The sequence below is a fragment of the Neopsephotus bourkii genome, unplaced genomic scaffold (assembly GCF_033783945.1).
Source record: "Neopsephotus bourkii isolate Nb327-2 ecotype Australia unplaced genomic scaffold, CSIRO-AGI_Nbou_v1 NB_1820, whole genome shotgun sequence".
In the NCBI taxonomy this organism is placed as follows: domain Eukaryota; kingdom Metazoa; phylum Chordata; class Aves; order Psittaciformes; family Psittacidae; genus Neopsephotus; species Neopsephotus bourkii.
In genome coordinates, this window is record NW_026902293.1 from 14,080,757 (window position 1) to 14,152,845 (window position 72,089).

At 38.8% G+C, this 72,089-nt stretch overlaps 1 protein-coding gene across 1 annotated transcript; it reads left to right on the plus strand.

Annotated features, from left to right (window-relative positions):
• The first annotated feature begins 8,399 nt into the window (after positions 1–8,399).
• On the plus strand, positions 8,400–26,592 carry LOC133206698 (carbonic anhydrase 2). Its single transcript, XM_061342885.1, has 7 exons — positions 8,400–8,599; positions 9,145–9,342; positions 19,626–19,744; positions 21,178–21,270; positions 22,015–22,077; positions 23,106–23,261; positions 25,728–26,592. Exons 1-7 carry the CDS (start codon positions 8,566–8,568, stop codon positions 25,845–25,847), a joined length of 783 nt encoding a protein of 260 aa, XP_061198869.1. The 5' UTR covers positions 8,400–8,565; the 3' UTR covers positions 25,848–26,592.
• Positions 26,593–72,089: the final 45,497 nt, after the last annotated feature.

The window sequence follows — 72,089 nt, forward strand, 5'->3', positions numbered from 1 at the left end:
GGATTTCTCCCCAGCACTGGCAATTGCAACACATCACTGCCAATGAAAGAGCTATAATGGCTTACGTGGAACTATCATGGGCTTTTTTCTGGGTCAATGCATCACTGTGCTAAGTGTCTCACCTGCTGTGGACTTATATAGGGGGGAGTTTTAACCATTTTTGTAACCAATAATTTGCATGTCAAAATTAAACTTATTCAGAAACATGTCAGCTGCACATTCTGACAAAGCCACATGCATAATTTAACTGGTCAGCTAAGCCTGTTTCCCAAGGAACTGCTGACAGACAAAGTCACGACTACTAAAAGTCATGTTTTTGATAATGGAATAAAATGTGGCAATCAGCTTTTGTAAGCAACAAGACCAAGAAGATGAAGGTACAGCTGTTCTCAGTGTAAGTAATTGAATTCTGGGTAATCCATGTTTTCTTTCAGAGCATCAGGACTATTCCTCCTCTGAACTCTGGCAATGAGATGTAATGAATTCCTATGGTATGAATTCAGTTTGAGTTCCATTCTTTGAAGAATATTCAGGTCAAAACAAGTGGTGCAAAAGAGTTTATAACCTGCTGTCAGTCCAATATAGAAAGATACTTAGAATTTAAAGGCAAACAGTGTATGTAATGTTTTGATATAAAATAAGTGGTAGATGCTAACCATTTATTTGCACTTGAGATCTGTACTAGCAGACAATTTAGTACACAATGTACAGTTATTTGTACATTTTGAAAGGCTTTTTACAATGAGCTGCATTATCAAGCCAGTTTTGTGTAGTGTATCAATCCTGTGAGAATACTAATCCAGTCAGAATCCTTAAGAAGATTGAGCAATGCTTAAATTATGTTATCTCAACTGTTCTCATCTTAGTGAATAGAATTTTTCAGAGCTGCATATGAGAAATATCACTAAAAATTATGAAACATGGAAATAGTAGCTACATTACTGAACTTTGAATGAAAACTCAATTTTGTGAGATATGTCAAAATAAAAATACAATAGTTTAAAAGTATTCAGATAACATTATAATTTTCAATTTTGGTTAGTTTTGATCAATCCAAACTCAAAACTTCTATTTTCTATTCATTCTTGTAGAAGACCAAGTCCTTGCATTCTACCTACAAGTAGGATTGTCTTCTGGCTGTAAACCGGAGGCAAATTTTGTGGTAATACTTAGTTTTTTTCTATTTTCTACTTCTTCTGAGAAATAAAAGTGTGTGGTTTGTACAGATACAATGAACAAAAGAACCTGTAGAAGCAGTTTACACTCCCTGACTTTGTAGAGTGTTTGGAACTCTGATGAGCTTCCAACATGAATCTTTTCATTATTTTTAATGTGTGCTAAGTCACATACCCAAGTAAACATCTTTAAATGCTAAAAACATTAAAAGCCAGGAATCTTTTTCCCTGCATTCTCCTATGCTGTTTGAAAATGTTGTCACCCCACAGCTTGTATCTGGAGATAATTACCATTTTCTTCTGATAGCAGCAGGTAGCCAACTTCACTTTACCTAAAACCATCTTTCCCACAGAAAAGCTCTGGCAAAGCTAACTTCTCTCCCTAGTGTGTTTTAATCATTTGCAGTGAGTATTTCAGGGTGACACTAATATTTTTAGATAGCCTGGATGAAGGGTAACTGTACAGTGATTTTTGTCGTAAGCAAGTAGAAGAGAGATCATGTGAAATCTCCACCACTGGTCTCTAGGGTGGAAGAGCACATAGATTTCCACAGAAAGGAATAGAGTGCAGTGCAGACAATATATTCCAACACAAAGCCTTAAACATGCTTGGTAAAATCAGTGACGTTATCCACTCACAGGAGCTGAAGTTTTCAGTAACTTCCTGACAGCTGTTAGAGAAATGACTGGAAACTGGTTCAGCCAGCTCTGAACGGCTTTTCCTTTTCACACCACCTCAGATCGCAGTCTGCAGAGGATGTTCTGGGGTTGTGCTCTGACCCAAGTAGGAAATGAAGTATTATCCCAGTTTAAATTGTTTGAGAGAGATCATATCTGAAACAGTCATCCTGATACTTTGTGTCAGTGGGTGAGAAAACCATCAGTAGCCCCATGGGTCAAAACTCCGAAAAATCACATGAAAGCACCTTTGCTTTACTTACTCACAGGCTGTGCTGAAAACAGTTTAGCTAGACATACAAGCCTGGTCTTACAGTTTGCTTTGAGTCCACATGCCAGTGAAAAGGTTGAACTGATTTGAACTTTGCGAGATGAATAGCAGATGTTGTACTAAGCTATTTAAAACCACCAATTTAGGCTTAAACCTTGGCTGAGTAAATACAAAACCTTAACCATACATAGTACCCATAATGCGTTTTCCTTTTTCAGTGGATAGAATTTATTTTTAAATCAACAATATTTCACTGCCAGATTTTCCAATGCCAGATTTTCCATTGCCGGATACTGACATATTTTAAAAAAATAATAACAAACAAACAAACAAACAAAGAAAAAAACCCAAACCACAGAGAATTAAAAATTAAGCAGGTGAGTTTATTTTCATTTTTCATGAGTGAGGTCCCTGTTTAGCACTGCTGAATGCAGTGTAGCTCTCCCCTCCCTAAAATAGAGCTTAAAAAAGCCCAACACTGGAATCATGCAACAGTCTGAAAAGTTATGTCTGTGTGTGTGCACATCTCATACATTTCTAGAATGAGAGAAAGTAAGATGAAATGGATGAGAGAAAACATAAACAAAGCCAGCCCATGCTGATGTGTGTACTTCCTGTTAGTTGTGTAGCCTTTAAAGACCAAAAATCAGTACATAAATATAAAAACAGGAAAACTTCCAAAGCATTCTTTATGAAGTCACCAAGTTGCTTCCTTATCACTGAGTAAAGCATCTAATACAATGCTGTCATAAGTCAGATAATAATGTTAGTTTTTTACTGAGATAGAGGAGAATGAGTGACTGAGTAGTACTGTAAAGACAGAAAGATTAGTTCTGAGACACAAGCTTGAGGTTTAGTCTCTGTTACAATGCGGACTTAACCATAAGAAGTCTGAAGGTGCTTTGCCCAATAAGTCAGCCTATCAGAGGATTTATTGGGAATGGAGAAGCTTGGGAATGGGAATAGAATGGGAAGCTTGAAAAAAATAATGAAATAGATTTCTCAATATCATACTGTATGTTACTCCTAGACAGAAATTTAAACTAACCAATAAATATTTTCTCAAAACAAAGCTTAATTATTTTCCCAGGAAATAAGAAAGATGTATGTATTATGCACCTATTTTGTTGATTTATTAAGTGTTTGCAAACTCTGGCAGATTTCATTACTGCTTTAAAAACCATATGCAATCCCATGAGAGATTCACACAGCTGCTTGGATTGCCCAGTCCAATTTGCTGTTTTTCATTGGAATTAGAGTCCTTCTCTGTAAGCTTGGGATCAAAGGCTAGGGTTCATATCCATCATTCTTGTTTATACCCACCAATGGCAAAAAACAGAGATTAATGTAAATGGCTTTTGGACAAAGCTAGGTGAAGGCGTGCTGGTTTTAACACATTTTGCTCTGCAGTTTCCTGCTCATTTGGATGTGAAATTTTAGCAAGAGAAACTAACATAGTAGGGTATTTATTACTTTGTGACATGACACTTGGCAGTTTTGCACAGTGCAGTCATTGGTTTTCCACCACCACCATCCATCCCTGTGCAAGCACAAGCCATTTCTAAAAGCTAAGGATTTCCATCTCCTACCCTGCGGGCAGCTCAGAGAACTGTAGAACCTCTCCTTGGTCACTGCTCTACACATGGCAGTCACAGTCCCTTTGCATGCCCATTATTGCTTTTCACAATTCATGAGCATTTTCGTTATTTCCACATAATAGGTTTTCCTCTAAACCAGCCACACAACATACATCTCATAGACCTGTGCAGGACCAGCTTACCCCATAAACTCTGAGCAGTTGCCACATTATGATATTTGGACTGGGAAGCGTCTAATATTGCTCACATGTTGGATGGCCATTATCTGTTATTTTAGGAACACAAGTTGTTTCTAAAAAGCTGGGAAAAAAAAAAAAAAAGACTAAGATGATCATATGCAAGAACCTTTTGGCTTCTGGGGACTTTTTAAAGGAGAAATTCTAACTTCCTGACATTAGTGGGCAGGAACTCTAGAATGACCATTTGGGTTATCTCTTGTATTTCCCGTACAGTGCTGACATCTGTTGCCCAGATTTTGTCCTCAGAGGAATAGGAAGTGACTTGTGTCATGACCAGCTGGAAGCTTATTGCTTTGATCGTTTATAAACCACTTTCAAATCCTTTGCTTGTGCAGTGTTGTACTGAGTCATGCTGGTAAGCTGCTGCTGCCATTGCCTTGCAATACTCTCATGTGCACCTGGGTAACAGACTTCCAGTGTGAGTTGCTGCAAGTTTTCCATGTGGTGCAACGCTAATTGCATTAGTCACAAGATGGTAGTTTGTAAGAGTAATGGAGCAGACTTGCCAAAAGTTACATATGTGAGAAGTCACGAGTGATGACCACTGACTCGTTCATGTGTAAAGAGGAAGGTATACTAGCACATAAACTGGGAAATTGCATCTGGAGCTGTAGAGACCAGACAAGTAAAGGTCAGGTTGTGAGATAGTTCAAAACATCATGGAATACAGTGGTGAACCAGTACATTAGCCTGGAATGAAAAGGCGTGTACAAAAATATTTCCCCCTTGCTGACTTTAAATTTACATGACACCAGGCTTTATCATGTGGATGTAATTTCATTGAATTACGACAAATAACTTTAGTCTGGAAACTGAGTTTATCCATGTAGTCAAGCCAGTTCATTTTTACATAACAGATTACTTAAATATCGTATATTTTGAGGTGTATAAAAGTATGTATTTCAAAGCAGCTTGTATCAGCAAGGGCCAGAACTCAGGAGAGGGGCAGGCAGGCTTCTTCTACTGTACTGATATGTCATGAAGCTTGCATTGTTGATTCTTGTATAATTCTCTCATTAGAAATTAGTAGTAAAGCATCATTTTTGTAATACAAGGAAGGGCTCTAACCTGACCTCCCTGAAGGCCAAAAAAAAAAAATTTATTTTCATAATTGCATTTGAATTTCACAGAATAACTAAAATGAATCAGAATGATGCAGGATTCTTCTGGATCTTGCTAAGTACAAAGCAGAAACGTAAAAAAGATGTAAAAAGACTGTAAACGTATTTTTTCAGACAAAGCTGAAAATCTACCATGAAAATTAAAAGGTGGATTTACAACACAATTACATACACTTCTGCTGAAACAGTCTTGGAGGTTGGTGCATGTTTGATGTGCAGCCAGAATACTACTAGTAGCTGACATTTGACTACTAAGGAGAAAAAACCTTTGCTATGGAAGGATCTGTGCCATTTCTCCATCTGTACTGACATTTGTGGTGCTTCACAATAATGAGCGTGAAAGTGTATTCCAGGAAACTTCATTAAAGGTACACAAACAGGATGCTTTCCTTCTTGTGCAGTCAACAAATGTGATGTGACATGTCAGCTTTCAAAGCGGGATTCAAATGGCACCTAAATGATGCATGAGCTTTGCACTGTCCTTTGCCCGGGAATGAGTACCCTAAACTGGGTGGAGGTTATCTGACTGAGTGAACACTTTGCATGTACTGAAACCATTGATGCTGCTTCTATTTGTATTGATTAACGTGATTCAAAAGTATCAACTCAAAACCGTCTATTTGTTACCATATTCAGGTGTGATCTAACACTAGGAAATAGATATGAAGAAAGGTATCTGGTTTTATTAGTTTCTAAAAACTCTCACTGTATGACTCTCACAGTAATGACAGAAATGGGAGACAAGAGTACACCGTCATCTTTTCTACCTAAAATGTTAATGTCAGAGTCATGAGTAATCAAATGGCTACAGCAATTATCTAATCTGTTCCCTGTATTTGTATTGCTTGAAATGTATTTATAATGCTTCTGTCGCCACAGGATTTGTTAACATTTGCTTTAGGAACTGCTCCTACACATTCTGTATGTGCAAGTAGGCCTTACTGGTATGCGTCATTCCACTGATTTCAGCACAACTGTGGCAAAGAGGGGCAGGTTTACAGCATATAGTGTGGTTTTATGTGCAATGCTTGAGCTACAACAGGTACTGTGCTTATGTGTATTATGTCTTTTGCTGTTGCTTTTTGTCACTGCTAAGAAGCTTCACCAGCATACAATGTTATCTGTAATGTGCTGTTTCCAGCACCCAACTTCTTAAGGCTAGCTTATGGATTTCTTTGAGCCATTGCATTCTGCCATAAAACCACTGTCACAGATTAGAGGAGTCTGATGCAGGCAGGAGACAGAAAGAAGGAGCACAAGTCAATGCCAGGCTCTCTGTAGCAGCTTCTTGGCATGACCTCAAGCCTGCGAGTACTCACTGCTGAATGATCAAAGAAAATGGGTATTTAAGAACAATGGACTTTTTATTTCTGGATGTATGTCTGTGTGTGCTTAGCAAGTCCCACATACCTACCCATAGAAACAATGAGATGAAATAGAGAGTCATGTAATTAAAATAACAGTCCCTCAGTGGTGCTGCTGACTGACTTAATTTCCCTGGTAAGAACCCTATGTAGATCTCTTAGGAAGCCTACCATGCCAAACATTGTGTTGTGTTTAATCCTGTACTTGTCGTTTATGTGGTACTCCCTTTGACGTCAGTGGAAACTTGACATATGAGAGTGTAGAGGAATTAAGCTGAATTGATTTTTTTTACAGTATGATTAAATGGAAGGAAGCTTTCTGAAACATACAGAAATCTTATTCCTTCCTACAGCATAAATGGATGTTTTTTGCTTTATTCTTAAAGGTTTTTATCTACATCAATTTGTTCATGCACGTGTTTATGAGAGACTCTCAATACACATAGGATTAGCAGACTTAAAATGATTGTTGAAAGTATCTAATAAAGAGCAAACAAGGAATTCCTAGTAAATTTCTAGCATGTGCATTTCCATTTGCTGTTCTATATCACATGCACCACAGCCACTTCTAAATAATTTCTGTGTATACAGTTTTGGCTTCACATTTCCATTCTGTGGTCACTAAACCATCTTGAGTAAAGGCACGCAAATCTGAGGGGACACACACTGTGTTAATCATTAAGAAGCTTTAAATATTTCCTGCTTACACTCGAAGGGGGCTGAGAAATGGGTTTATTTTTTACAAGCAATTTCCGAGCTGGCTCCTTTTGCTATTAGCAACAGTAACCACATTGTAGGCATAGACTTTTCTCCCCCCTCTTAACAAATAGAAACAAATGACACATTTTACAATGCTGAATGTAAATGATGGAGTCATTCTGGTGTTGTTTTTCTAGATGTACAATGACCTCACTGACGAGAATTTAGAACCCTGTGGTCAAATCACAACAGAGGAAAATTAAAACCATATTTGAATAAACCACCTTAATAATAATAATAATAATAATGAAAATATGATAAACTTATATCACAATGTCATTCCTGTACCAAAAATTGCTTGGAGCAAGAAGACACAGGAGAGCCAGCAAGAAGGATGTTCTGCAGACCCAATGGGGTATGAGACGCTTCACAGGGACCGGCAGCCCCACTACAGTGTAGGGACAAAGTAAGGTAAGGACTAAACTCAGCCCCTGTAAAAGGGTTGGCAAGGTCCGATCTCTTCCGCCCTGCGCTAAAACACCAGTGTTGAGCAATATAAAAACATCTGAAATATGCGTTGCTCAATTTTATTCACTCAAGTCCATCCCCGGGAGTGGTGGTTGAGCCGCTCTTACAGCAAGTATGTTTCCTGAATGGGAAGTAGATGCAAGCACGGCTTTACCTGCCGTCTTCTCCGAAAGTAAGGATAAAAAAAACCCCACACGCTATCGAGTCATAAGCAAGAACATCCCCGCTCTTCGGAAGCGTGACCGCAGCTCCCCTCGCTGAGCCCGCTGATGTCCTCCAAATCCCCGTTAATCCCTTCCCGAACGCGACGGCACCTAGGACAAGCCCCCCGTGGCGCGACTCTGTCACCGAGACTGCCGAGCCTTCCCCGCGCTCCCGGCAGGGAGCAGCAGCAGACCGCCCTGCGGCCGCCCGCAAGTACGTACACACACACGCACGGACACACAGACACCAGCCGCCCGCCCGACAAAGGCTCCCGCCGCGCTGCGGTGCCCGCGGCCGCCGGCACCTTCGCAAGGTCACGGCGCTCCCTCCGCAGCACCCCGCGTAACGCCCGCAGGTGCGCAATGCGAGGGATCGGGGGTGGGGGGCGGGGGGGAGAAACGGGTGACACCGCCGACGCCCCGGCTGCGGCAGCCCCGTGCTGCCCGGCTCCCGGGGGCGCTACCGGCCCGGCCCGCTGCCGCTGCGCAGGCAGCGCGGATCGCGGGTTATAAGGGACCGCTCTCTCCGCCCCCGGCGGAGTCTCCCTCCGCCCCTGCCCGCGCTCTCCACCCCTTCCTCCGGCCGCGGAGAAGGGCATGGAGTTGGCGGGAGCCTATAAAAACCCCTGAGAGCCCGCCGGGGCCACGGCGCTGCGACAGACTCCGCGGGTGCAGCCGGGCCGCGCACCATGTCCCACCACTGGGGGTACGGCAGCCACGATGGTGAGTGCCCGGGGTGTGCGGCTCCGGCCGGCACGGTGCGGGACACAGCACGACACCTGGCAGCAGGTCGCTGGGAGAAGCGGCCGGGACGTGCCCACCGCGCCGAGCCTTCGCTCTGAGTGGAACCGGGCTCCGTGGCGCTTCTCTCTTTTAACCTTGAGATGGCACCTGCGGCGGGCCCGGCGCTCCGCACCGCTTCCCTGGACCATCTTCTGCTTTCCTCCTGTCATTCCTTTACTTCGGTAACGGCGCAAGGAGGAGGGGAGCATGGTGCGCTGCTCGAGGAGGACGGGGTGGCCTCTCGGAGGGCACCCCGGTGAAATCCCATCCTCAGGCTCCAAAGGGTGAGGGACCGCTGGGTGCCCCCCGTGGTCCCCAGGTGGGATTTCCCCTCGTCGGTGTTGCCAGTACCGGCAACCCTCGCAAATGGTGCATTATTATTTCGGATTAAGACTGATTCCAGTGTTAGAACACCCCGCTTTCTAGAGTGAGGGTTCTCATTTGCATCCCTCGAACGCCGTCTCTTTTCCCACGCTGTCTTGCAGGACCCGCTCACTGGCACGAGCACTTCCCCATCGCCAATGGAGAGCGCCAGTCCCCTATTGACATCTGCACCAAGGCCACCAAGTACGACGCTGGTCTGAAGCCTCTCAGCTTCAGCTACGATGCCAGCACGGCTAAAGCCATTGTCAACAACGGGCACTCCTTCAATGTGGAGTTTGATGATTCTTCTGACAAGTCAGGTGAGACTTCACCTTTGTGTGCAGTGGTGGAGATGGGAGAGATTGCTACTAACACTGCTACTAAAATGTTTGCTGAGGCCATAGTTTGGTTTTTGGTATACCAAACTCTTTTGGCTTCAATAAGGTCAGGATTCAGCATATTACATGGCTCCTTTAGGCTAAAAGGAAGTTGGAGTCCCATTAAAAGATAACAAAGCCTGTCTGGGCAGTTGAGCAGCTTGGAGTTGCCGTACTCTAAACTCGGAAAAGTGGATTGCTTTAGTTTTGCTTAAATCAGTAGGGTTTGGATAAAGGTTCAGCTGTGGAGAGAAAAAAAAAAAAAGGCCAAACAAACCAAACCCCATGGTTATTTGACAAGAACAATTTTAGGCATAGCTCATCATAAGCTACCAACTAAATGGTTAAAAGAGGAGGCAAAATGCATCCTAGCAATAAATTTGCCATAGAATAATAAAGGATTACACTTAACTTGAAGTAGAAACAGTTTGGAAATAGTTTTTTTTTTGTTATCAAAATATTATTTCATATTTCTGAAGCCAGTATGCTCCCAGGTTAGTACAGAAACAGAGAAATGGTTAGAAAATACTTCTTTGTTCTTTCGTAGTTTAGACAAGTATTATGCCTGACATTTCTTGATGCTGGGCTTTCTAGGTAATGTATCTGACACATTCCTACAAAGTTTCCTAGCAGGCAATCGTTCCACAGTGTCTTACTGTTCATTGTATTGTATGGTGAAATTAAGCAGTGCATCCTGCAACCCTTTTAGTAACCCTTACTGAAAGGAATGGCCACATTGATGCACAAATGGAATCTAAGCCCCAGTTGTAACAAGGGTTTTGTAGGTTATCTTTAAATGCAGTTTTTCAGCTGGCTGAATTTACAGAGATCATCACCCTGCTACAGTGAATGTATCTCTAGTTTTAACATAAACAGCAGAAGCAATCTCATAGAGAAGTCACTGCCTTCTCTAGACACTGCCTGATTTAACTTGCATTAAGTGCAAGTAAGTGCCCTATTTTTTCTAAGCATTTTGCTGGCAATATCATTTAGGGAATGGTGCTAAGAACAAATGATCCATGCCTACAAAAAATGTGAGTTTTTTGCAGGTAATGTGATACAGGCATTCAGTATTGCACTAAGAATTTGACTTTGTATTTTGATTACAGTCTTTGTACTGAAAAATGTGAAGTGGTCAGCTGTAAGTGTTCACAGTTGTATAAATACAGATAGGTCTATGTATAACTTACACAGAGCATCCACATTAATATTTGTATGTTCGTTTTTTTTAAAAAAGGTATTCTGACTTCTTAGTCTTTATTTTTCTTAAGCACTGAGGAGGTAAAGGAGTTGAATGCATGTATATTTTAACAGTGTCATGGGGAAGAAAAAGAGTAGAAAAGAAGGGAGTGTTTTCCTTGGATACACGTGAGTCTACTTGCTGTCATCCTGCTCTTGCTGAGCCCAAAGGAAAAAGGTTCAGGTCTTCACAGTATAACAAATCTACTACGTTCACTTTGTGTGCACAGAAGTTTGGAAAGACTGAACACTAGGTTGTATTTGGGAACTTGAAAAATAAAAAATGGCAGAAACATATGATAACCTAAAGAAATGTCTGGAGGAAGAATGCTTTTTTATGAGAAAGTGCAGAACCAGAACATCTGTGACGGGAATCCTCTGATGGATATGTAGTGACACAGCTTTCACAGTGGGAGGGTAGGAGATGCAAGTTGAAATATTCTCAGTAGCTCTATTAGTGAATCAGAAACTGATTATTCTTTATAAAACCCCCACGTTAAACAGATCTCTCTGAGGCCAGGTAAGGGTGGATCCTTTTGTATCACACTTCCTATTGAAAATTACAGTTCATAGAACCTACCTGGCAGCATGCTTAATGACTTCATTTGTATTCAGTTAACTAGGTAACCTACTTTTCCTTACACAAAATAGAGCTGTCTTTGACTTGACTGTGCTTGATTTACTCCTATTTCTGTGTGTACCAAATTCTTGGTTAGGCATCCCGCAACAGTCACAAGGAGAAACTCTGTGAAATTATGTGATGTGCTGGTATGTTTTACAGAAGACAATGAAATAAAATCCTGTAAGTACTTCCCACAGGCTGTATTGCTTGCTCCTATGAGCTTTCCCTTATGCAGTTATGAATTACCTGTGGTAGTAGGCGCAAAATGAAGTAATAAGATCATTGTTTGTGAATAATCTTCCAAGGCATGAGTAATTGCACAGAAAGGAGTAGATCCATTCATTAAGAATCTTCAGGCTCATAACTAATGACACTGAAGTAAATTGAACAGCAGTTCTGGGTATTATAATCAGTTAGAGTCCTCCTCTTCAGAGTATGCAAAATGAGCTATTGCAATAAAAAATTACAGGTAGTAAAAGCATAATAAAAATAGATAAGAAAGCTCAAAAGCATGTTTGGCTGCAACTCTTTGAAAGTAGTTGAATCTCTTTGATTCAGAAATATGTAATCTGAATACTGTTGATTCTCTAATAAAATGCTCTCCCCCCAAAATGTATATTTCTTATGTTGCATTTGTACATAGAAGAATGTTGTATAAAGCTCCTGTTCATCTCTGTGAAAAAAATAACAAACTACAAAAAATTAGGATTTCTTAAAATGATATTCCATCTATAATCTTTAGTACAGTAAGGATGTAAAATAAAATATTAACTTTTTAAAGAAAAATAATCTATGTGCAATCTATGTGACTAATGGATCTTCACAGAAGAAAATGTTTTCTTCCCTGCTTGTAGAAGATCCCTTTACTAATACGTGGAGCTTTATAGATGTAACTTTTGATCCTGGTTGTAATTATGCCCATGACCTATATAAATTCCTCTTACAATGATGTTTCAGCAAATAAATGATGTTAAAAGCTTTATGATATCTTTAGAACCAGACTTTGTTTTACTTTATTGTTAATTTTCTTAGACATACTTAGATGTCACGATGCTTAGAAAAACCCTTTTCCTAAGCATTTACTCCCAGATCTTCAATTTCAATTCTTGTAGTACAGGCTTCAAATTTCTTGGCTTGTGTGACAGCTGTTATATTCCAGAATACACTTGTAAAGGCTCAGCCAACTCCCAAAGTGAATCCCTTCATATTTCACAATTGCTAGTTGGTAGAAATGGTGTATGGAAAGGAAATTCACAAGCCAGCATTGCCATGTTTATGAACGTTTCTTTTGTGTGCTAAGATTCCATTATTTTCTCTTACATAAAAGGATATCTTCTCTCTTGTTTTCTTGCAGTCTTTTGGAATGTTTTCTTGGACTTGTATGTAGAAAGTAAACAGTGAACTTCCTCTTCCAGTTGTTATTGAGCCTCTCTTCTTCAGTTCTTGCAGTTGCTTTCTTAGTTCTCCTGTCTACTGTCTTCTACTAATAGTGAAAGTTTCAAGTGGTTTTAGGCATTCACATTTAAAATTCCTATAACTTTAAATAAAAGCCGAAACTCATAGTAATAAAAGTGTCACTAGGAATAAAACCTCATTCAGGTTCATCCATGATTGTATCCTGGGACCTGACCTTCCACATGAGTGAAGCAAGTGGTGCCGATAACTGTTAAATTACAATAAACCACCTTATTTTAGGTACTTTATAGCAAAGAAATATGTCAGTAAGGGCACTTTGTAATATTAAACACTTCATATTGTAGTCTGCTGTAAGGACATTTGTATTGTTTCACCCCTTTAAAAGACAGAAGTAAACAGCAACTTCTCAGAGCTGTAAAACCACAGGAAGTGGTTGCTCAAGAAAGCCTCAAGAGCCCAAAAGAAGATTTTGTAACATACTTTGAATGTGTTCTCAATGTAAGTTTCTCAGAAAACTCTTAACAATTCACAAAAACATGGAATTCAAGTGGGAAATGTTCATAGCGGTAGGCACTGTATTCTGTATTTTCTGATCATCTGCATAATGAGCTTATAAAGGGAAGAGGTCCATCAGCAATTAATTTATCCCATAACAAGAATGTTAAAATACCACATTTTAGCTGTAAAAAAGTGTAAATTGTTAAAGAAGTGAATTGCAACTATGGTGTAAGGCTCTAGAGACATTAGTAAATGTACTGGTAATTTCTGCTTGTGGATGAGTCTCTTGTTTCCTTTTTTCCTTCCTTGCCACTGAGCTAGAGATAATATTGAAACCCAAAATGGAGTCCCAAGTAAATCTGACTTTTTTTCAAATACTGAAACACAGTAGAACTTCAAAATTATGAAGAGACCTGGGGAAATGAAAATACTGTATTAACTTTGACACTAGCCCGCCTTTGGGAGACTTTCTGTAGTTGTCATCAAATATATTACCCAATTCTTCCTATAATTGTAAATATTAATGAGGATGCTTCAGCTATCTTGAATTATGACTCGCTGTAAAGAAGCCAATCTGTTTTGTTACACTGGTTATTCACTGCTTGGTTGGCAAGTGAGTTACTCTGAAAGTTGTGCTAATGTTGCTCTTCCTACACTTCCACCTTAGCTGGTAAATGGAGGAAGAAACAGGCAGGACTGCTGCCTTCAAGGCACAGCTCTTAATCAAAGTCACTGCCACTGGTTTATTTTTAGGCTTCCCAGCTCCAAAGATGTAATATTATCTATGCCAGAATAATATTGTGTGTTATAAGTAGATGGTCATAGGCTGAAGGTCCAAAATGCAGTTTAGCATTGTTGACCCTTCAGAATCATAAATTGGAGAACTGATTGCTTATAGCTTCAAGGGACTGTATTCAGGAGTCCACTTATATGTCACAAGTACTTTTTTGCACTGCTTGACTAAAAAGTCAGAGGTCCCTGAGAGTGTGTGATCATTAAATCATTTTTCCTGTGAACTGAAATCTCCAGAAGCCGCAAAGCCTATGTAAGCAACTTGAGAATAGCTCTTGTGTTTCCAGGAACTGGAAAGGAAAGTAAGGGGGCTTGAGATCAGTCCTGCATGTTTCAAGCCTTCCTTTCTTTACAGAGCCTACAAGTGTCCTTCTTCCCTTATAGCAGCATTTATTTATTTATTTATTTGTTTAGCGCGCACCTTCTGAGCAGAAATTTGACATGAATTGTGCATTTAGTAATCATGGCAACTTCCCTCCCTTCTTCCAAATTCCTCCTCCATTGGAGCTTTTACTGCAAACCCAGGAGAAGCTAGTCAGCTGTTATCAGCTAAGGCCACTTGGAAAAGTTTATTTTTAAGACGTAATGCAGCTGTGTGCCAGATGTCACCATGGCTGCTCTTGCCAGCTGATGTATTTGTTGATTTTACTTCTAGGCTCGAGGGACTGCTGTGCACTTACAAGCAATACTCGTACCTTAAGTTAGTTCATCCCTCAGTAGATATCAGTGTAGTATGAGCACTGTGTCTAATACAGTTTTCAGTACTGTAAGCAGTCACTGAGATTACTATTAAAGCTGTTGCCATCAGAAATTAAACCAGTTCTTTTAAGATAATTTTAATGCTTCCAACTCGATTCTCACAAAGTCATTGTCAGCTCATACAGTGTGAAAACATGAAGATTGAAGGCTGGCTGGGGATTCAGTGCAGCACTTTGTGACTCTTAGAGAATCTCCATTAAAGAGACTACATGAGAAAAAAACTCCACTGCTCCCAGGAGTAGGAGGAAACTTAAGAACCTAAATGACTTTGTATCCTTAAGCAGGTCAGAGTGTCTGGCTGCTACCCAGTCTGGATGAAATAGTTCAGCTGAGGTGAATCAGAACCACCAACCTGCTGTAGATACGCATGACTGCAGGCCTGCTGCGTTTTGGCAGGGGTTTCATTCTGGTCTATCTCTCTGGAACATCCTTGTTGCCTTGTCAGGCTAACCCTCTAGCAAAGCCAGAGTAGGGTTTTTTTTTCCTTATGAGATACCAGTTATGTAGGGTTTTTTTTTCTTGATGAAACCCATTACAGATGTTTTCTGCAAGTATGATCCCTACAGCCATATGCTTACATGCTGTCTTGCTCTCTTGCTTGTCATGATACAGCATCCTAGGAGGGATGTCTGAAAGAGATAACATAAAGAAGGAAACATCTCACAAAGTGTGACACTCCGTACTCCACGTTTCACAGAAGTGACAGCTTACCCTAACTGAACTCTTCAGTCTGTCAGATAGAGAAGCCCATCCTTGCATAAGAACACAGGGCTAATCCCAGAGCATCCTCCTAAGAGCCTTTTTTTGTGCCATTAATAGCGCATGGTGCTCCAGATTTATGTTTTTTTTCAAGTTATGTTTTGTCTACTTTGTCTCCTCAAGGCTTTTTATCTATCATACAGATGTCTGTATGAAACATTAACAGTAAGGTATATACTATGTGTATATTTCACACATACCTACAAGGTCATATACATTTGCACATCTGTGGTAGGCTGATGCAAAAGCATGGCTTTCTAAAGAACGGGAAATGTCAAAGCAATGTGTGTGCAAGAGTGCTGTCCTCAGAGGTACGTGCTTGAAATGACCTATTGCTAGGTTTTTGCGGGATAGACTCTCAGAACTAAATTTCCTAACAAGTTTGGAGCGCTGGACATCTGTTTGGACCCATTATTTCAGCTACTTAGAAGGAGCTTTGCTGTCAGTGATTGTCATTTGAAGAACACTTTCTCATTCTGCATTTTCTCAGAGTAACAAACCTTAAAGTAGTATTTTTCTTAGCACATTCATTTGTATGACTGGAAAGAATTCACTCTAACTCATGAAACAATCTTGTAGTTCAACCATTTTGATTATTTCTTTGGTGGGTTTATTGCTTTGATGAGATTTATTAGTTTCCTGCTTTGTATAGAGAGAACATCCCTTAGGAGATGGCTAAATAACAGTAATACCACAGTATTCCTGCAAAAATTCACAGATGTGGCTGCTGCCATTTCCTGAAAAAAGGTATGAAGTGATCCACAGTATTTTTTTACAAAGCGTTCTGTTCTACATGGGAAGGGTAACTACCTAGTGACTTGCCTTTGATTAGAATAGTGAAGTTGTGTGGCCTCAGCAAGCAGCTGTCCCAGATACAGCAAAATCCCCTTTGATTCCTTTGTGTTTCCAAATATCCTAAGAAAGTGTAATGGAGACAAATTAAGTTCACTTTCTTTATCCAAGAAATCCCACAGACATAAATGGGACAGTTTGTGTGGTTATGTGACTTCCCAACTTAGTGCTGCTAATACTTATGTTCACCTAATTTAGAAAATGTTATGAAATCATTTAATAACAGTGCAATATAAGTACAGGATGTTACTACTATTAATTCTCCAGTAAAAGGTAGAAGGTTGAAAACAGTTACCATTTCTTAACCTAAATTTGTGGCTCCAAATTTGTCTCACTGTAACATTTCAAATAACTTGCATCTTAAAAAGCACTGCATTTTCAAGCTGTCACCTCTTAGGCTGTTGCACGTCTGTGGGGACCAGGTTATGATGTAGGTTGAATCTGTAACAAAAGAATGTGTTTTCCAGGTTGGCTTGTGTTGTCTTCATCTGAAGCTGTGCTATGTAACAAAAGGGAGCACAGCTACATATGTATTTCCGGGATGGTTTTTACTAATACCAATTTCAAAAGGAAAGGAGCTTATGATGAAATAAATGCTCAAATATGAATCAGAATTTCCCCATCCCTCAAAAAAGTGGGATGGAATGGTTGCACTTCTGTCATCAGTGCTGCCTGAATTGATGTTCACATCACATGGGGCAAGGACAGGGAAGTTCCCAGTGTGAATGTTGCTCTGATTCTCGATGAACTTATACATAGCAAAAGCTGGTAGTATTTGTTCATGGTTTAAAAGCTCGTCTGGGGAAACAAAAAAAAAAGAAGCTCTAGCATTTCTACTTTGCCATTTAAGTTTAATGTTAAATTTTACTTCTTTGGAAAGGTTGGGAAGTATTAAAAAAAAAAAAAAAATTCTGCTTAATGTAGTCTAGCGCAAGAGGGGCTGTTCTGTAATTAAGCCTGCTGGATTTGTATTCATTCACACTAATCTAATTATTACTTTCTTTGAATGCTCTGCTGTGAGTCAAAATAAACTAGTGCTGGATCTGAGAACCACAGAATGAGAAAAGTAAGCAAAACCTGCAGAGATTTTTGTGCATATTTTGAGTTTTATGAGACTATAGCAAATTTTTGTGTAAAGAAATAACACTGCAAATGGATTTAAGAAGATTGCATGGTTCTGCTTTTCAGCATGCTTTCCATTGATTAATAACTGCAGATTAACCTGTCCTGCGCTAGTGCTGTCCAAGGTTGAGGAATGGTGGAACCTCAGTCCATTTGTACCTGCAACAAGCAGCTAGTCCATTAGCCAAAGGAACTGAAACTGAAACTTTGCAACGCCATGGCATAATTTTTAAATGAAACATAATATTGTGTGGATTAAATTATTTTACATCTGTAAAGACGTAACAGCCAATTACTTCATTTTCAAAAGGAACTAATGCACATTCACAGTTGTCATTCTGAAAAAAAGTATTCTAATTTGTAGTCCTGTGCTTGACAGTTATGCTTCTTGGCAGCTGGCACATGCAGAAACATAAAAGTAGAATAAGATATGCTCCTATTTAATTACTTTAAGTAGCCATTGTTCTTTGTATTACATAGCTTGGCAATAGGTAGGGCAAGTCTTGGTCTGTTGGCTGTTCAGGTTTGGAAATTGTATTGTTCGGTATAATACTGTTTAGTACCGGAAATTGCAAAGATGGCAGTGGAGGATATATTAACATTTTTCAAATAGAAATACATGTTGGGAAACTTCTAAATATATTCACCAAAGGAGCCCCAGGCAAATGCTAAATTTCTCCACTGAACTCAAATTTTGCATGTGTAAGGCACACCAGTGGAAACTGATGTGTTATATATATATATATATATATATATATATCGTATTTTCATATATTCCGATTTTTTAGTCAAATCCTTCTCACCTCATTGCCAGGTATCCACAACTGTTGTTGTCCATGCTTGTATATAATCAGAATTATTCAAACCTGAACAGACAGTGACCTTTTCCTCTCTGCATTTGATGCATATTTTCACACTTGCACGTATTGTGGTAATGTCTAGACTCATTGCAGACTGAGAGGAAAGCATCTTTACTCCACAGAACCATTTTGTTTGTGGCACATACACAAAGCACACTTAACGTAGTATCTGTTGTCAACACTCTTCTGTCACTGTATTGTGTATATATATATTTATGTGTATTGAGAAATTTATCTCAGATATGTAACACTTCAAATACATTTTTAAATAATCTTTTTTAATATTAACATCTTAGAGATTTAATATGAATTTGAGATGCTTAGGAAAAAAATAAATTGTCTGAAACCTTGCTCTAATAACTTAGATGATAGCTCTATTTAATGAAACTATTTGTTACTGTTTGTGCTTTATGCTGCACTGGAGGAGACATTGTCTGTGCCTTGAGCATTTTACAGCAATAGGGCTTAATCCTGCATATAATGGTGATTTGGCACAGTTTAATTGCAAGGTTAAAGCTAACAGGCAGAATAAGGGAGCTGAATAATAACTGAAAGTGTGGCTGAGCGCTCCACTTAGAGCAGTCCCATAGCAAGAGTAAGGTTAGATAGTGGAGAGCATAAGTAAACACCTTGTTTCTGTATTTTAAAAAATGTGTCTCGGCAGGCATTGCCATTTTCACCACCGTTTTTTAAACTCATTCTCGAGGAATAACGGTTGGGAGGGACAAGAGATCTGAATCCACATCTCTGCAATGCCTTGCACTGTGCCTAGCACTTTACCTTGCAGCAGCACATGGCTAACAGGTGTTGAGGTTTAATTTGGAACCAAAAGCATTTTGCTCAATCCAATCTGCCACAGGATTTTCAGGATTAAGACCTAAATGGATGAAGTGTCTAAAATGAAGGGACAGAGTACATTAGTAAGTGAAAGATGATTTGGTGTACTTCCATTAGAACAACTCTATACTGCCCTCTAACAAAGGCTGTTCTTTTTCTTGGCCTTTTTTTTATGTATTTGGTGACAGAAAAGTTACATCCTTAGCTCTGCCCTCGTCACCTGTAATATTAGCATGCCTGTTAAATTGCTGAGGAGATGCTCACTGTAAATTCTCTTATGTATTGATACATTTATTACTGATTTGGCATACTGCAGCAATGTACTGTTGAATACGATCTGGAGCAGCATGACGGCATGCAGAGGAATGAACTCTAGTTCACATGGAAGATTTGAGTGGACATTCCAGTTTGAAGTGAGACTCTATAACAAAAGTTATGTGAGATACTAATAAAGGCTCTTTGCTTTACAGTCCTGCAAGGAGGAGCACTGGATACAGCCTACAGGCTGGTACAATTTCACATTCACTGGGGATCCTGTGAGGGCCAAGGGTCCGAACACACTGTGGATGGTGTGAAGTATGATGCAGAGGTAGGGCGTGCTTTACCTTCTCCAGTCTTTTGTGTATAATAAATATTTTGTTATTTTGTTAATATTCCACCACAGTAGCAACTTCTCTATGGACCTTCACAGGGCGAGAGACTGTGGAGGTTACGATAGAAGATTTTAGTATAATGCTACCCAAGACCTGCTCCTTGCAAGAGCAGAGATTAGAATCAAATTAGAATTTTCTTAGCTACTTCTTGTCAAAGACTGTAGAAGCAGAAACCCCCCCATTATTTATCCCTGGTTTTCCCCTGCTTTCTCGGTGGCTCTTGAAAATCACAAAGAAATGGAATTTTAGCACCTCTGTACACACACGTCCCCTTTTTCTGGCTACAGTTTTTAACATCAGAGACATTTATACCGACAACATAATAATTTGGGGAAGACCATTTCATCTTTTGGTGGCAAAGAAGCAAAGGGGAGCTGTGAAGAGGGTAGGTAGCAAAGAAGTGAGACCTTGCAGGCACCCCTTGTAATATCTCCAGATACTCTGAATGTCCCTTGAACTGTTTAAGATTCTCTATTACAGCTGCACTACAGACAAGGAGTGACTTCAGTGCCTTGCATCCCACTTTTTTTTTTGTCCCCTGTTTAGAAATCTACCTCTGGATGCTGTGACAGGCTTTATCCCCTTTCATAGATGTGCATCAACTGAACATACCTGTGATTTGCACTGAAAGACAAAAGAAATGGCCCCACAAATTCGTTGCCACTGATGCTTTTCAAGAAATAGAAGTAGCTTTTGTCTTATCTGAGAAACTTGCCACTGCCTGTGTTCACAGTACCATAATTACTCACTCAACTCAACTTGCAGATGTGGGGAAACAGCCAGATGATCTTAAATTAGAAATAACTTGGGAATGAAAAAGAAAGCAACATCCTGGCTAGTGTGACCTGGAGCTTCATTTCATATTCTTTTCGAAGGCTTTTCAGAAAAGGCCAAGACTGTTTTTAAGCGCTCTAATTGCAGGTCAGATCTGTAGTTAATGCATTTTCTGTGGTTCTTTGACACTGACAATCATGTATTTCAGTGATGGTTAGAACTCCAGCATGTATAGCATTAAAATACTACATCAAAATCCTGCAGACTGCATGCAGGAAAAACTCATTCTGAAGATAACAGGAGTTTCACTGGACTAAAATCAGAATGATACAACCACAGTTTGCATTTAAAACTCATTTGGGAATAAAAGTGAGAAGCAAAATAAAATGCATGGCAAATCCCTTTTCATAAATGAAACTTGAAAGTAGATGAATGATTCAACAAATTCTTAACTGCATACAAAAGTTTTTAAATCTCAGCAGTAAAACGCCAGCTGTTCTTAATGTTTAATAAATTACTTCCCTGCATCCTCATCTGTAAAACATTATGGATGGAATATTATCTTCATAGTGCTCCTTTGTTTTCTTGTTCCTAGCTCCATATTGTTCACTGGAATGTAAAATATGGTAAATTTGCTGAAGCTGTGAAGCATCCTGATGGTTTGGCTGTGGTAGGCATCTTCATAAAGGTTAGTTAACCTTTTTCTTTTATATTAATTGGATGAGTCCAGATTTTTTATTGTGTTGCAGAGGGACCTAAGAGCCTAAAATATGGAAAAAGGCAGCATTATGCTACAGTGGCTAAATCCATAGCAAACTGGGTGGTGCTCCAAATTCTTGGCTTGCTCTACATATAAAAATTGTACACCAGCTATGGAGTATGACTGCCATTCATCACTGTGACAGCCCTATAGCAGCATATTTACCTTCATCACAACAGTGACACTGCCATAACCCTTATCAGTAAGAAGTGGTATGCATACCTGACAAACTTACTTGTGTATGAATCTGCAGTAGGACCAGCCTAAATAACACCTATTTTCCTTTTCCTGTCACTGTTAAATGCCCAGAGCGTTTTGTAGTAGTTGAATTATCTTCACGGTTGGTCGGAGAAGATGACTGTGCCCCAGCAGCATGCATTCTGTTCGGGCCTCATGGTGTTTTATTAGGAGTGTGACTTCTATGAAAAAACAACAGCTCGAGTCCAAACAGAAATGCACACACTGTAAATGAAAATCATTTTTTCTATCTAGTGACCTTGGCTGACCCATGTGTGCTGTCAGCTGGCATGACTTTCTAGTCACTTTTGCTGTAGTACTCCTGTTATGTAATAACACGGTGCTGGAAAAATGTTTCCTTGAGAACTGCAACAGGAAACTAAAGGTATCTTGTGAGTGCATGGTTATTTCCTTCTCATATGGTTTGTGTTACAGGTAGGAAATGCCAAGCCTGAAATACAGAAAGTTGTGGATGCTCTGAACTCCATTCAAACCAAGGTAATATTTGCTGTCTGTGATTGACACTAATCACAACTATGTTATGTTGCCTTCTTCAGAAAGTGGATTTTTTGCTTCTTCCTAGTCTGCTGCATGTACGAAAGTAAAACAAACTTTTCTTCCATCAGTACTGATGTTCCTGTAATCCTAAATGCAAAAGGGATTTGAATAAATTTGTGTGGTAGAAGGCAGGGAGTACTAGAAATAGTGATCATTTTGTATCTTTGACTACATATCTCTGTCTTTTAACTGCATTTAAACCTATAGTGTAGGATTCATCTAATCTAACCTGCTCTTGTAGATTTCCTTGACAGTGAAAAGATGGAAAAGGCACTTCCCTTCATCTCTGCATGTGTGGGATAAAATTTCCTTCCTCTGAGAAGGCATGCTTCTCTTGGTTGTTTCAGCAGAGCCCACATAAAAAGTTTGATCAGGATGTGTAACTCTTATAAGAAAAGTCTTTCTGTATTTTAAATATTGTGTGAAGTGTGTGTGTGTGATCTTAGTGAGCTGAGTAATGGGAAACTAAAAGTACTTACTGAGCAACTGAGTACCTTCGTAACAAGTAAAGGTCTGTGGAAAGGAGAAACATGGACAGGAAAGATAAAGAATGAGGTTATGGTGTCATCTTTGTTATCAGGCTTCCTTTGCAGTAAATGGATATTGCCATTTACTTCAATGGACTCTCCAAACAGTGCTCTCAGGTTCTGTTTCCAGTGGGATCAGTGTACGTGGCATCTGAAGTCTCATTGTTGCTTCAAGCAAAATCAAATCATGTCTCTAGAAGCAAGGAGCATAAATTCAACATTTGACAAGAAAAACAATGTTTTGAATGTCTTATAAGAAATATATTGCTAAAAGTCTTTAAGCCCAAATGTACTGTGGGATGCACTCAACACTTCATGCCAAACTCCATTTCTACCTTTCTCCAAACATGGAGCTTCGCACAGGAGACTTCACTACTGCAAGTCCAGTATGTCTTTGTGATCTCTCCCCTGATGTTAGCCCATCTACTTTCTTTACTGTAGGGAAAACAAGCTTCTTTCACAAACTTTGACCCCACTGGACTGCTTCCTGCATGCAGAGACTACTGGACATACCCCGGCTCACTGACCACTCCTCCGCTGCTCGAGTGTGTGATCTGGCACGTTCTGAAGGAGCCCATCACTGTTAGTCCAGAGCAGGTAGGTCTACAAAGGATGGTGCCAGTAGATATGTACAGGCATCTTATTGATTGCCTTAGCTTATCTGTCCAGATGGTCTTTAAAGTAGCAGTTTATGTTACTACAGAGCTATGCAAGGTATTAGCTAGCATCAGATATCAAAAATATGTATCTGAAGTAGTTATCCCCTTCTGGCAGAACTCTGCTGCTATGTGTAGAGGTAGAGTTTGTTGTAAAATGTAAGGCTGTCCTCCATTTGGACACAGTCCAGGGAAAATTTGCAGGGGGAGAGGAGGAAGAGAGAGTGGTTAAAAAATTAATCAGGATTTCCAGATCTTTTAATATATTTGATGAGGGTTTCCAGAAAGTTTTCCAATTTTCCCAGATATTCACCACATGACAGGCTAGAGCTGTCATGTGGTAAAAATCTGGGAAAATTGTAGCATGCATGAAAGGACCATTTGCATATGCAGAGTTAGTCTAGCATATGTTAGTGAGCATCAGCAGGTTTGCTGTTCATGCAAACATCACCCATCTGGGTATACTTGCCCTGAAAATACCAAGCATTTATAAGCATGTATCTCACACGTTAGATCTATAGTTAGTTTGTTGATCTTCCAGCATTTCCAAGACACAGAGCTCATTTTACAAGTTCTATTCAGCACAGAACAGAGTTAGGAAATCCCACGCAGAATTGTGACAATCCTAACAAAACTACATTGTTTGGAAGAGGAAAACTTGCAGATTCCATAAGTCTGAAAAAATCCTGTACTTTATTGAGCAGCTTGAGGAGGATGGAGTCTTTCTAGTAGGAAGGAACTCATGCAGATTAAATCCCTCCTGGCCGTAGTGTTTAACACCATCCTATGGAATGCCACACCATCCATTAGTGAAAATATATAGAGGCAAGATTCCATCCTCATTTCACATCTGTGATCTTGGGAGATATTAATAGAACTTATAGCTGATAAATATAAACCAGACCTGAAGGGTTTATTTGTGAATATAAATATATATTATATATTTGTAAATATAAACCAGAGGTGAAGTTTATTCTTCAAACTCTTAAATCCCTTTTATCAGTGGCAGACATGCTAACAATATACACATAATTCTAGGGGTTTTATTCAGCTGATGTTACAAAAGTGCAACTGAGCTGTTGTGGGACTTAAGGTAATAAAACCAGAATAAATGACAAAAACTATCAGAAATAATAATTATAGCATTGATTATGATTAATAAATGTAAGGGCGCATTAAAGTTGACACTCTACTTATTCTAAACTACTGGTATTGCTATTGATAATTCAGAGTTTGCAAATATGGTTTTATTACAGGGTAAGATCACATTCATCAAAATAGAGTTGTTTTTCCTACTACACCTACTTTAACCACCTACAAGTGGTAAAAGAAACCACTTGTTTCTCCCACGCACACCCCTTCATATTACTATCGACATTTCAAAGATGGATTTGGATCAAAACAATGTGTGGCAGAAGCAGCTTGCCTCTTCTTTCCAAAACCAATCAAGACAGGAAACCATAAAACAGAGTATTGACACTGGGTTTAAGTTGAGCTGTTTTTTCAAAGATAGACAAAAGCTGGATATTACAGCAGGGTATAGTGAGCCCCTTATAATTTGCTGTAGTGACACTGCAGTTCCTGGCAGAGATTTAGCTCCAGACTTTGTTCTGGTTGGTCCTGAAGGTAAAGTCCTCTCCTGGGCTAATCACTGCTGGGGCCTTCCACCTTGAATGAAGGAAAGCCTGGCCTGCAGCCTGACTGGTATGAAGTCCTGTATACTATGTACATATTCCTGTCAGCAGTTCTGGCTGTCTGTATGAGATCGCATTTGGGGTGGGTTGTTATTTTGGCACGGTCTTTGTACTAGTTTTGGAGATGCCCACTTAGACATAAAGGTGTTTTTATTATATCAGTCTGTGCAAACACCAGTTGTGCTTTAGGAACAAACACTGACACTTTACAGTATGCTCCCATTGATATGGATCGGTTTTCCCTCTCACAGTGTTTGAAAATCAAGATACGTTGAATGATATTGGCTGCTTTAATTTGACCCAAGGGTAAAGTTGTGTTTTTTGCCCCCTGCAACTGGATTAAAAAAATCAAATTTTCAAAAGATCCAAAACTCTTAAACTTGCAAAGTATTCTGAAAGGTTTTCAATTGAGATCTGGATAGAGAACAAGCAACTCCTTGTGCACAAAGTTCTGTAAATGTGTGCCTGCATCCTTGTCTTCTGCATTCTTATTTGTTCTTGCAAGGTTATTTTGTGGACAGGAGAGCCTGTGTCAGGGGCAGGAAATGGTGTGGATGAAATGTAGAGACACATGGCCGGTGGTACCATCTTTAGACCATTAGTGCTGGTGAAACTTTGAGTTGGACCTCTGGCTCAGGCCCAAAGTGTATAATTCAGAAAGTCCTGCTGAAACAAGAACATGCATTTGAGGATGTTTGTGTCTTTTTCCACAGATGTGTAAAATCCGTGGCCTTTGCTTCAATGCTGAGAATGAGCCCGTGTGCCGTATGGTGGACAACTGGCGCCCATGTCAACCTTTGAAGAGCAGGGAAGTCAGAGCTTCCTTCCAGTAACCTCAACACTAAGTGTGTTAGAAATGGCTGTGTTTGTGAGGAGCCCCTTTTGCTAAGCCCAAATCAAACTTTTGCCATGTGTGCTCTGGCAGCATCTTGTTTCTCAGATCCATTCTTTCTTTCGCTCTGCATCTGAAATGCCAGCTAATAAAATGTGAAAGGCTCTTGGCCAAATAGGAAAGGGTTCTTAAGGTGTGGGGTTAGGAAAGCATGGTGGGGTGCATGGCTGTGTGTGTTTCGGTGACTATTGCTGCAACTGACTTTTGGTGTAATAAACAGTATGTTGGCTAGTTGGGAGAGGATATGGTGGTAGTAGCAAAATAAGCCATTTTAAGAAACCTCATCCTCTGGTGTGATAGTGCACATAACTAACGATAACTTGAAGCTTTGTGAAAAGCACAGGAATACAGAATCTAGGGATAATTTAGGAAAAAAAAGTATTTTGAGAAAGTAAAGCAAAATGAATATTGAGAATTAGAGTTATTACATTTTAAGAAACTGACATGTAAATATTTTTTCAGACTGTTTTACATTTTTACCCATGCTATCAACAGCCTTGATTATACCTTAATGGTAGTTGGATTTTTTTAATTAAAAATGTCCTAAATTAAGTATTATCTTTAAAAGTTGTTATTACCATAGAAGTAATACAAAATATCTTTTCATTGAAATAATATATGCTCTAATTTAAGGAGGAAAATAATATTGTATTTTAGATAACTTCTCTAATAAATCTATACTTATATTTTTGCTTCCATGTTGTTATTTTCATTTGGGTAGAGTCACTAATCTGCTTGTCTCATTGCATATTAAACATAATTACTATACATATATTATATTGGGAATGGGTTTCAATGACAATAGAGATGAATGCAAACCTATATGGATATGTTAGGAAATTTTCTCTAAGTAGCTCTCTGATAGACAGCAGAAAGCCCATCTGCTTTATAACAGCAGAAAGAGCTGTTAGCTTTGAGCAGTCACTACGGATTATCATCAAAACTGACTGCACAGTAAAAGATCCCCTCACAAGAATTTTGAACAAAATCATACTGAGGAAGCGGCTGCTTCAGCCTGGGTGCTTACACATTGTCCGTATATAGCAGCCCAAAAGCAAGGTGCCTCATCTTTATTCATAGCATTTGTTTAATCCGTTTGGTCCAACTAGACCAAATCCTTCAAGATACTGTCCCCAGTATTTGTTCTTCAGCCTCACAGTTTCATATTGTATGAATGATTTCAACAAAAGATGTTTTCAACATAAATACTCCTCAACAGAAAATAGCTTCCAATAACTTCCATTGCTGGATCCTTACTAGCTGATTTCTTGTGTTTTCATGAACACAGATGCCATAGATACCTAAATATAAATCTGTTCTAAATAAAGAGGATCCAAACAAAGCCAGAGGGGGCTATCCTCCTTTGCAGGCTCGTGGCTGTTTTGAGAAAAGCCATCTTGAAATCTGCTATCTCATTGGATTCTGCTCCTAGTTTTTAAGATAACTTATTATGAGCTTACTACACCATCAGGGATCACTTTGTAATTTATAAATCGGGCTCGTTAGGTTCTGAAACTCCTGACATCTTGAAATGGGTGAGATGGGAATGAAGCATTCTCACGAGCGCATGCAAGCATCTTAGGAAAACCTGATCAAATCTCCCCCTTTGGAAAGCTTACCTGTTTACATACTCTCCCCCCCAAAAAACCACCTAACCAAACAAAACCCTAAAACAACCCCCAGCAAACCCCAAAAGCAGATCAGGAAAACAAAATACTTGTTTGCCACAGGTAATTTGTTTTAAATTCAGGTTTTCTGAATGGAGCTGAAAATGTACTTGTCTCTTCCTACAATACCCATGCTGACTAATTCAGGTTCTTCATGTTGAGTAGTATGAGTACTTTTCTGACTTTGTCATCTGCAGGCCTAAGTGCTACCCACATGTCCCCTAAACAATGCAAGGGAGGTTACACCTCTAAAGCTAGAATTAGAGATCCAACACATTGTGACTTAAAGCTGCTGATGCAAGCCAAGAAGGTATGCTTTACAGAATCACAGGATGGCTGAAGTTAGAACAGACCTCTGGACCTAATCTGGTCCAGCCCTTCTGCTAAAGCAAGTTTCCCAGGACCATGCACAGATGGTGTAAGTGTCCAAGAATAGAGACTTAGGGACTTACAACCTACTTATTAATAGTAGCACACTTTTGCTGAAGTTGAAGCAAAGTGCTTGTTAGCAGTCAGAACAGTAAACATTTTCCTGGAATTGTGTACATGTGCCAGAACTTGCCCTCAAAGGTGGCAACCCTACTCTTTGCATGATTACATGCTCTGGCACTCCTAAAATTAAAAAATAAAGTATGAGACCCCCAGATCTTCGGATTTAAAACCTGTATTTTGGCAACTATGATAGCCTGACTACTAGGTGCTAAGACTTTATGAGAAGTGACAATCTCATTGGTACCTGTACAGCTTAAATAGTATCCAGGCTAGTATGTGACAGAGAACATGAGCTTCTGCCTTACGGCTCGGGTAAAATCCTAGAAACACCCGTGAAGTTTTAACAACTGCTGCAATAAAAAGTTTCGTATCTCTTCTTGATTGTAAGTCAAGGCTGCTCCATAAGTAACAGCAAAGACAACCAACATTAGCAATATATTTATCACCTTGTTTGCATGAGCCTGTTTACCTGGAATGTTGCTAGTGCCATGTTTGCCTTTGGTGAATATGAAGTACTTCTGTATTAAGCCAGACGATGCCTACTGGTGTTTGTATGTACATGGTGTACAGGAAGAGCCTGCTATATGTCTTAACCTGGATGGTCTACCAGGGAACAAAAAGTCCTCACAAAAAAAACCTCTCTGGCCTAAAATGGTGCGTGGGCTTATCACAAATTCACATGTTGCAGTTAGGTTCTTGTGCAATTGATAGCCTTTTCAAGGAAGATGTATGTATTAAGGCCAACCCAGAAATTCAGATAATTTTCCTGGCATTCATGATCTATTTTCTGAATGGTGAGTTCAGTTAAGATAAAGGTGGACAGAATGACCTAGCTCGTCTTCCTGACCTCTATTCTCCTTCACTATTTGCTCATATGCACAGATTACAATTAGGTCTTGCAATTGTTCTACAGCAGAATTAAAACAACACCCATTCTAATATCACACTCTGACCTGTTTCAACTAGAAATCTATGTAAGTTCATACTGAAAAAAAGAGACCACTTTGGTCATGCCACCAAATATTACACAGGTAATTGTGTTAATGTCAAGAAGGCAGCTCTGATTAAAGGCAAATCTATTTAGAAGAAAAAAAAAACCAAAAACAAAAGAAGGCTAGTGTGTTAATTTGAAGTCATCAAAAGGTACTCAGCCAGCACTTCAATGGGGGAAAGAGAGAAGCACATTTACTTGCAAACTGTTCATTTTGCACAGTTTGTGATCTTGTCTCGCACTTGTCTGCCAACTCCATGTGTTAGAACATTTTATGATTTCACCACTGCTATTTCTAAGGGTTGGCTGTGTCCTAGATTGACTTGGGCGGGTAGACTGTGATTAGAGATGTTCCCTGGGAGATTAGATAATAATGCCCTACATGGAGTCAGCAATATTTATAGAAGTCCAGATAGTTTATAGAAGAGTATCGCTCACTAAATGACAGCTTTAGGATTTTCTAACTCTTCAAAGAAAAGCCCTGCAAGCAACAGCTGTGTCAGATCTAATATAGACACAAGCAGTTATGAAAGTACAGACAGTGGCTTCACGGAAAGATTCCCATGGACTCTCTAGTGTCAGCCACTTCCTCTTCCAAACCACAGCTTCTCATACAGTCATGTAGCACCTGGTGACAGTTGCTTACACTGAGTGTTTGATATATTTTAAGTCTATTTGGCAACTGGGCACCTCACTGCTGTCCCCATTCCTCTTTCAGTATGATGGTAAGGAGCTGTGCTGGCTTGATGCCAACTGCAGCCACCAACTTCCTAAAGTTGGTGCAGTGGGCACTGGTTTTTATAATCTTCCATGTCCTGAGGCATTGTATTTATGTATGACAAGGGGCAGTCACTACTGTTTTGAACTCACACCCTAAAACAGAGCAGAAATGCACTGAGACAATATGATATAAACAATTAGAGCAGACACATGGATAATAACTATATATTTTTCCTGAGCCTTGTAACGTCACTTAGTATTCGAGGACCTGGAAAATTTCCTGCAAAGTCTTGGCCACCTTCTGTCTTGGAAGCCCCAAGATCGAACAGGGAAAAGCAGGTTGGCATAAGGACTGATGGGATCTTCCCTCTCTCTCTGCTCCACAGCTGGCTTTCCTCCAGTGCACCTAACCACAGAAAGACTGTGGAATGCCCCTTCCAATGCGAAAGATGAAGGATAGCCAATGACTCTAGTTTTGCAAAACTGTGTAGCAGCAGAATACCTTCTTGGAGTTACTCAAAGGCCGGGAAGGAACTTGTTTTTTCCTCTACCTAAATTCCTCTTCTACCAGCTGGCTTGAACTTGATACAAGAACATGTGACTGTTTCATAGGATGATACATCAGGTGATAAAGGTGATAAAGGATCTTGTCATTTGGATGACGCATCTTTTCACTACTTTATTATTTGTATTTCTTTCAAAAGTCACTATAAATGGTCTAATTTCATTATTCTCAAATAACAGTCTCAAATAATATATCCCTTGAATCGAATTCAAAACCAGAAGGCCTCTATATACTTACACTGAACTTATCTTTTGGTTGTTTTAGTGATTAATCACCATGCCCTGAGAAGGAAGATAGAAATATTAAAGAAAACAAGAGCAGCATTTTGCAGGGGGGAAAAAAGTAATGAAAACAAGGCTTGAAAAATAAAATACCATCCTCACCCAGAATCTGTTCCTGGAGATGTTTGAAAGGACAGCATTTTTTAGATGAGCTTAAAAGAGAGTGGTAAACATAATTTCCTCCCACTCCCTGTAAACTGCATCAGACTGTCTTAAATACTTGTGACTAGTAATGGAAATCATGCCCAGACAGCATTTTTAAACTGAAGTATTTTAAATTATATTTAGAGACATAAACAAGTACTCAATGAGTTATAAAGACTACAGATATAAAATGCAGTAATCCCAGAATGAGTAAAATGCACCTGCTGTCACTTCTTAAATACCATCTTTTGCTCTGCATTTCCTATTGTTCTTCCCCTCTGGAGAAGAACTCAGATTATCAAGGGTGTGAAGGAAGCAGTATAGAAAATTAGGGCCTGATCATGAAAAGTCTGATGTGGAAATTCACTGACATGAGTAATCCAATCCATTAATTGAAATTCAATTGGTTTGCCACAGTCCCTGCACAGGAAAGGCCACTGTTTTCACAAGAAGCCAAGTTAGGAGGCTTGAATATCTGGAAGATCAGATGTCCTGTTTCTTCAGATATCATTTTAGGGATTTATCCTGAGGAATAGTGGGAAGGGAATAGGATGGAAGAATCACCTGTGGTAAAGCTGGCTAGGGAATACATTCTTTTTTCTTTCCAGCTTCACAGTGTTTCCGAAAAGAAGTGAATGTGAAGCAAGGACAACACTGTTTCCATTAACACAGCACATGCATGGAGGGCTATTTTCAGGCCTTGTACTCCAGCATAGTGGCCACTGTGGTGGCTAAAGGACATGAAAACCATGAATGGTGCAAGCTCCTGCTTTTCAAGGCTGCCAGAATACTCTACGGAGTCAACAGGGAGGTCACCAATGGAGCACTGTATAACAGATGTTCACTGCATGGCCTTAACCTCTGTACTGGGACCTTGACTTGCCAAATATCTCACAAGCTCACAGTCTAGCAGGTAGTGGGGTAAATGTAGCCTTGCTGAAATGTCTCTCTGGAGATTGCTTCTGTCTGAATGGGAGTGAGCTGGGCTAATAAGACTATTCATGTGAAGAAAGCTGACCATGCTCTTACATGATTTACTGGTTTCAGTTGTTTATTTCTCTTGACTAAAGTTCCATTTCCACCTATTTCTCTAATCCTTGTAAAGTCGCTAGGTAAATGGAAATGTCAAATCATTCCCATGTGAAAATCTATTCTTATTTCTTAGAGGATTTTGCAGGCAATGAGCAGCTATCCACGTTAAAGGAAGAGAGGGAACTGTGAAATTATCTTTATTTTTCAGAAAGAGACACAACAAACAGGAAAAAAGTCCAAGCTTGTGGAATGGTAAGATAATTTTAATTTTGAAAAATTATTGTGTTAGTGTAATACTGACATTATCTGTCATGCAACCACCATTCTGTGTTTAATAAAATTATATGACAGTAACAAAATATATGAACAATATTTTGTTAGATCGTGAGCATCATACTGCAGTATATCTGGCTGATTGATAAATGTCAACCCCAACTCATGAGGAAGAAAACCCTTTCTTTCTTCAGCTTTCAGTAATATAAACCTGTGAAAAAGTGCTTATTTTTGTCTTTCTGAGACCATTTGTCTTAGAGAGGATATGAAATAGAAAACCAATATACCAATTAACACCCAAAACAAATAATCCACATCAAGCCAGACAAAATATTTTGTGTTTAGTTAGCAGTTGCTTTATCTTTGTCTTCAGCACTTTTCACTTTCATCAAAACTGTACTGTTTGAAGTGTTCAGTGCTAATAATAGGGAAAATCTGGGTCATATGTCTGCTCCAACAAAAAATAACATGCATTTCGGACATCATATATTCGCTTATGATTGCTTACAGGAACTAGAGATTCCCACTAGGGTTGGAAAAAAAGCTTTATTAAAAAATGTTTCAAGGACTTACATGAAGATAAATGCCCAAGAGGGACAGGGAGCCAAGTAAAAATCAGGCCTGCCATAGGCAGCCATCACTTATAGTCATTTCAGTGACTGAAGAGCTACTGACACCACACTGTTAGGAAATTCAGCTCCTGCAAGCTTGATTAGGTAAGACAGCAAGTCTAATCTGCATTTAATGAATGATTCAGGAATGACTTTAAGAGCCTAACTTTAAGGTAACAAGTATTGACAGAAATAGATATGTGCTCTGTGAACGTCTTCTGGCCTAGCTAATTATGGGTTTCTGAAAAAGTTATTGCACTCCTTCCATCCAGTTTCAAACTCTGTTGTCTGCTTGTTCTGCCAGCTAAGATCTAGTGTTTTGTTAAAGCTTATGCTACCGTGAAAGCAGATGCTCAACAATAATGAGAGAAAAAGGAAAACTGACTAAACCTGTTATTTCTGCAGTGCAGTGCAGGTAAACAGATATTTATTCCTCCATGGAGCCCCAGTGTTATTAGTGTATATTCACTAATACTCAGACCTACTCTGGTCTGAGTGCTAACAACATATAAGTAAATGCAAAGAAAGAAAACTAATCAAATATTAAAACATTAAGACATTTTAATTATTTTTGATGCCAGTAGTATTTTCTCTTAAGATAGGGAAAAATAACAAATATACTCTTTTCCAAATAGTAATATTTTGTGAAAGTCTGCAGCACTGCAAAGCATCATGAAGGAAAAACTATATTGACATGCACAACCTGCAGTGACAGCACCAAGATATCAGTCCTTCTTGGAGTCTGAAAACCCTCCAGCACCTTCCTTTTGATCTAGCAGGAAAAAAATGCTGACACATATATAAAGCAGAAGACACGTCAAGGTTCCAGTAAGGAAGTAAGATGTTCAAGGCACAGATAACTGTCACATTTCTCAGGTCTTTCTCAATACCTTGGTTCTTCTGTCACTGAAATTTATGTACAGAATTCATATAGCAGGTACCACTGACACTTCCCTCCCTGCACCTTACTTCAGTTCTCACACAACTATTCCTTATTTTCTAAACTCCCACCCTCTGGACCCCAGTACCTTGATCTAGACCTACCATATATTCAGTACAGATTCCCATCTCATGTTCCCTGTCTGAAAAATTCAAAGCCTAGGATAACTGGGGCACTGGGAAACAGCAGTCACACTTTGCGTGACAAAGAACCAAAAGCTACTGACAACACAGAGGCAACTCATATCAGAGCAGCCGAGGGACAGCAACTTGTTCCTTTGTCATGGTGAGCAGATTATGATTCTCCTGTCTGTTTTGCTGTTTTTGTGTCCTCCAGACAGTGTTTCTTTATTGCTCTGGACAGCAGTGTGGACAAAATCAAAGCATTTTGAACAGTTGACTATTACCTGCATCTTGCAATGAAGGAAATAAAAGCAAACACAGAATAAAAGTGATCTCTAAAGTCATGCTCTGTACAATCAGAAATAAAGCCCAGTGATCATACAATGACACTATTCTTACTTCCCAGCAGCCAGAAATGACCTACTGGTTGGAAGAGCAATGGAGATGCGCTTGAAAGAATGAGGGCTCTTGCCTCTTTGAAGCAGTTAAGGGAATCTGGGTTAGACCCAGACAGTAGTGCCACCACTTATGCAGCCTCTGCTTAAACAGGCAGCTTTGCACCAGTATTTATCCTGCATGCTGTTGTATATACCACCAGCCTTGTGAAGACTATGACTCAAGATCTCTGCAAACTTATGAGGTTGAAAATATCCTCAACAGTTTCAGCTCTTGCAAGGCATTTTAAGATGTAAGCGAAACCTGCCGCAACAAGCCCAGTCTGGATATGAGGGGTTAACAAAAGCGGCACACTGTGCAGTATTTCTACTATAAATCCTCTGTTCCAAGGGACTGAAATGCAACTGTAATTAATCACTGCAGGATGGATTTAGGCAAGAGAGTGTTCCAGACAAGTACATACTATTTTTTCTCTCAGCATATCTGAAAACATTGCACATGTATGTGAAACACCAAGCAGATTACTCCAGATTACTTTCATTTTCCATGTTAATAAAAATAGCTTTAGCAGCAAAAACTGGCATAGAACAGGGATTTGCAGTAATGGAATTTCACCAAATAAAAATGCTGCAGCCAAATTAGAGCCTGTCTACCTCTGTTCCCATGTCTCTATCAAAGGTCCTTCATTTAGCCCTCCCGTCCAGTTATGAATTCTTCAAGGTTGTTTGTTTTTTTCACACAAAATCTAAGCTTTTTCTTATAAGCCTGTGCCAAAAAATTCCTTCACAGAGAGCCATTTGTGATGTTCCAGGAGTCTGGGTTTAAAATGTGATCCAGGAAATACATACACCTTAAAGTCAGTTTTATGCCTGTGGCTTCATGTTGGCTTCATCTCCTGCTGGTGTTCTGGCAGGGGCTGTGCTGTCAGTGATGTCTGTCAATGATTTTTCAGTTTCCACCTACCTTCGCTGGTCAACTGTGAGTCCTACATCCAGGTCGCCTGATTAAATCTCTTCCTACAACCACAACAAAAAAAGAGAAACAAGAAAGATCCTCTGCAGCCAGTTCAAATCTGTTTCCCAAGGGAATGGCAGGCAGGAGTAGGTTTATCCGAGATTTTGTACTTAGTTGTTCTGGATGGATAGAGAAAATCTCTAGTAAGTTTGCTGATGGCAAAATTACCACGAGACAGACATAACTCAGATGGTGTAAGCACAAGAAATACTTGATCTGTTGTATGACACATAATCAGACACTATGGAAGATGATGGTTGACTTTGTGATTATTTATAGCATGTAAAGGTATATTTATAGCATGTAAAGGTAGACCCTGGAACTAAAACAACCATGGCCTCTGGTAATTGCTATGCACTCGGAGCACCAGCAGCAGTAACCATGCACCAGCAAGCCTTCTGTCACTGTTTATGTGCTGTTTGCTTCATTCCATAGAAGATGAAGTGCCACAAGCCATGTTCCTTGTCCCCTTTTTTTTATGAAACTTAAGGTTTTTTCAACAGATTCATGATCTAGTAGAAGATGTTCCTGTTTATTGCAAGGGGGTTGGACTAGATGACCTCTGAAGGTCCCTTCCAATCCAAACTATTCTATGATTCTATGACTCTATAATAATGCCCAATGAAAAATCAATCACTTATATTTTATCTATTCAAACTGAATGTCTTGTTCTAACTGGGACTCTATGACAATGTCAATCCTAATACTTTCTTATGGTAAAATATTGTAAGTGTTCATCTATAAACATGTACTGAAGAAAGCTAGGACTTTATAAACTTTAAAGGGATATTATCCATTTTATCTCCTTTAGTTTTCAGTTTAATATTCCATGAGCTAGGCCATGGTTTCATCATCACACTGAAAACAATAAAAAAAATAACATACAGTAGAAAGGGACAAATAGAAATGTTTAAATATGTCAGTTATACAATAAAAGCTCTTGAGTGTAGCAAACCAATCACAGATGAAGCAACAGAAGAAAAAGAGATGGCCATAACTGCATTGCTTCCTCAATGTAACTGACAGAAAATTTTATACCCTAAATTTATTCTTTTTGGCCATAAAGATAAAACATTACCAGTGTTCTGAGAAGCTCAGGGCAATAACTTTTAGTAGGTCCTCAGTACTAGATGGTGTTCATCCCAAAAATCAAGAATAAAAGTACAAAGTACCTTAATATGCTATCAGTTTTTAAGAGGTCACCATTGACTCCAGTAGGAAATCTGTTCTAAAACTGTATAGCATTACATTGCTCAGTGTTTTGAACTGACAACAAAATAGGCAATTTAACATTAAAAGTAAGTACATGTTTTCTATACTTGGCTTTACCTTTTCGAAAATGCATGAGCTGGAGTAACTGCTGTAGTGGGGTTTGGTCATGAGCAATGGAGCATTGTAGCCCCTGCTGAAAGTTACTAACTTAAATTCAATCAAAATGGGAAAAAAAAAAACAACAGTAAGATGAGAAAAAAAAATAGCTTGTTGCCCAAACAGGCAATAGAAAATATTGTTTCTCACCTTGCTGCTTTTTCAATTCTCTATTTTCGAGTCTTATTGTAGGCTATTATCTATAATCACATTCAAACTTAATTCAGATTTATGGTGACAATTCCTGAGGAAGGACAGGGGCTGAGATTCTGATTAGGAATTCACTGAACTTGTGTCCTCACCCTGCGTGGATGTGGAGAAAGGCTTAGCTCCTGCTTCCTTGAGGTGAACATAAAATATTTCTTAGAATACCTTTTCCCCCCCAGAATCCAATTGAGACTTCATGGGGAGTGAAGCTTTCCAAGATTAGGTCTAGTACCTTCCACTAGTACTACACTGACTTAACACCAGTTTCCAGGTTTTCATTTGAATGTAGCAAAAAGATGTGGTAGGAGTAAATTACTCTCTGTAGCATGATAAGGCATGCGAGGGCTTTTAAAATGGCTTTGAATCATCCTAGTCATCTTCACGCTTTCCCCACTGTTTGGCAAATGGTACAAGACGTCTCTTGTTTCTAAAGGTCTGTTGCAAGCTGCCTGGTACTGCTGGTGATTCAGCCTCCTTTTTGCAGACAGTTTTTTTGCAACCTACACACCAGGGAGGCTGTGAAACAACTTCAGTTCACTCAGTCTGAGACCTGAAGTTGAGTGGCAATTTTCAGAAACGCATCACTGCAGAAATCATTATGAATCTCAGGTATGTTGCAAAGGGTTTGCTTGATTTTGCTATTGAAAACAAACAAACAAACAAACAAGCAAGTAATACAAGGTCTATCAGCTTGTATTTGCCTGTATTTCTCTCTATTTATCTTTCCTACACAGACTGTTAGAACTAGGAAGGAGCTCTAGAAACCACAACCATCAGGCTGAGATCTGCCTGTCAGTAGCTCAAGGTACAGCAATTTTACTCACAGTACTGAAGTCTAGTAATATAGTAAATTTATAGGGTTTTTTTCTGCAAACTCTTTTGCAAGTAAAATTTCAAAGCATAAACCATTAGATAGGGCCTAAATGTATGGTGGTTTTCATTATGTCCAGGAAATCAGTTCTGTAAAGATCAAAATGCTTCCACCTATTTTCAGATCGGGAAAAAAATTGGTATTATTTGGACACTTAAAGAGCAGATTTTCTGGTACCAGACAAAATGAATGAATTAATATAAAATATTTGGAGCCATTTTTTTTCAATTATAAACAAAAGTATCACTCAATGGCTTACTGTGAATGTACTGGTAATTGACATTTATCCATGAGAATGTTCTGGAAGTATTTATTTGTTTGATTATGCGAATATTTCTTTTTGGTTTTGTCAGATGGAGGTCCAGGCATGCAATATTTTCTGAAGCTAATGTGGGATACATCACAGTGGGGACTGAGACACGAATTCCATGGTTCATTAGAAGAGAAAACTTCTACCAGCCATAGGCATGAAAAAGAACTGTGCTGTCTTAATGAGAGAAATTTGTACTTATGCTCCAAATGAAACAGAGCTGCTATTGCAGTTTTCAAGAGAATAATGCTCATAAGTGTTATATTCATTTACCTAACTGATATATATTGTGACTATATATATATAATATAACTATATTTTGTGATAGAGCAACTTTTCTTCTCTTAGAGCATAAAAGAAGATATACATGCCCATGCTGTCTACAGTAGCTCAACATTGAATTGTAAGTCTTACATAAATCAGCACAAAAATACCTATTTCTAGAAATGGAATAATCATGTAATGAAATGAACACCACTGCAGATTTCAGCACAAACAAACATTTGTTTTTAAATTCCTAATGTATTTGGCATTCATGTAAATATGCTTCAAATATTTTGAAATCTTGTCATAAGTCTTGTCATATGTATTACATCATGAATTACACTTTTAGAGTCCCTGCACTCCAAGTCTGGAGATTTAATTACTCTTTTGATTGACCTTGGAAAACCTATTATCTGCTTTGGACATTCTCTACAAAGGTCAGCCTCACACTCAATCAAATTAGCATCTTTTGTCCTGTTTTGAAATTCACAATATTTACATCCTCAGGACAGATGGATCATTTATCCTGTGGTAATCTGCCAGTGAACAGACCCTCTGCAACCATTATCTCTGGGGACTGGAAAGGGTGAAAGGGAAGTAGTTTGCCTTCTGGAGTCTGATGCTACCTGAGCTTCTCATACATGCAGTATGGGCTATCCCTTGCCACTGACTATCAGGCATAACAGAAGATGCCAGAGAGCTCTGTTTCACAACTGATCACACAGTATAAACTAAACTAATCTCTAGTCTGAATCTTGGACCACAGCTATATTTTGACATGGTCAAAACTCACTGACCTATGATATTTGATCTATGAGACAGGACACAGCATTCTGGGGGAGAAGACTGTATACTGCTATTTCACTCCCTTGGCACACGGCTGATTCAGCACATACATCCAGATAGCTCCAGATGGCCCCAGGTTTTATCACCCAACAATGGGTCCCTCTGGGAAATATAATGACAAGTGACCTTAATATGTGGCAAGACTCCCAGGCAAAATCAAATCACTTCAGGCACATCTACAGTCATTCTTACTCAGAGACAAACCTGTGACTGGGGGGTGGCAGAGAGATGGTTTTGCCAGGTCTTTATTATCTGAGAATTCCCTAAAGCGAGGGATTTCCTAAATAATTGATTGCATCCGTTGGTGCCCTTGAGGATAGAAAAGGGATGGCACACAATGGACATGTCTTTGCAGAGAATTTTAGTTGGAGAAAGGTTTGACACTCTTTGCAGGAATTATTCATGAATGACATGAAAACTAAGGGGAGCTGATGCTCAGCCATGCAAGGGCATGTGTAGAAAATGGTACAGGGGCGGAAACCTTGCCTCTGCAAACAAAGAGAAATGCACATGTCAGAATAAGATTATTTCATTAATCAGGAACTACAAACCATACGAACAATAACATTGCCATTAAATGAAGGTCTGCCAGTGCTGTATCATCAGGATTCAAAACAACTGCCTTTCAACATATCTTATGTATATTTCCTTAAAATTTGATGCTAGCCTAGGACCTTCTCTAAGAACAAAGCAAGCTACTCCTCATCTCTCAGAAGGCATCACGTATTTATTGAAATCTTCTTTTACTTAGCTAGCCATAGATAACCCACATACAGGAGATCTTATTTGCTGTTTGACCTTGGCTCTTGAATAAGATGTATTAATGGTGCCATTGCAGCAAACAGAGCCTGGCCGAGCAAATGCAAGCAGCCACTGCACTCTCTTGAGTGATCTCTCTCCACTTATACAAAAGCAGCAGTGGCGAATAAAAAACGTAGTATTAGATGAAAGAAACAAGTCTCAGCATGTAGGACCAACATATGGTGGCAGCAAACAGATGCCAAAAGGCTATTTGATGGCCTATCTTATGACATATTTTTTCTGTGTAAAATGTAGGGAACCTGCATGCTGCATGGCAGCTGGTATTAGCAATTTTGATATTACTCATAATGAAAGGTGTTTTAGTAGCTTGTTCACTTCTTTTACATCTCTGTTATTATTTAAGTCTGTGCAAAGCAAGGGCATTATATTCATAAAATACAGCCATTTTGAGATGTGTTTTTTAGAAGCAAATGTTTATTTAGGGGCTATGGCAATGAAGGAAAAAAAAGCCCTTTCCAAAAGTCTTTCTAAAAGTAGCTGAGTGTTAGAAGTCCATTAACCACAGAAAACTGCAGGATTTGTCTCCTGCTCAGAAGACAGTGTAGCACTATGTCCATAGCTCACCACATGAGGAGATTGCAAGGAAACTAAACATAATTGTGGTCCCTAGGGTTTCTTTGTTGTGCCAAGGGACAAAGTTTGCAGTACACAAGTACAGAGGGAGTGGATGCTGTGCCTGCTTTCTTTTTTTAAGCTTGCTTCTTTAGGAGGAATATTTGTCACAATCCTGTATGTGTCTTCACCCCAAAGTTTTCACCTAACCAGAGGTGAGGATGGCTGCCTACCCTCCCAGTTCCCTGTATGCCTAGTAACTGGAGAGGCAGTGGCTATGTCGTATTTTATGCAAGCTAAAATACATCTCAGATGTTGAGGGCTTTTAAAACATAGGCATTCTTGCTTGGTAGTTAAATCTAACTGCTCTTTATATTCACCCATAATGATGGCCTGTGTCATGTAGATATCTTGGAAGAATTGCATATGAATGAGGGATTTGGAGGCGTAAAGGTCAACTGCTTTGTAACTCGGGTCACAGAGGCATTTTCATGAATGGGAAGGGCTGGGTTAAAGAAAGTTCACAGTATGATGTGGGGGAAGGAACAAGTATTTGAGAGGTGCACCTATGTTTAGGACAAGCAATTAATAAAGATTTCCACTTCAAAACCAAAGGTTTAGTTTTCAGAAAAAGACCAAACAAAGCATTTTTTATTTTTTTTTAAATCCACTGCTATTATAAATTTCATAGGGGAACACTTCTAATCCAGAGGTATTTCACCGAGAAGTGGAGGAGAAGGTGAATTCACATGGTGGCTATCTTCTCTAATCACCTTCCCACGGTGTGAATAACCTCAAGGCACACCATCTAAACCAGATGAGCTCTCCCACTATTTGACCAAGCAGACAGGAACGCTCTACTAAAAAAAGTATTTTTAATGGCCAGAAAGCTTAGCTTCAAAGCAGAATAGTAAACCAACCTGTAGCCTATGCCTAAACTGTAGGAGATTAGCAGACTTCTCAACAGGATATGTAAAGGGCACCAGGTGCAGATTAACAATATCCACCTTGGAGTACATTCACTCTCCAGCTTCTGTGCAGACCCATCTTCAGCCTTTCCTGTTGAGCTGCTCCAACACCAAGCCCCTTCTTTGTTGCTTGCACAGCCTCTTCCACACCACAGTAGCAGATTAACATCCACTTTTCTATCCAAATCTGTTACTCCTGAATCCACTGTATTCACCTCTGGGAGCAGCAGGTAGGTTATGGACATGGTTACAAACAAGAACTTACCTGAATTCCATTGTAACTGAGCTATCTGGGAAGAGTTTTTCTACAGGCCAGCTCCTGCCAATGTATAGTAGCTGCTTTAACCTGGCCCTGGGGAAATGGGGATGATTGCAGTCAAGGGTCTGCCATCTTCTTCCTCCTTCTGAACAGGACTGGAAGGAACATTTCTGACAAGCCCTTTTTGCATGTGGGCTGTAACCTCTTACAGGCACAGGCAGTACAGAGGGTAAAATTGTGCCTTGAACATTCTTTTTCCTTGCATAGATCTGTAAGCCAAGCCACAGAGATTTTTTTTTTGTTCTTGGCCTGTGTAGTTTCATGGCAACAACTTCTCAACAAGTGTTACCAGAGATAGATTATTTCTTCTGCAGTAGAAATTGAAAAAAAGGTTTCCATGTAAAAAAGATTTTTACAGTGACTTTTAATCAGATTTTCTCCTGATATCCACTTAGCACCCCAAGTTGATTCTTTCACCAGAATAACACCATTGAAGACTCACCTTCATGTTATATTCACTGTGTACATCTCCATGGACATTTTACAAACAAACAAAAAGCATCTCTGATCATATCTGCCTGTATTCAGGGGAACTTAGTAGTGCACTTAAGAAGCCAGATTAGAAACTATTTTTAAATGTAAGTCTGCGACATCTTTTTTCGTTTTGGGCTTTTTTTCTGAAAAATTAAAAAATCTTAGAAGACAGGTGGTATGAAATAAGGTAAATATATACCACAGTACTATCACAAACTGTATGAAGCATTTAATAAGAGGGTTTATTAAGAGACCTGTTACAATGCAACTGCTGGGATCTCATAGGGAAAAACAACTGAATTGAGTTTCCCTAGTTAAGGTGTCCTCTGTGTAGTGTGGATAATAATTCTTAGGTCAATGCCTATTGACAACATAGGGATGTTCTGCTGGATTTGGTAGTCCCCCATGAGATCTCTGTATAACATTCTCCTGGAAAGGCCTTCTTATTGAAAGACTTTTGGTTGTCAGTCAGTGGCAGAGATCCTCTGGAGTTAGAGAGTCTAGTGATCAGCTGCATTGTGTATTATCTATTATACAAACCATGGAGAAGACTCAAATCATAGTCATAGAATGGAATATTTCCATTTCAAGAACAAAGAAAAAACCCTTATGACTTGAGCTTTCTCTTTTCTCCTTTACAGTACACAGAGATGTAAAAAGCAGTTATATTGACATTACAACAAATAATGACAGTTATCTCTCCATCTGGCTCTTGCAGGGCATAATATCATTAAGGTTTGGAATTTGAGGAAGAATGATGTGAGAGATTCCTGTTAGCAACCTACAGGAGGAAGAGTTATTTTCTGGTTTTACAGCTGAAGGTGAGAGAGATTTGTTAAATCCATGCATGTCCAGGAATGGGAAGCCCTTGGTGATGCTCCTCATGGGAGAGAGAAGGGATATAGTTGCACGGGCAGCTGACCTCTTCTCTCTCTTGCTCTGATATAAAGCCAGGTAGTTTCAGGGAATCTGAAAACTTGTATTTGAGGGGCTTAACCAACACCCTTCAGCACAGGAAAGAGATCAGGGAGACTGTGGATGCTGTTCTCTAGACACTGCCATGAAGCGGCTGGATTTTGTTCAGGACAGCGACTACCAGAAGCTCACAGGATCTAGCCATTCAGTGTAATTTACACCCACTCAGCAAAGCATAAATTACAAAGCATCTTACCTCATTCCTTGTTTTGACCTAAATTGCCCACACCCTTTGAACATATCTCAACTGACTTCTTAGAGTCTCCCACAAAATAGGGAAGGGAAGATTATAGGCTGGTTTTTCCACAGGATAATGGAGTATTGCATGATTTAGGGAGCTCTAAGAACATGTAAGGACACATCAGATAATGATCACATATTTGAATATTTCCATGAGAATGTCTCATCCCAGCTAATCTGGAATCCTTCCTTTGGGGGTATGAAGAATCTCAGCACTCTATAGAAGGAAAGAAAATGAAGGCTAGGGCAAAGAAGTGAGTAAATTAGCACATTTTTCTAAACCTACAGTGAACTGAAAAAATGGCTACATTTTCTATGGTAAATTTCATTTGGAGAAGAAATTAAGAAAAAACAGAAGCCTCTTAAAAAAGCCAAAACCAAACACTGTCTTTTTGGTGTTTCAGTTTATTATTTAAAAAAAAAAAAAATCCATAAATTGTGAGATTTTTCGTAGCTGATAGTTCCCTACATCCTGCTGCTCTTTAGTTCCCGGGCTAGTTCTACTGCTGAGTGAAACAGAGAGATAGCTTAGAGCCAGCACTGCTTTGCACAGTGAGTCACAAGCTAGAATAGCTAAAAAGAGCTCTGCAATTTATTCCTGGTCTTAAATGGGAGCTGACTTCAATTCTCTTGATCAAACTGCTGCTGGAAATTTCCCCTTGTGAGCCATCATTAACATTTTTGGTCTTCTCATGTGTTCCCTTCCATGTTATTACAAGAAATAATCACTGCATTGTGGGTATCAGGGACATTCAGAACATTTCAAGGTGACTTTCACTTTCTGAATGAACTTATCCCAGGTAACAGAGTTTTTATGTAATTTTAGAGAGAGTTGGCAGTTCAGAGTCCAATGTGTTCTGTTACAGGGTGTAATATATAGAAAGCAGGCTGTCAAGAAGGGAACAGACTGATTCAATGAGACAACCCTGGAAGCAACAGAGCTAATGACATTCCATCTATCTAGATCAGGTAACCTCAGATTGTCACAGAAGAGTGATCAAAGATGAGCTCACACTGATTATCCGTTTATTAGGACTTCAAAAGGGAAAAAGAACCTCAAAATTAACTGCCCATCAGAACGATTAAAATAATTGGGTTGTAGAATTGATGTAGCAGAGCTGTTTGTTTATAAACATTTCAAAACACTGACTAGAGTGGGTCTGAATATACAGCAAAATATCAAGACACATTAAAACCGTCATCCTTTCAGGCTATGTGTTCCCTTAAGTTTTTAATCCATTTTAAATTTACCCCCTCATTGCCAGTCTGCAACACTTCTTCAGACAGTTTCCCATTTATAAGATGATGTCCTGAGAGCTGACATCAATGGAAAATGCAAGCATTCTGTTCTTTGCCAGATTTAGCTGCACACTGCTCAACAGCCTCTTAGAAAGCATGACATTTTTTTCCACTACAGTTACTTCACTTAGTAGATGGCATATTTCGCATAAAAAAATTCCTAAAGTGTCAGTTTCTAGTGCTGGGGTAAATCCAATATCCTTAAGAAAGAAACAATGAAGGTTAGTGACTCTGCAAACAACTAAGTAATAGAAAAAGAAGTGTGGATAAACTTTTTTATTTGGCATACATGAGAAGTAAATAAACTTCCCAAATTAGAAGTGAGAAATAAACTCTGCTAAAGCGAGTTCACTCTTAATTTAACCTTTGACTCCAAATATATAAACCCTTTTCTGTTTCCTGCAAGGAATCCAGCAAGTTTCCACATAAATTCCTCTGCTGACCGCTCTTCTGCCTCATGCTCTTCACCGAACTTCAGAAAGTTTAAAGATTCTTCTTCAGATATCCCCATTCTGCAAACATCCTGCCTTCCACCCCTCAAAGACTATTTTATATTCAACTCCTCTTATTTCTGCCAGGAAGCGAATAAATGCACATTGCAAATGTGATGTTCCTTATTTTAGCTAGGGCCTCCAGTAGGGATAAACGTGCAAACTGGAGCGTATTCCCAAGAGATGGTTGTTTGCAGTCTGCCAAACAGGGCTGTACGCAGCACAGATGATTCACCCTGCTCATGCTGACTGCTTCTCAAACTCTGGAGAGGAGTCAGAAACGGCATGGTGGAGAAGCAATTAAAGATAATATTCTTGTCTTTGATACAATATTTTCATATGGAACTGAATCACTCATTTTCAGAAAGTTCTGAAGAACTGAAAAGCTTTGTTCAAGCTCATTTTCTAAATGACAGTCTTTTTTTAAACAAACATTTTCTTTCTTCCAATATTTTTTTCATTTTTGACAAGGACCTGTTTGTCTCTTCTTCCCCTGAAAAGCTGAGTAAATACTGAAAATGTCTAGCTCTGTGTACGAGTACTCAGAGTCACTGCTAGGAAAGAGCTGCTTTCATGTGCATGATTGCAGACAATCCTTTCCAGTGTGGACTTGTGGCCACATTTGTGGCCACATAATTTTGTGACTGCTGAGAAAAGTCTTCTATACATAGCCCTGAAACAACCAGCTTGAATGGCTTGAGGTCAGTTAGCCATTCAGTTACATATAGCACCTACTGAGAGGGCTCACCTGGACCTTAATTGGTGCCTAAATTTTGTTTGACCAGATTATAAATACCAGCTGCCATTCAAGATTTCAGCTGTCTGGATTCATGTTACCTGAAGGGCAGTGTAAATCTGGCCATAATCTCTCATGACAGCTACATCCATTGAAATAATGACACTATGAATCACGAGAGTAAAACCTGCATGTACATGAAGCAGTTTTCTTGGCGACTGACCTACTGAGCTAATGCTCCACTCTGGAAGATATCCAGAAACCTTGACATCTTAGCAACAATATAAAGTAGTAGAAACTATTCTTCTGTCTTCTTGATATACAACCATCTATACTGGAGACTAAAAATGTGAAACCCAGAGATGGGCTCATGAGGAAGTTTTAACTCCCTATTAAAGGACCCAACTGTCAGGATACCTCAGCCCTGAGTTATGTAGCTAGTTGTGTGCATTACTTCGCATGTAATGAAAAATGTAGGCTCTAAGCATATGATCCCCCCAAATCTAGCAAACTAAGCAGGTGGCACATGTTAGCCAACAGAAACTGACAGGATTTAGATCACATCACTAGCCTGTGGGGCATTCCCAACTCCCATACTGATTTCAAACCACCCAACTACACCTTGGTGTGAGGCCTTTCTGACAGTCCTTCTCACAAAATATAGCCTTAGCATATAGGTAGACTTATATGCTTATTTATGAAAAAAATAAAACTAGAGCAGATTAATTCTTGTGCTATAGGGTGGTTGAGCCTACATTTTCCACTCCCAGACCACTGGAGCCAATGCTACCCTTCTCAGTTGCTCTTGTGGAAGCTATATCCATTCTTGTAAACTCATTAAATATTCATTGTGCCCTAGAAAATAGACAAGAGTGAACATAACAGTATAGCTCACTGCTTTCTTACGATTCCCTTCTGGGAGAAGAGAAGAATCCCACTTCCTTCTTTCTCCTCCAATTAAAAATTTAAATATTTGAAAAGAAGTACTCTGTACCAGAAGAAACCTAAGGCTCAACCACTTAGTGTTAATCTCATTGTCCTTCTTTCCTTCCTCTGACCTAATAAATAATTAATTATTCCCTGGAAAGTGGAAGTTAAGAGCCCTCTGCTCCAGCCTACTGTCAGGTACTCTCTTAGAAAATGTATTCTATTTGTTCTCCTTCTGTCAGGGCTTAAACTGTTGAGGGTCATTAAAGATCTGATGTACTGCAACCACAGATAGCCTCTCTCTTGTGCAGGGCCTTTTCTAATAGATGTGGACTGAAAACGATTGTCAGCTTAGAAACAGAGATGGAGAGGACCTCATCTGCAAAGCCTGAGAGAGTTGCGTATCAACTGGCCTCTGCAAATTGCTAAAAATGAGGCATTTCTGGCATATTCAAAGGCAAAAGTTTAGGGAATTTACTAATGAGCACACAAGTGACTGTGGACCTGGACTACTCTAAGGCAAAGGAAAATGTTACATTTTGATGACTAATATAGCAAAGAGAAGCTGAAGTTCCAGTTAATTACTTCTGTACTTTTCAGACTGGAGTTTTAAGACCTCTGTTGACTGCAGCTTTCTTCTGTTCAGCGTTGCGACGCCATTCCAGAGATTGTGTGCAGATGGCAAGGGAGAGCATCCCAGGCATCATCTCTCCATGGAATTACCAGGGAGTGCTCTCAGCTGTCATCAACTGCACCTCCAATGTAAGACACATGTTACAAGGTAGAGTTGGACATGTGTGGCTATCCTTACCATGATATGTGAGGCAGCCTGAGGATGAAGTAACAGCCTGAAGGCACCAGTCAGACTGCAGCAAACAGTACTAAGAGGAGCCACTGTAGCACAGTAACACATCTAAAGAAACACTAATACTTCCAAGAACCTTTCTCCAAATGCCTTGAGGAGTCTAAGAAGCAGTTTCATACTCTACATGATGATTGTATTACAAGAGAAACTCTGAAATCTTTTTTGATTCTGCTGCCAAAGGAAGAGATGGGATATCTGTCAGCAGAAGGCTGCTGCTTCTGGTGGTAGGAACAGTCAGGAGAGAGGCAAGAGTCAGCCCTTGCACTGGACACCAGAAATCTAAGTTGCTGCATACTTTGACTTTATCTTAGCTCAGACTTGCAACATGCAATTAGAGAGGGGCACTGAAAATTACAGCAGTAAAATTACTGAAGTACCAGGAAGTTCATTGAATCTCTGTACACTCAAAGTATTATAAACATGAAGTTTTTACAGCAAGAAAGAAATATATAAAATGGCAAGTGTAACAAGAAGAGGTCCAGCTGGTGGTGAACTCAATCAGATACACAGAAGAGCAGGAATACCTTGGAAGACCATCTGCTCCAGTCCTTTGGTCTGAAGCTGGTCAATGGTCTACACTAAGATCATTCCTGACAGATATTTGTATAACTCTTCCTAAAAAAAAACAGTGAAGAAGACTTTACAACTTCCATAGGAGAATACTTTCAGTGCTTTAACAGACAAACAGAAGCCTTCTCTTACATTTAGCTAGATCACTTTTGCTGAAATTCAAGCTAATTTATGTTTGTTCTTACCCCATTGGCCTGAAGAACAATTTATAATCATTTTCTTTGCAATAACATTTTATAGCAACAGAAGGGAGAAAAACATTTCCCATCTAACTGGAATCAAGTGGAAGGAATAATTACCTCCCACATAATTTTCAGCTCCTGTGAATGCAATCCAGAGTAGGATTTGCCTCCTTAGCTACAGTAGAAGATTTTTTTGCTCATACTTAGTCAGTAATCTACTGCAACTGCAATTATTTTCTGGTACCCTATAACTAAAAAAACCTCCAAAACCTTGATTTCCTCTGAAAAAATCTTGCATTCTAGTTGCATTGTTTCATTAGTTAGCCAGTAAATAGAACTGTTAATCATTTAACTTTGTAGTCTAAGGAAAAATAGAAACCATTAGAAGTATAGTATGGACATGGTTAAGTGGTGGTCTTGGTGGTCCTGGAGTAAAGGTTGGACTTGATGATCTTAAAGATTTTTTCCAACCTAGTTGATTCTCTTCTATTCTATGATTTTATTCTATGAAGGGTATATATATATATATATATATATATATACATCCTTAATCCTTCTTTCTAGAACAGACTTCTTTTTCTCTCTTATGAATGGAACTCCCCACTGTGCTGGAAATTACTCAACATAAAATGTTATGAAAATCAAATGGTAGATGTTATCGTACAAAACTTCTGTTAAGGTTGAATACATACTTGGATACTTGCAGCTTAGTTGTTTATAAAGGAAAATTAATTCATTTATACTAGGGGCATTAGCTCGTGTCCTCTTACTCTAGGTAAGCTTAACAAATTTGTTCCAATATGTAGTTCCACAGGATATCATTAGTCACCTTCTCAAATGGAAACTTAAAAGAAGAAAAATATTATGTTAGACATTCACTAGCTCAGAGGTTTCAGGAAGAACTCATTTCTGCTTCCACGATCTGCAGTGATACAGAATTAGTCACCATGAACACATATACATTCTGATTTCCAAATGAATGCAAGAAAAGCACAGTGTAACTACTAAAAGAACTATGCTTAAAAATGTTACAATATATTTAAAATAACAATACAGTAATGCTCAATAATCCCTCACTATTTAGTTTTGTGATTAAGAAGTATTCTGACCATAGTAATATTTTCAATGTATGGAACAATATATAATGACAAAGAGGTAACGAACACAAAGATAAAAAAATGATGGCAAAAGGTAAACCATTATATGATAGATGATAATCCTGGAACAACTGTGCTGATGCTTAAATTTTCATAAAGAACTATATCTTAGGTCATGTGATAAAATATAAAGGGATAAAATTCACATCCTTGTTAAAGCATACATAATATTTCTTCCTCTTCATCTTTCTTTCTCTATTATAATAAATATCCAGTTGAACTTGTAGCTTCAGTACATCAATTTCAATATTTTGTAGAACTTGTTAGGTGTTTAGCCTCCCATTTTTCTCAATTCCAGAGTGCTATTGTAAAAATACAGCAGAAGAGATAAAATAAATTCAAGAATTAGACGGATAAAATAGGATTCAATTCCTATGCAAAAGATATAATTTTTTTTTAATTGAAGTTTAGAATGTCTCAATGTTAATGTAGAAAAACAATGTTATCAAGAGGGAGAATGAAAGTGGATAGCCTGAAAACTGCCTGAATCACCTATATTTTCTGGCAGGAGGCAGAGAGACCAAAATAATAAAAAAATTACAAAAAACCCCATGTGTTCTATATGTTTGAGTGTTTCTTCATGTCTCCTTAACAATTTTGCTCTCAACTTCATAAATAATGGCTATCTTCAGATAGGAGGAACCTTAGACAATTAAAAGCATAGTATACACAAATCTTAACATTATTGTTTTTACAGTTGTATATCCCAATATTATTAACATCCATACTCTAGAATTCATGACACCACCTTACATGCATCATGAATGTGATGTATTTTAAAATCAAAATTTAAAATAAAATTTTAAATTCAGTTAAAACATCAACCATAAAGATTTCTCATGATCATGTTTGTAAAATACTTTAGATCTTGTAAAATACTTGGTAGATCTTCCCTAGCTCATGTCTACTGTAAGTCTAATAACGTACTGACTTTGAGAATGGAATTTATCTTCTGGCAGAATCTTGTTTTGTGTATCTGCATACATCACTATGATTTAATAAAAACCTCCTTGATATACCTCTGTGGTGTTCCTCACTGCAATATAGTCTTGTTATTACAGCAAGGAGAAAAAAAGAATTGAAAATAAAGCTTAGGAAGATCTGAAAAATGTGTTACGTTGCATAATACATGGGCCTTCCTGTATAAATAACATGTAGTGCTGAACACTATCTGACTCACCATCTTTAATTTCTCAACCTTCTGATAAACATAATCTAGGATGCAAATGGAAAGTTAAAAGAAAATTTTAAAGGAAAGGGTGAAAGGTTTATATGTAGCTGTGCAAGAATTTTTCCTGCTGCAAAACACATGCTAATAGAGACCTGCAGGTTCAATTTATGCTCTGTTCTGGGGTATTGTACAAGTAAAAGGAGTATCACTTTTCAAACGAGTAAGATGCAAGCCTGGGAAATGAAGTAGTATCTTGCTTGTTAATAACTGAATGAAAAATAAGATTATAGGAATGTCTACAATGCATTTGCTTAAGAACCAGTTGCTGGCTGCAACCTTAGCCAGTTTAGGGTAAAGCAAATTCATTAACCTCAGCCTTTTACTTGTTTTACACCAGAAGATAATCAGGATTCATAGCTCTTTACTATCAAACACCCAACACTGTAATAAAACTAAAAGACCTTTAGATAACACTTTCTTGATAGATACAGAGGAATAAATTTAATCTTTTTCATTTCACTACTGACACTGGAAGACCATGTTTCTGACTAATGATAATTTAGGTAGTATGATACAAGTTACATATGATGCTATAGTGGTACTGAATAAAATTTGCTGCATCAAAAGGAGTGTGACCAGAAGGTCGAAGGAGGTAATCCTGCCCCTTTATTCTGCTCTTGTGAGACCTCACTTGGAGTATTGTGTGCAGTTCTGGTGTCCTCAACAGAAAAGAACATGGAACTGTTGGAACAAGCCCAGAGGAGGGCCACAAGGACGATCAGGAGACTGGAGCACCTCCCATATGAAGATAGGCTGAGAAAGTTGGGGCTGTTCAGCCTGGAGAAGAGAAGGCTGCGTGGAGACCTCATAGCAGCCTTCCAGTATCTGAAGGGGGCATATAGGGATGCTGGGGAGGGACTCTTCATTAGGGACTGTAGTGATAGGACAAGGGGTAATGGGTTAAAACTGAAATAGGGGAAGTTTAGATTGGATATAAGGAGGAAATTTTTTCCTGTTAGGGTGGTGAGGCACTGGAATAGGTTGCCCAGGGAGGTTGTGAATGCTCCGCCCCTGGCAGTGTTCAAGGGCAGGTTGGACGAGGCCTTGGGTGATATGGTTTAGAGCGAGGTGTCCCTGCCCATGGCAGGGGAGTTGGAACTTGATGATCTTAAGGTCCTTTCCAACCCTAACTATTCTATGATTCTAAAATAAAACCTGGATTAGGTATGTATGTCTGAATGCTCAAATAGTCATGTGTTTTGTAATCATGAATTAAATAGCGATATAAGTGTGGACCGCAAAGATTATACGAATAAAATACAAAAATAACTCCCAGTACTATTTCTTTCTTTTGCAACCTGCATTAATATTTTTAATTTTTAACCCAAAATAAATATGAAATTTTCCATTTATCTGGCAGTTTACTTTCATTTCAAATCATGACAGATGAGGCTTGCTAGATAGGTTAAAAAAGTGAGTCTGAAGACTGTACCATGGTGAAGTGTCAGCACTGGTTAAAGTCCAAACAGAAGGAGGGAGAAACAAATACCAAACCTAGTCCACAAGTTTGAGTTCAATGGTTGTGGCAGATAGACATTTATATCAATATCCAGATGACCATTTATGCCTATATCCAGATGACAATGCTTATGATTGCCCATGAGGCAAGCAGGAAGGTAGAAATACAAGAATGGATAGCAGATGTGATCCCAAAACTTGAGAAGGATCACTGGATCTCAGGCTCAGAACAGGAAGGGTTCACAAATCTGGAACAAGAAGTAAACTCAGTAAATATATACTGAGCCATGTTGCTACATGACAACAGCTACGTGCAATATCTAATAGACAAAGTGATTTATGGAGGCACAGTATGTGTTGTTATTTATATTGCATAGTGTTTTACTTTATGTAACCCCCTAACTCCTCAACAATCTCTCCCCTGCAGCTTCTGGGATCAGTACTTAATGATCTGAACTCTCTCCGCAGCTGATATGCTGTAGATATGCTGAGTGGTTAACTCATGTCTAGCCTTAGTCAGACTGCTCCATAGCCCAGTGAGGTGCTGTGTCTTATGAAAAGTCCTAGTTTGCACCCATGGGATGTTTCTGACAGGCTGCATTTCTTCAGTTCTGCTCAGCTCATGAGGAAACTCTGAAGCTCAGTAATATTTACTACATTCACTTTTCAGTAAGAAATCTCCCTTTTGCTTATTTTTCAATATATTATTTTAGAATTTAGAATGGCTTTGAAAACTAAAGGTGGCAAGGAGAAAAGTAGACAAGATCAAAGCTTTGTAATTCCCTTTAGAAACCTTACTATTACTGTTAATAACATTAATTCCAAAGGAAATTTTTCTTTTTCACCAGAGTCCAGTTTTCAAAAGTGTTTATTTATGTCAGAAACTTCAACCATCTAGGAAATGCACTGCCATTGCTGCTACCTAAAAAGCATTAGCAGAATTCGTTTCTTTGTTAGCTGTCATTCTTAGTGACACTGGTATAGTATACTGGTTTTGTTTAATACTTGGCCTGTGCATGCTGTATTCCTGTGGCATATTACAAAGCATGGTAGAGGAACACAGTACAGAATGCAGGAATGATTGTATAGGGCTAGTAAGAAAAACACTTGGAAATTTTCTGTTTATCTCTACCAGCGATGATGCCTTCATTGTCAGCTATTGTTTCACAAAACCCTTATCAGACACATACACATGGCTGCACATTTCTTCAAAATCCAAAAGCCTGCTTTTACAGGGAAGAGAGTTTTGCTGGTTACATTAAAATAAATTAAAAAAAAATGGGAAGAGGGTACAAGCGTGAGTGAGGACGCAATAAGTCTCAAGTGGTTTATGTGATAGACCCATATACAAGGCCATAGGTGGAGCGATAAACAGAAAGTGGAATAGCTTTCTGGGTGATTCCTTGTCACTTTTCACTAATCACAAGAGTAATTTGGATTTCATATGATGCCATTTTCCAGGGAAAAAAAACCCAAGCGTTTTCTTTTCAAGTAAAAATAACACTAATAAAGTCATCCCTTACAGCGTACACAATGTAATTCAACCCATATCTGTGCATAGTTAATCAGAACAGCTACTGACTACAAGCATAATTTAGCGATGGATAGAATGCCTTAATGCATTAATACCATTACACACCAAGGTAATATGGGTGAGGATGCAAACATAAGGATTTTGAGATACATATCTTACTGGAAATATAACTAGTCAACAATAATCAGACACAGCACACAGTAGGAAGAAAATATATTGCTCTGCCACAATTCCTGGAGAATTCCTGTAGGTCCTCTGTACAGGGAACAATTAGAAGACACTATGCACCAAAGGACAAGGTGGATGCACCAGAGAAAAGACAGAGATTTCGAGGATTTGTTACATCCATGCTGCTGCTCTATTAAACCTGAGAGTGCTCTCATGGATGGTGTTTAGAGCATACATTTGAAGAGAGCTCTGGAAATGAAGTAGACTGAATTAAAACCTTAAAACTCATCTTTTCTTCCCTCTCAGTACAGAGCAGGTATAGTAAATTATATTTCCTTTCCCATTCCCAGTGCACAGAAGAAGTTATAATGCCATGTTCATACCTACAGTATGTATATCTAAACCTCCAAATTACTGCAAAAGAGTCACCAGTAGTAATGGAAAACTTCAAAAGAATTCTACAGGAATTTGCACTTGTAAATCTAAAACCTTTTTCTTGCAAATTATTTTCCAATTTATATGGTGAGCTGTAAAAAAGAGAACAATTCTCCTACACACTGTAATGCTGACTCATGCAGGATTACCAAGGCATTGCTTCCCTGGAGCATTATGCAGTTACTCAGGGGAAACTGTAGGATATTTGTCCCTCCCTCTTCAGGATCGTTCATGAAAACACCGACTGAATATTTTGCTGCTGCAGGCAACCTCTCTGATCTGTGTTCTGACAGGAAGATAATTCTCTCCTTCTGGTTTAACTTTTTGAACTTCGGAAATATAAATGGCCTGAGAAACCTAATAAGCTTTCTATCTGTCCAAAATCTAAAGAAAGACCATGACTGTTGCTTCAGACAAAAGGCTTCACTAAAATGGTTACTGAAGATTGCTTTTGACTTACTTCAGACCGATGCTGACTGTTGAGTTTCCAGTGTACAAGTTTAAGAAACAGGAAGACAGCGGTAAGAACAGAAAGTTGTCTGTTACAGATGTATGTCAGATATTAACAAGCTAAAATTAGGCTTGCATTATTAACTACCATGGAATGAGTTTGCAGTAAGTGTTTATATTAAAGTTTTGCACAGTGAACATGAAGAATTCAGACTTTAATTAATTGCAAAGTGATTTCCGAGGCTAATGGTAGAGTGCTGAGAGAGAAGGGCAGCCCGTATCATTTAAGAAAAATACAAAGGAACAAAAGAGTTGCCTTCTGGAATTTGCTTCTTTTTAAAGCTGTCAAAAGTCAATCTTTTACATGTGCTATGAAATGTTCACCACCTGTGTAGAATTAGATCTGACCCACGCACTTACCTATTTTTACGGTTATGTTTTCTTAAGTGCCCAATACCACAAACATTCATACATGGGTTTATATGCTGAATAAATATTCAGCAACAGTGATGCTAATATGTACAAAATTATTTACCTTCTTTAAATCCTGAAGGATTTAAAGGGACTGTCCCTGTAACACAGAGCTAACATTTAACTCCCCAGGTAAAACAGACCTTCAGTCATGCTTACAGGTTCTTTAAAACTATACTGTCAATTTTACAGAAAATATAAGGAAAATATTATTGGTTCTGGCAAAATTTTAGATTTCCTTGTGGCTCTATTTCCTCAGACACACCAGGTTCAACGTGATTTCAAAACTACATGAACAAGAGACCCAGAGATTAATTCCAATACTCTGTAGAAATCTTTGGTGTTCTTTGCCGCTCCTGCATTATGCACAAATCAATCTAATTCCCACTCCCCCCAATTTCCTTGCTCCCAAATGAGTGCTGTGGACATTATTTTCCTTTTTCCCTCTGTTCTGGAAGCCAGCCAAAATCTACCCCCCCCCCCCCGCCCAAAGACCTTGTCTGACATTCAGGCACCTCACTTGTAAGCTGAGTTGCTGCCCTCCTTTGCTCCTCACTGGGTGCTGCCTCCAATGGCTCCTCTAACATTACACAAACCATACTGAATATCCAGTTAGTCTTAGGCTTTACTTCAGCTGAGCAGTGAGTCACAGTTTTGATTTTTAACTGCAATTACACTGAAATTGATTATGTACTTATAGTTAATAGGTGTCTTATCAAGTTCCACAAGGATCAGCCCTTATGAACATGCCGTCGCTGGCAGATAATGTTACACTTACAGGGAAATGGAAATAATTTGGAAATATCAGTATTATTTTATTCACACAGTTCCAAATAAATGAACTTTCTCTTCTTCCTGTGATATCCTTATAGAAAATCTATCAAATTCTCCCATAGAAACATTTTTCAGATGTCTTATTTTAAATCTCAGTATTTCCCTGGAAACATGCAAGTACTAGTAATGTTGCCATGAAATTAAGGCTATAAATAAAAAAATACTTTAAGCATACAATCATTTTTTCACAAAACTTATTTTCACTAGGAGGACATATTTACTTTAAAGAAAGTAATTTTCTGCATAACCTTTACCTACAGTATCTAGACAGCTTTCTCCATTTCATTGCCAGGATGCTTAAAACCCTAGTGTTCTGCAAAGCAGGAAGTAAGGCACTGTTATTCCAGGAGACAACCAAATACTTATTCAACACTGAAGATGATAGACCTTTGTCAACCATATCAGGTGGAACTTTGAAGTATTTGCTGCCCTGAAGGGTTTACATCCTTCCCTCTTCTTTTAGCTACATAGTATATTTAGGGCACCTTCTGTCAAAAGAATTTACTATTTCTTCTTTAATCTGTTGTAGCACCTTGCAAGGCATATAAAATAGGTATTTTTCTGTTATTTCTGTGATATTAAGAACTATAGCATTATGAAAGCAGACACATAAAGACACACTAGGATTGTCCAAAATGAGCTCTGGTCTCCTCTGCTGCTGTTTTGCCCAAATGTTCAGACTGGTTTTGCCCTATTCTTTCCGCTCAGTTCCTTCCCATTCATATTGTTGCTTATGTGCTTATTGCATGGTATTTCAGAAGATTACTTTACAGCTGACCAGACTGTAAGGTCATCCTTGAACCCTTATAATCTGTTGAGATCATAGAAAGGGTTTTTATGCATCAGATTAAAGACAAAAACTGGCATTTTTAAAAGAGCCCACGTTTTGACAGCTCTTCACACCACACTTAAATTCTTGTCACATCTATCATTTTCCTCTGCTGAATAAACCATGTGCTGGATGTCAGCTCCAGAGTTCAGTTGAATCTAAACTCGACTGTATCCTGAATATTGAGGTTTTAATCTTTTTCCACCGTCTAAAAGTTATGCAGTGTCAGTTCTCTTTGTGTTGTGATTGCTGGGCAAAGTCTTGTCTCTTTGAAATCAATGGGGATTTTACCACAGGATTCAGTGGGGCTAAGGTTTCACCCAAGCTGATTTATTTATACCCCTTATGCTTTGTTCTATCCTAAATGCACTCACTACAGCTTTTAGATTTAGCTCTCAGATGAAATGCGTTATCTTCTTTGTCAGATGCTCTTTAAGCTATACAGCATGATGCCTTTTAACTTACTTGAAGGATAGCAAAGGGCAAAACAGGGGAAAAATCTGCATTTGCTTATCTATTAGCATTTAATGCTAGGTATCAGGTTTATTTTCCAGACAAAATTGTGTTATCACTGTAGAAGTAAACAGGATACTTTTAGAACTGTATAAAGTATAGGTACTGGTTTTCTGAAGCATAGTATATTGCAGCTATTGCTTGGCAAACTTTCTGCGTATATCATCATGCGATGGTCTAGCCCTTGTTCAAAGCCTTACTTGTTCATTTTTTTAATAAAAAAGTCAAATTTAGCACAAAACCACCTCAGTTTCTGTGTAAGTTTCTGTGAAAGTTACTTTGCCTTGTCCTGTGTTTAGAAATGACATTAAATTGTCTTGATTTGAGGGCTAAAGCATAAACACTGCAAAGCTATGCTTTTTAGTGTTTATGCTTTATGTTAAAGCATAAACACTGCAAAGCTGCTGTGTCATTCTCAGACTGGATATTATCAGGTGCTCAGTAAAAAATAAATAAACCAGCTTAGCCTACCTGGTGCACAAGGCCTAGCACATCATGTGGCAAGGAAAGCAAGCAGTCATAAATGCGGCTTTCAGAAAGGCTGCTCAGAAATGTGAAAGAATTAAGAATTGATAAAAAGCAAAGCAGAGAATAGTGAATCTACACTCAGATTCTAGTAACAAAAAAAGAGAGGGTGACATGGAAATGATCCCAGCTGGAGAGCTGGATGTTGGTGCAATACCTCTTGGAAAACCTGTCTGAGAAACCAGAAGAGCATCACCTGCAGAGCAGGGGAAAGGAGGGTCTTTCTACCCATGCTGTGGCTAGGGAGCAATAGGTTTACTGGGTACCCTTCCAGATGCAATGCTGGCTTTGCTGACATCCTTATGTGGGAAGGGGTCCTTCTTGTGGCTTCTGCTTCTGCAGCTCACACCTATCAGACAAGGCTAAATGTTATCTGAATTGTGTGTTGATTCCCAAGGAAACCGTACTCACCTTCTGTACTTCAAAGGAGAGCCTGTAGAGTACAGAAAAGGCTGGTGACAAAGCAGTAAAGATTTCATTCAAGAAGCAAAAATCATCAGGTGGGTATGTCTTGGACATCTGTAAATGTCTTTACCATTCAGCCTTGTCATGGGATACCTGCAACAGTCTGGGAAAGAAAAAAGTCTTTCTTCTGTTGGAAACTAGCCTATTTGTGTGAGTCTGCCATTTTTTCTTCTCATTAGGCCCCATTTTAAAGAACAAGTCTTTGGTGTATTCTTCCCTAAAGTAGGATCTTTATCACCAGTCTTTGCTTGGTTTTGCGTTTCAAGCAGATAATACAGCAGCATTAGCATTGTATCTGGTGACAGGACAGACATACTAACACACATATCAGACAAAAGTGATTGGTGTATAGGCAGATAGAAGTGAAAGGCATTAAAATTGTAAGAGGACAGAAAAAAAAGATAATTGAATAATTTATGGCATAATCTGTGCTATCCTGCCTTTAGAAAAGCTGTAAAATCCTTATGTTATATAAGTAATTGGGGCTTATTTTACTAGCTGTGCATACAGAACTCTTATGGCAGAGATGTTGTGATAACAACTCATGCATAATACAACTGAAGTGTAGGTATTCGGTATCTCTCATTGTATTTTTTTCCTCAACTAAACTCTAAATTTGCCTTTTTTTCATTTCATATTCTGCAAAATTAAGGGGTTTTCTTTTTATTGTATATGCGCACACTGAGGACAGACACACACGTATTTATAATACAAAAACTGCATATGCAAATAATTACCTGGCTTCTTAGTTTGTGCACTCAGTGTCTGAATTTGACACCTACAGATATCAACTATGGATTATTGAAAAGTTAGAGAGAGCTTAGGGGCAGAATAAATGACCTTTCAACTCCTGTCGGTAAAAAATGTTCTGTAAAATGGCCTTTCTTCATACAACCTCAAAAAAGATGTAATTTTATTCTGCATTCTTATGATACAGTCTTCATCCCCCATGCTAGCACTTTTAAATCAATATTTCAACAAAGAGGCTATGAAGTCCAAGTTTTGTTTTAGGGTCCAAGTCCTGTCCTACAAGATGTTTGTGACCTTTTCCATATCTGCTCACTGTGTGTTTTTCTCCAAGGTTCTTCTACTTTTTGCACTCATTCCTCATTGTTGGGTTTTCATATTGAGCATGGGAACACTCAGAAGCACATGTGAGACTGATGTTTACCTTTCACAGCAGTTGTGGCCCTCTTCCTCCAGTCCTCCCCTTCTCTGCTGACACTTTCTATTCCTCACCTGCCCACAAACGTTTCCTGTACGTATTTATCACTGTTTTGACTCTTGTGGGTGTGTATTCAACCAATTGAGAAAATGTAGTTGACATTTTGGCCTCAAAGTGCACTGGTTTGTGGCTACTCTTGTTTCCCTCTGCTGAAGACATGAGGAAGTAGCTGAGAAAATTTTGCTTTCTGCTTTCACATGTCATATGCTTACGGTCAGTGGGTTTGGCACTTCTAAGGAGTAGAAACGTTACAAATAAACCTCACAGAGAGGCAGGAGAGGTGCTGTCTGTAGAATGGAGATTGAGTTAATTATGTGCTTTGAAGATTAAGATGAAGGCCTTGAGTACAATAACCACTCGATGAAAATGCTTCATTTCCTCTGCATACGTGTCAGAAGGCTCGTCCAAATCACTGGGAGTTGTCTTAAAGTTTTATAGTGATAGCAATCCCATTTAAATGAACCACGCACACTTCTAATGGAAAATAAAAAAAAAAATTCTAGCCACGTTCTCATAATTATTATGGATGCTGTCTAGGACATCAGATGAAAAATACCATCAGATAATATCACAGCCTACAAGATAACGTTTCCATTCAAAACATATTAAAATCAAAACTGATTTTTATCCATTCTGGTGGATATTTGGGGTTGATTCTGTATCACTTAGATATTTGTGCTGACTTAGCTGTGGAGGGGCAAGAGTCACAGACAGCACAAGAGAAAGATACAAGTATTTGTAGAACAGGTTAGGGGTGTCTACCAAGAGATTTCTATACTCTCTACTCACTACTCTAAGTACTATTCTTATACACTCTCTATAGCTGTGCAGATGGAGAGTTAACTGTTGTATTGAAGTCTTACATGTGATACGCGTCATTCTCAAGAAGGCAGGACTTTCTGACTGAATAAATGCAATGATGCTGTTTTAATGGGTTGAACTATATTAAATTAGAGTGCAATTAATGTGCATAGCTCACTTAACCCTAGGAGCACTGAGATGTGAAAAGAGTCTCAGAAATACCTTAAATCCAACTGAGACTGGTGTTTCAAGTATTTCATCATTAAGTGATTAACAATTTCATGGTTACAAAGAATATTTCAAAGGCATCTTTAGCAACTTGACAATACCAGGATTTGGTATTGCAGTATTATGGAAACTTTTATTTGCTGGTCAGCACTATAACACAAAATTTCTCATGATAGTGTGATCACAACAGAGAATAATTCCTGGGAAAGGGGTTTGCTTGATTGTTGTTCTAGTCTGCATTGTTTGTTTTGTCTAATAATCTATGACTCTATCCAGTAAAGATTTATTTCAATTTGGTGGAATCCCTGTAAACAAATTTCAGCTTAATTTCATAACTGGAATATAGTAAGTAACAAAGAAAGCTTTCTATGTTTCTTTCCTAGTGATACTCTGAACTGCACCATTTAGTGTACTGAGTACAGTGGCAGAATCCAGAAAACAGGATCGAGCCAACATAACATCTTGCCACCCCATAGAACTGTGTTTTGCTGATGAATTCAAGGCAAGCTGCTTCACTGGAGACTGTTTCCTAAGGGCTTCAGTTGATTAGATTTAGATAATTCTTAACTTGAACATATACTGTCTACACTTGAAGTGGTACAGCTGGAAGTTCATCCAAACTCCCAAGTACCTTCCTAATGCCATGCTGGGGCAAGTCTAGTGGCTTGCAGCTCCTTCTGGGCGCTTTCTAGTCTTAACTTCTGTCTCAAGGGGAAAATGAAACAGCACCTGTTATTTGTGCTGAATAATTAGTTTATGGCACACACTTTCTAACCAGCTGGAAATTCACCATCTGTTCCATTGTTGTTGGTGGAAAATGGTGGTGTTATTTCAGTTGTAGACTTCAGTTTTCTTCCTGATGCTGGAGAACTGTAGAACTTCACTAATATCCAAGCATGGTATCTTCTTCCCCCCCCCCACCCCTCATGTACAGACAGGCAATAATCACAGATTCTTGGATGCACATGAAAGGAAACTCTGCCTTTAATTTCCTCCACTGCCGCTGTCCTGTGCCACACCTAATGGATGGGTTCTTGCTGTGTGAGCACTATCAGTTTTGTGTAAACCCCACTGAAGTTTCTGCCAAGCGTTGCAGAGATCACACTTACTGTTCCTCAAAGCTCGACAATCTGCCCTTTCTACTCCATTTTGTCTCCTTGTCTTTTGCAGGAAACTCAGGGGATTCACACAGTTTGTGAAACTGGGATAGAGTTCACCATGATTACAGACAGCTGCACTTTGAGATTCAGATACCAGTATATTCAAAAAAAGGATTCCCATCCTGCACACTATTTTTTTACCAGTTGGGGAAACAGCCCAGTGGCTGTGGACAAATCAGAACAGAAACCTATTTTACACAGACTGCCAAGGGTCAGCTGTTCTTGGACTGTGCTAAAAGACAGTGTTTTTTCTCCCCCTTGAATACTGGAGAACTGGCTCTTCTGCTAAACTGGATACAGAGTCTGCTCTCTGATGTGCAAAATGGTGGTAGAAAGCAGAAGAAAAGTTTTCTCAGCTGAGTCGCAGGTTGTCATCTGTACAGGGTGGAATGAGGTGGCTCAGGATTCCTATGTGACACTTTTGTGTGGCCAGAGTTACAAAAAGAGAGTTTTATTCCTTGGCCCTGACGCCATTCCACCAGGACCTAGTGTTATGACAGCACATTCATATTTCAGAGCATTAGCTTGAAAGTAACATAATCTAAATGTGCACTGGAAACCTGACTTTTGTATATGTTGTGACTGTTACTCTACACTTCGTTGTAGATTGCCACTAGTAAATAATAGTCATAATTGGTAAACTTTGTCCTGAAAGGTAGGCAAAAAGTTGTGAATCAAAAACAAAACCAGAAACCCCTAGAAATACGGACCATTAACCAATGAATTTCTAAAAGCAATATTCATTTCTAATAGTCTTTAATGACTACCATGCTACACAGACCATGCAAAAAGGAGGACATCAGGCTTCCTTGGGGGATCAGACACTTCTAGCTCTACAGTGAAGGAAAGTTGCACAGACTCCTCAAAACCTGTTTTTTTGGCAGCCACTCTGGGGTTTTAAGTGTATTAACCAAACAGGGGTAATAATGAAACTAATGAGGGTTAGGACTCATACTGTTCATACTGCTAAAATGCCCAAAGCAAAGTCAGTGATGGGAAGATTAAACAAATTCACCATAGGGCCAAACTGCACGTTTTCATAGGGAAAATAATGTAATTGAACTCACGTGCAGGGCATTTTTCATGTGCGATCTTTACACTCAGGCTAGAGGTCTATGTATTCTAGTACCAACAGAAATGGTGATATGCAAGACTGATGCTCACATCTGGCTTGTGTTATGAGAACAGATTAACAATTCTTGCTAAGGTTCATTTTTATTGCCAGAAGACTATGAACTCTATCAGTCTATAATATTTCAGAAAAGGCTGTTTTCTAGGAACAGGGATAAAAGGAATTCTATTGGTGTAAAAAGAAGACAGAATTCAGCTTGTCATTTCCAAACATTCTTCAAAGCCTAGCACCACAGGAATCTACTCTTACGCTGTAGCTCTTTATGTGTGTACTTCATGTATGGACATATGTATGTATGTATGTGTACATATCCACATATATATGCATGCATTAATGTTTGTATCCATATATGTAAGTGTGTGTGCTTAATGTAAGGCTGAGAAATGTTTTCAGAGTCATAGCGTTGTAAAAACTTTGTTATTTAAACTAATGGCAAAAGCATTAACTCACGAGTCATATTTTGCACAGCTAGTACCTAGAAAGCCAACACTGGTTTGGCTTCTTTTCTTGTTCTGGGGCTGTATCGGATTTCTATTTGACAGAGATATGGTATGAGTAATTTAGTTGCTATCAGATGAAAGAGAGCTTGGAGCTGTGTAGGCCCTATTTTGAATGTTTTTTGGGCTAAGCTGGAGTAAAGAAGGGCACTCATCCATACACTGCCTTAGTGACTCATCATTATAAACAGGATTAGAAAGACACTTAAAGTCTCATGAAGCACCTGTTGGAAGTTAACAGTGTAAGGAGAGTGTTTCACCCATGTAGCAACTAGAATCACAGATCTAAGCCTAACTTCGGGCTCAAAGCAGGATTAAATCTAGTTAGACTATGTTGTTCAGGGCTGTACCCAGTCTTGAGTTGAACATCACCAAGACTGGAGGTTTCACAGCATTTTTGAACAACCTATTCCAGTGCTTCACAACCCTCAGGGACTTCTTTTTGTTGTTTTTATATTCAACCAGAATTTCTCTTGCTGCAACCTGGGACCATTGCATCCCCTCCTTTCCCTGTGTACTTCTGAGAAAAGTTTGGCTCTCTTTAGCTCCCCATTAGTCACTGAAGACAACTGGATCTCCCCTTTCCATATTGAACAAATTCAGATCTCTTAATTTCTCCTTTTATGCATTTGTGCCAGTCCCCTGATCTTAGTGAACGAGTGCTGTCTGCAGCTTGCCCATCTCTTGCACTGGGGACAACAAAAATTTACAGTTATCCCAGTGTCCTGGGTTCAGCTGTAATAGTTATTTTTCTCCTTCCTAGTAACTGTGTTTCAGCTTTAGTCTGAGAACAATGCTGATAACATACCAATGTTTTTTGATATTGCTAAGTAGTGCTTACCCTGATTAAGGAGTTTTCAGTCTCTCATACTCTGCCAGTGAAGAGGGACACGGGACACAGGAAGCTGGGAGGAAGCAGAAAGAGGACACCTGACCCAAATTAGCCAAAGGGGTATTCCATACCACAGCATGTCATGCCCACTATAGAAACTGGGGGGAGTTACCCAGAAGGCCCAGATTGCTGCTCAGGCTGGGCTGGGAATCAGTCGGTGGGTGGTGAGCAAAAGTGCATCACTTTTGCTTATCGTTCTCTTTTCCTTTCCCTTTTAGTTTTATATTCTCTCTCATTATTTACCTAACAATAATAATAATAATAATAAGTAGTAGTAGTTTTATATTATACTTACTGGACTGTTCTTATCTCAACCCATGGGATTTACATTCTTTCAGTTCTCCTCCCATCCTGCGGGGAGCTGGGGAAAAGAGGAGGTGTGAGCAAATGGCTCCATGGTTTTGAGTTACTGGCTGGCCTTAAAACATGACACACAGTTTAACCTCACTACTGCTGAAACACTAAAATGTAATTAACCATACAGATGATAAAGCCAGAGTCAATTATTGTGCAAATCCAGTATCAGGTTAAAGGTGTAAGAGCTGTTACCCGTTTCCAGTAGTGAGACAGTGTAAGTTTCTGACCATCTAGTGAAGAAAGAAGTCTGAGATTGCACAAGAGAGGTGAATATCCAAATAATATAAAAGACAATTTTTTATAACAGAAACTTTTGTTTCTCTATTGACAGTATGTATGAAGCTATTTTTATTACTTTTGCAAGACAGCTATTTCATACCTGGGTGATTTTGATCAAGGCACTATTTGAAATCTAAATGTCAGCTTGACTAGAAGAAAAAATATCCAGTAGTCATTAAAAGGAAAAGGCGGTGATGGATATTATTTTCCTCAGTTTTGCCTACAATTATGATTCTGTTTTTAGAGTCTGTATAACTTGGTAGTACATGCAGAAGGAACATGGGCACATGTAGATGATTTCAAGAGAGGAACTCATGCAGTAACACCTATTTTCTGGTGTAATTCCCTAGACAATTATGAAGGTATGAACAATTTCATGTTGTAAACTGCCCTAATGTACTTCTAGTCTTTCAGTCACTGGCATAATAGCTAATATTAATGACATAAGAATATACTAGTGCTTTCAACCTCAATAAGCACAGGGTTGGTTGACTTAAAATACAGATGTTATGCAAAGTGGAGATTTCTCTTTTCAAGTAGTGATCCTTGCCTCAAGTATAGCCACAAATGTTGATATAATATTTACAAAACTAACTTTAAAAGGACAAGTAAGTAATTTCATAAAAAGGAAATAAATATTCAAACACCTACTCAGAGTTCCACTCTTATCCAGTTCTAAATAAGGCGATGCTGATATTGATTTTGGTTTCACTGTTGCCACTAAGCCTACCTTAAAACACATGCATGTTCTTCTGTGTTGTTTTAGAGTATTTTGCAGTGCAGTATAAGCACAAAACTGAGCTCTTTACTCATGAAGTAATATTTGTAAGGTTCTGTACCCTAAGGGCCAGACTGGCTGGGTAATAACCAACATAGTTAATGGTGGCAAGGACTCTGCTGCTTTCTAGCACAACTATTCTCAGGAGCAGAGCTGCAATCTCTATGCTCTCTGGAGAGAATAAGTCAACCCAAACGAGAAAGATAAGTGATAGGACTGCAGCACCTCTCTGAGGTTTGTTTTTTCCTGCCCTATTCCAGGAGATTATTCTCACAGGAAATGGATCAGTCTCTGCAGTCAGCAAGATATGGAGACATCATTATGACTGGTTTGCAATGAGAAGAACTCCTGATAAAGAGAGGTCAGCCGTAGTTGTACCTTTGTAACCTCCTCATTTTTGTAATAGTCCTAATTAGAAGGGCATGTCAGCCATTGAAACTGTTCTCTTTCTGTCGCAATAAAAAAAGAAGTAAACATGAGAAAGAAATCATCTTTGACATGCTTGTAATGTATTTTTAAAGGTCCTATAAGGTTAAGAACATTATCTAGAAAGCCAGCTGTGCTCTCTACTCCTCCCTGTTCTTGGTAAGTCGCTTACTCAAATGGAGGACAGGTTGAACGTCGTTGCACTGACGTTCTGAACTTTATCAGCTGGTTCTTATCTGTTCTGCCACGCAAAATGCGTATGTGAGAACCCCTATTTCTGCACGTTAGGAGCAAGAAGATTAAAAGAAGAAACGTGTCTTTCATTCAGCTGCTCTTTACAAGCAGAAGACCTGAATGCCAATGGATTAATACAGCCCAGAATATCAGACAAGAAAATCAGTAGAGCACATGCACCTTTCTTCAACAGAATTAAAGACCCTGTTGCTGCTGCATCTTTCTTAGTGTACACAGTGCAGGATGTCTGCTGTATTTTTAATACTACGTGTCTAGTAACAGGCAGCTGTTCCTATTACTGCTGCTGTGTCTAGCAACCCATGTAATGAGTAAGGCTGTATCATAGTAAGCTCTTCATACAGACAGGAAATTGCCTCAGAAAACCTATGCTCTGTACCAACCAAACATGTTAATGAAGGCAAAAGGGTAAAAAACCACAAGGAACTGAAGACCTGTATGAAAGGCTGGATGAAGGTGGTTCTGCTTGTAGGGTCATGACCCTGTTGGAAAGATCTCTCCCCTGCTTTGTGACCAAACAGTGAATTCATACAGGGGCCAGTCATTTCCTAAAGGCACCTGGAGCTCACAGTGAAAAAGAGCTCAAATCTATCAGCTCACTGAGCATGCTGCCCTGGCCTCTGCCCTCACAGCCACAGGCTGTTGGCAAGCCCACATACTCATCGCTGCTGGAGTTCTTCTTATTGATTGATTGTGGAGTTTACCTTTGGCTACAAGAGCAAATAGAAGCTGTCATGTTTGTGTATACCTCTCTCACTTGTACCTGATGTGTCTGACTTTTCTTTCCTATCAGCTGAGTAAAATAAAATTGCATTTAAAAATAAATAAATAAAATTAATAAAATAATTTTTTTTCTTTTAATAATGAATGAAAATAAACATATGGTCATTTTTTAAATTAATGTTAACTGTTAAGTATTTAGGATCATTAGTCCCTTTGCTTAGTTGACACAGCTGCACGGTTTGATACTCTTACAGGCACAAAATAGTCTAGATTCAAGGAAAAATATGAATGTTATTCAGAACACATACACTGGGAACAATGAAACTTGCAGTTGAACAGGAAATTCCATGTCTAATATCTAGTGCATAACATGAGACATAACATTATGGTAAGGACAGTAATAGTCCATTACAGTCAGTGCATGACAGAACTTTTAATGCTATGCTTTAAGCAGGAAAATTACATTTTCCCAAGCTTTTCTAATGTTGCAGAACTTAAAACTACCTTAGGTACCAGAAACACAGCGTTTTATGAAGTAGCGGTGAAAGAAAGCATTTTCTGGTTTGCAGTGGCATTGATAAAGCCAAGTGGCCTGACATATATAAAAACATTACAATTATTATAAATAATACAAAAGCCTTCTTATGCTGAGAAATCTTCAATTAAAAAAGCCAAGTGGGATAAGTTTAACATTTCATTACTAAGAGAAATGATAGTTTATATAGCACTGTTGACAACTGAAATATTTTGGGAGGGAATTTGTCATTACAAACCTTTTAAAGAACATGTTGTATTTAGTGGAAGTGAATCTTTTGTGCTGATATTGTGTTTCATTTGGAGACAGGCAAATATTTAGAGACTGTCTATTATTTGAAGGAAGGATATCCTCTTAACCAGATACCCTAGTATTTATAAACAAAAATATTAAGAAAATGTAATTTCTGTGAGAAATGTTAGTGCTCCAATGTCGATATGAAAATCTTCACTGTTAAAAGGGCAGAGAGATACAGGTTTTTGGTTGCAGCTTATTGTAAAGGTTTGGTAGCACAAATTCCATGCATCTTTTATTACTGATATCACTGTCATTAAAATCGAATACAGTCTCACCCCTCTAAAAATGTGCATTTTCTAAGTTCTTACAAATTTTACCAACATGAAAGAATGAATATTTTATCCTGTTAAGTTTGCAGTCAGCTCTTAGTTGCAGTATCAGATTTTCTTCTGGTAGTTAAGAAATGTGGTTAGCAGGTTTAGAAGCACAGTGGACTTGATGGGAATTGTCATGTTGATGAAACTCAGGTTTAATTATTAAATCCTGGTAACCAGAGGGGAAGCTGTTCTTTTTAAGAAGTCCTTCAAGACCTATGGTTATGTAATTGCTGTGCAGTTTAAGCCCATTACATATTCTCTGAAGTCAGCTATTCTCTACTTACACTACATTGCATAAAAACTTGTGCCCTGTGAGGCACTGGTGTATGTGGAGTGGGAGTGGGAGTGGGAGCAACAAGTACACTGATGCTCAATAGGGCTTCTACATGTTTCTCACTCACACTGCAACAAGTCACTGCTGCGTTTTGCTGAAATCTGCTTTGGCATGTTTCACTTAATGGCAAATTGCCTGGGTACAGGCAGCTGTGGGATGCTATTTCTTTACATTTCAAGTCAAGTAGCACTTATATGTGCACAAAGGGCAGTGCCAGAAGTATTGAACAGAGGAAAAAGAAAGGAGTCATTTGTTAATTCTACAAGCTTTTTCTATAACCAAATAAATTACTCTGTATGAATGAGTTCTTAGCTCTGAGCACATGAAGTGCCTCATTAGATAACTACATATTATCCATTCTGCTGGATCAATAACACTGAACAGGAGGTGGCCTACTATGTGGTTTATTTCTTCTTTTGCTCAGGTCAGTTAGTTTGGCATGCATTTGAATTACATTTAATTAAAGCAAATTTAACAGCAACCAGTTTTCCTCATACCTTTTACCTTTAGCAAGAATATTTGCTAGAAAAGATCTTGTCTGGGGAAAAGCCAATAAACCTTAATTTCTCTTCTGCCCTGAGGAGATCCCTTATGTAGAAACTCTAGCCATGTTTCTCAATAGGCTTGAGTTCATGACTTCATGAACGTTATACAATTACAGAGAACCATTAATACCTTCAGCTGCATTATTCTAGTTACTCACATGTTAGGCAGTTTTCATTTACACACCCTGCTGTAAAGGACTGGAGCTTAAGAACAGGGTTATAACAAAGCCTATGTTATGCATAATGTATAATGTATGATGTATAATGTATAGGTGTGACCTTCCTCCTGCACTTTGCTCTACCTGAAAATCCAGTGTGAAATAATAAAAGCTCCACACTTACTTGGGTGCAAGCTTCGGAAAATTATAAAAAACTGTTCTAAAATTAGCAAGTCTTGCTCATATCAGTGGCAGAATTAAAAAAAAAAACAACCCACAAGAGGTGTTTTTTAAAATGAAAGGAGAAAATAAAATTACAGACTTATTTTGAATATTTGGTTTAATAATTCCGTTAGAAGGAATGACCTGCTTTGAATGTTGGAACGGAATGTGTGTATGTATGCATGTGTGTTTACATGATACATCTAGTGTGGGCTATAGAGATATAAAGCATATTTACCATTTTATTACATAAAATCTACATTCCTTGCAATATTAGTGCTCATCTGTTCTCTTTGATGGGTTAAGTTACTTCTGTGCTACTGCACGTCTATGATAACACAGTCTACCAGGGCTAGTCCGTATAATTTTATCATACTGAGGCCAAAAATCCTATCCTGCCCTGACACACAAACATTTTATTTATAGGCCAGTAGCAAAAAACCCTTCCCATTCCTTATCTCTGATAACACTCCACATACTGTGATACCATGTAGTGGACAAAATTAGGTTAATTTCAGCTCCATGGATAACCTGTGGTATGATCGTTTAAATATAAAAGCAGAGAAGACATAAACAGTGGCACCCTGTAAGAGGGGATCAAACTGTCCTGCTAACATCTCTGAAGCAGCTGTCTCTCTCTTAAGAGTGAGTTACCAGTTTAGCTACTGCTATTTCATCAGTCAGGAGTGTGCAGTACAGATGATCAGAAATATGCAGAGTGCTTGCTAAGAAGACAAGGTCAAGAATATACCCTAATACCTGCTCTAATTCTTGCTGAAACACAATGGAAAGCCTTATTGACTTCATTTGATTTATGATGCAGACCTTCCTGCAGAGAGCCCGTAGTAAAAGGCTTGAACTGTTCAGTTTTGACAGCTAAACCACTCTGGGGTGTTTCTTGTGTATCACCTGTGCACATGTCTTCATGAGCCTCCCAGATGTACCACTTTACATTTCCTATCACAGAATCATGAAATTACAGAATGGTTTTGGTTGGAAGTGACCTTAAAGATCATCTAGCACCAACCCCCCCCCCCCACCCACCCCCCCCAGCCTTGTCTCAGAGGCAGCATCTTAACCTTGGCACAGCAGAGATCTCATGCGAGTTGTGCTTTCCCGTACTAGGAGTGGGATTATATCCTAATGATTAAAAAAAAAACAAAACAGAATCAACAAAAAACTCCAAAAAGAGGCAAGTAAAAATATAATTAAGAACTGACACATTCATTCTTGCTGTGTTTCAACACGAAATAGCATAGTTTCTGGTTTGGATAAGGCATCTGTGTCAGAGTGTTAGCTAAATCATGTCTTTGCCTGCTTAGAACAGAAAAAAAGAGAAAAAGAATCCTTTCTGAAAGGCTTTTGACCTGGATTATTATTTTTTTAATGGTACTAATATTGCCTGAATCAATGTTCTGTCTCCATGCATGGCAATTCCACACACTTTACAGAGATTCAGCATTAATATTTCTAGATTTAACAGCCTGTCTCAGGACTTCAGAAATGACAGATAAAAGGAAAATTTTCAAGGTTGTTTACTGCTTTGCAGGACTCAATTCTTTTATACTATGCTTTTTTTATTCACCAAAAACATTCGTGACCTTGCCACAGAAAAAATGATGACTGAGAACTATATTTCTGCACTCAGGTTTAGTGGATATTCAGAGTTTGTAAGTAATCACTGTGAGTTCAGTTGCAGATTTTCTCTCCCACCACTTTCCATCACTGTTATTTTCCTGGGGATCTTTGTGAAAGCCCTCAGGCTCAGAGATAGCACCACATTCCTAGTGAATCCTTTTCCTGTAGACTCAAATTATGAAGTCACTCCAGGCTGTGGGGTCACACACTGGTTGTGAAGATCACAGCCTACCACCAGCAGCAAGCCACTCCTATAGTGTAGAAAATGTATTTCAGTAAATTAAAAATGCCAGTCAGTGGTGTATTTGATTAGCACCAATTCATGTGCAGAGCAGATAAAGGACCTAGAAGGCACCCCTAAAGAAGAACCACCAAGCAGACAAGCATGTGTAAGAAGGAGGGAAATTTCATATACCTGCCAATAATGGTATGTGCTCCCTGGAATAAAATACCCTGGGAAGTGATGAAACGACACAGTTTAATGTTGTTGCTGGAGCAAACAAGTTACACTGCAAAATGTGTGTTATTCAAAGTTGAAAAGTTTCTCTTTTAAATGGACTGATCTAGTGTGAGGCCTCCCCCATAGCAGGGGGGTTGAAATTAGATGATTTAAAGGTCCTTTCCAACCTTAAATATTCTGTGATTCCAAATAATTAACAGATAGAACTAGTTTGTTTATATATGACTACAATATTTTAATTTGCATATTTTCTGCCTTTAAAGTATCAAAAGTGCTATCCACTTTTGCTGGTATTTGTTCTTCAGTAGTTTATTACCTAGCAG

What these genes read in the sequence shown, in the direction of transcription:
- LOC133206698 (XM_061342885.1), top strand. Translation starts at nt 8,566, where the DNA reads ATGTCCCACCACTGGGGGTACGGCAGCCACGATG. An exon ending in GTGTGAAGTATGATGCAGAG is followed by an intron (nt 19,745 to 21,177) that starts GTAGGGCGTGCT and finishes TCTTGTTCCTAG; the next exon opens with CTCCATATTGTTCACTGGAA. An exon ending in TGAACTCCATTCAAACCAAG is followed by an intron (nt 22,078 to 23,105) that starts GTAATATTTGCT and finishes TCTTTACTGTAG; the next exon opens with GGAAAACAAGCTTCTTTCAC.